The sequence below is a fragment of the Pinus tabuliformis genome, chromosome 6 (genome assembly GCF_031772625.1).
Source record: "Pinus tabuliformis cultivar Carrire ecotype Pingquan chromosome 6, CPIR1, whole genome shotgun sequence".
Classification (NCBI taxonomy): Eukaryota; Viridiplantae; Streptophyta; class Pinopsida; order Pinales; family Pinaceae; genus Pinus; species Pinus tabuliformis.
Genome location: NC_142292.1, coordinates 707,874,715 through 707,935,662, shown reverse-complemented (window position 1 = coordinate 707,935,662; position 60,948 = coordinate 707,874,715). Strand labels below are relative to the sequence as shown.

Sequence of the window (60,948 nt, the reverse complement as noted above, 5' to 3'; positions counted from 1 at the left end):
TATGAAGCTCAAACCACTCACAGGACCCTTTAATACCACCATGCTTATTTGGCATGCCCAGGGTCTACAGAACCACAAGACTGACATAATAGATTTCATGCTTCAAGAAAACAGAAATACTTCAAGCTCGACTTCCATTACATTTTTTTACACGCACTATATGGTCTACCCTGTCCTCTGAGATGGACAGAGGTTCTTTGTGAAGACACACCAAATACAACTGAGTGATTTATGGCACAATGATTAAATAATGATAAGCCAACAAAATATGTACTATTCAACATAAGATATGCTCACTCAAGGGAAAGATTACTGGCCGAGGATTTAAACTCTAAACACCTAATTGGAAGTTGGTTTATGTGGCCTCAAACCAAATGCACTTGGACTCATATTTTTTTCTTGACTAACCAGGGGAATGCCCGAATGCTTTGCCCCTCTGTGAGGGCTATGTGTCTGTCTGATCTCACTTATACGGGGGCTATATATTTGTTTAGCTTCTGCAATTTGGGGACTTAATGCAGACTCGGATCCATGAATTGGTGTGCAATCACTCGAGCTAGTTATCCGTGGACTATATGTGTGTTTGACCTCACCGCGACTTCGTGTAATCATCTCATCCAAAACTTCGCCATCATTTGCACCTGTTCCCATGCTTCCTAGTCCGAACCCCTGAATTCCAGCTTCCTGCAATCAATATATGTTACAGTTCAATTTATTACTGTTCATGCTGCAGGGCTTATGAAATAGAATTGAGTAATATTTTTAAAATTTGTTTGATATGTGTCTTGCACTCACTGTTATATTGCATGGCATTCCAGGGGCTTCTTCATACTCTGCTGCATCCAATTCTTGAAGATGTGCTCCTTTGAAAAACTTGGGAAGGATATACTGCCTCACTGGGACTAACAAGTTACAACATGATCAGTAGTGGGAAGAGAACACCATCTATAGGCACCCATGTGATACCAAAACATGCCAGCAAATAACATGTCTAGAAAATGGTGAAAGTGGCAATTGTCTTGAAAGGCACCGTTTCAAGAAATGTAGCATGATACTCCTAAAGTTCTTTGTAACCATCAGTTCAACATTGATCAGCTTTGAAAACTATATTACAAGCATTAAATTCAATCACATTATAGTTTGAATAAAGTTCATACTTGTATCTATGGCTTGGAGCAGTGAAAAGAAACAATATCCTTTCCCAAAATTGATTTCCTGGCAAACTCTCTATGGCCATGAAGGCAAAGTAACCCCAAAGCACAGAAGTTGGGATCTTTCTAATGATGGGCATTGCTGCAAGGCAGCCAACCACCATCAGAGATTGCAACAAATTACTCAATTGTTGTTCTTTCACCTCAACAGGAAGCAGGTCATCCACGTCCTTGTCAACATTAAAAATTGATTCATCAACTAGGGCATCCATATTCCCAGTCCTTGCGGCCAACTGAATTGTGGTCTCTTTCAATTCCTTAAGTGCCTGCATAAATGGTTGGGACATGACAAGACAAATAAATAAAGGGAGAGGAAAATTAGATAAAATGAAACACCCAAACTAAAAAATAAGACCATTACCAAGGCAGGTGGAGGCTGATAAACCATTGGGGTCTGCATTTGCTCATAGGCTTCTTGCATGTTTCCGTATAATTGCCCTAAGGTTGAATTTTTCTGCATACTTTTCCAGACTGTTGTCACTAACTTGCTAAGCACCAACTGTAACAAAAGTACTTGTAAGTTACTCGTCTATAAAATGTCTGAATTGTGTCTTTGCCCTGAGAAGTTGCAATTGATAATTCCAATATATTGGTACCTGATGTTTGAGGGTAGCTAAGCTTTTCATGTGCATGGGAGATTGAGGAATAACACCATTTGAAGGAGGTATGCCAACAAGACCACATAAAATAGTCTGCCACAATAAAAGGAAAATTTATGAATCCACTAGAGATTTTTTATGGAGGTGAAAACAAAGAATGAAGAGTTAGATCAAGATGTCTTCAGGAGAGCAAGAGCTCTTCCAGAATAGGGTAGCCAGTGACAGTTGAACCTAAACATGAACTCTGACAAAAATTACAACATAGTTCTAAATAATATATATTTACCGAGGTAATTTGCATACCAAAAATCCTAAGAGAAGTCATAATGGTATGAAGAAGGTTTTCTTAAGTTGAACTCCTTTTGTTGGGCAAGCTGGGATGCAACGCTGTGATCAAAATAATAAAGCACTGCAATCATTTTTGCCGGAATGAAAGCTCCAGAAATGCATAACAATGGCACATCAAGCATTTCCTGTGTGGAAAAATAAGTACTGTTATTGCATGGAAACGAAAACAAAAAAGGAAAAAAAAAATGGATTCTATGTTTTGAGGTGGTGGATGAAAGGCAAGATCAGTGCCTTATCATGTTTGGGCTATGGGAGCACGCATTTTATGTCAAAGGGAGAATGTAAAGAAGGATTATGGGTTATAAGCAGCCAAGGATCATCCCCCTGCCTTGTGTTGTTGCCACCCCCAACCTTCCAAAGTTCAAATCAACTGTCTTCCAATCAACGGAAAGGCCAACACCACCGCCTTCCAAATCACTGAAGATTTATTGTAGGATTTATTTGGAGATCTTATACAATCCTCAGCAGACAGAGGCTGTATGTACTTCCAACTCACCACCTTTCTCAATAAGCCCTTCCCTTCTATAATTCTCTAGACATATTTAGCAGCCAGGGCTCTTTCCAAGCAATGGAGATTTTAAATGTCCCATGCTCACAGCTCTTTAGGAACAACAGTTTTTTTCCATGAGACCCGAGGAATATTCCTTTTTTCTGTTTGTCCCCAGCCCATAGGAATCTAAAACTAAGTCTTCTTACCTGTTCCAGGACCTGTTTGGGAATAAAGGAAAAAAACACTCAGTACACAGGGATGGCTTCAAGTAGGGATTTCACCAGCACTAACTTACCCCCCTTGATGATAACCATCTATTACACCATATTGACATCTCCTTTTCAACCTTAGAAACCATCCACACCCATTCTATTTTTTTGCAGTCACTGAATTTAGATAAAAACTTAGCGCTGCGATTACAATTGAGCTAATTGAGCACCCAGATTACAATTATTGTATTGGGGACATTGTTATTCGACTGGCATCTGTTGCAGAGCTACTAGAAGTGTCTGGTGTTGTTGAATCATCAGTTGATGATAAGGTGTGTCAAAACATCTCATCACTTGAGAATTGTATGAAAACAGAAAATGATTCAAACATTGAGAAAGATTGTGAAATGGAGCCAAAACCTGAGTATTGTATTAGAACAGAGCTATCTTCAGAACAGAGATCTTTGAGAAAAAGACAAAAAGCTAAGGCTGGTCTGGCCTTTGAGGATCAGTCTGGTGATGATAAAGAAATTGAACTGAAGCCAAAATGTGTAAATGAGACCAAAATTACAGAGCAAATTTTCCAGCAAGGGTCTTCAAGAAGGTGTAAGGCTAAAGTAGGTATGGATACCGAAGAATCATATTTATCCTCGATTGAGAATATTATAGGTCTCAAAAACGGGGATATTGAAGTGATGTGGGCAGATGGAATGATTTAAAAAGTAAGTGCTCTCTTGTTTTTGCTTGGATCTATTCTTTGTTACATTGATGTTTACTAACAACAGATGGCAAAGAATTTCAAATGATCAGTCATATTTGACAATCGTAAACAACTTAATTTCCAAATAAAGTTTTGTTCAATAGTCTTGAAGAACTAGAACCACCACAATCCAGCTACACCAATGGTGCAAATCCTTAGCAAAAGTGGCAAAATAATTTTTTTTTTAAACATGGTATACTTGATCACGTTACTTATACAGGTTTCCATCTATTTTACCAGTCTCCAAAGAGAAACTCACTAGTGAGATGATGCAGGCTATGCTACAATAGGCCAATAATCTTTTTATCCCCATAGCCAATATACGGGTCAGGGTACAAAACCTAGATCTTTGAAATACTCATGCTCCTGAGCACTACGAGCAGTGATGCGTCTACTGGGCTCTAGGCACAACATTTTCTGGGAGGGAACATGGTGGCATACCAGACATCCTTTGATCATATTCCAAAAAAAAAAGATAATGTTTGTCCTCACTGAGAGAAGATCAATTCCTGTTGGCTCAAGACCTGGAACATGCACCTAACCACAAAGCAACTAAGAGGGTCAACGCTGTTAAAACTTCACAAAACTTGATCATAACCAAAACAACTTTGGCAAGAAGACATGTCAATCACCAATGAAACAATGTAAGAACCTAAATTCAGGCATAATTTCTTACACAAACAAGAGAATGCTACATCTAAGGTGGCAAAACAATGATCAACTACTTAGCCAACCTCTTCTAAAGAAGCACAGGATCACATGAAGCAATGAGCAGGGATCATCTCCATCATTAATCCAAAGAGTTCAAAAATGCAGTCCTACCCATGAGCAAACAACACCAACAATGAGCTATCAGTGTAGATCAAGATAATCACAGAGTTACTTCATCATCAATGCAAACATATGGTGCATGAAATCCATTGAAGAAAAGACATCAATATCATAGAATATACCCTTATTCTCAACAAGGCACCCCTAGCATTAATTCAAAAAGGATACAATGTCACTAAAAGCCTTTGTAAAACCATCAAGAACAAGCAGGTTTAAATTTTGAAATATAACTGGAAAAAAACTATGCCTCACAATCAAAAAACGTGCTTCAAAAACAGAGTCACTAGTATATATCATATTGCAAATTTTAACAAGACTTCTTGCTCAGAAACAAACATCATTTATATACAACATTTCACCTTTTTCTATGGGTTGGACTTTTGAGAAAATTTTCGTGGTTAGAATCCAAAATAAGCGTTCTCTTTCACAGTTCACCATTAGAACCTTGCATGATTCAAAGCAAGGGTTCCATCACCATTGAGATGTTATCATCAAAACCAACATAAAAACCACTTGAATATCATATCCTCTACACATCAACATAACAAGTAAATACTCGCGCTATAAAGCATAGAAAACCATATTGCACAATATTATAAAATACCCTGTCAGTAACAACAGATGGCAAAGAATTTCAAATGATCAGTCATATTTGACAATCATAAACAACTTAATTTCCAAATAAAGTTTTGTTCAATAGTCTTGAAGAACTAGAACCACCACAATCCAGCTACACCAATGGTGCAAATCCTTAGCAAATGTGGTAAAATAATTTTTTTTAAAACATGGTATACTTGATCATGTTACTTATACAGGTTTCCATCTATTTTACCAGTATCCAAAGAGAAACTCACTGGTGAGATGATGCAGGCTACACTACAACAGGCCAATAATATTTTTATCCCCACAGCTAATATACAGGTCAGGGTACAAAACCTAGATCTTTGAAATACTCGTGCTCCTGAGCACTACAAGCAGTGATGCGTCCAAAAACACCAAAAAAATCATTTCCAAAATTCCTACACCTTTGTCTAACTGCAAACACATCTAATGTCAATTGGGTCTAGCTCCACTGGTTAGGTGGAATGATTGTTATCCTCCCTACAATGGTTCTATTCCCACCAATGACATGTTGATATGGCCTTTGGCCCTAAGGAATTTGCTTAAGCCTAGGTGCTATCCTCAGAATGAGGCAAAGTTCCCTGGTTTTCTCAGGATATATTTTGCAAAAATCATTTTAGTCAATTGGGTCTAGCCCAAGCAATTGAGGGGGAATGTTATCCCTCCACAACCAGGACCAATTCTCACAAGTGACATGTTGACCTCTTAATGAATGTATTGTTGATTGCCTCGTACCCCAAATAATTTGGGTTTACCCTGGATACCATCCTCAGAATGAGAGGAAGTGCCAGAACAACATGAGGACAACATGAGGTAAGTGTGTAAAACTAGCAAGAAACCTATTCTAGATACAGTGTTCCACCCTAGCCTAGGAATGACATTTTTAAGGGTTCACATGTGTGCATAAAAAGCACCTCACCCCACCTCAAGCCTCGCGCTCCACTATCTGAGCAGATCTTCCATGAGGTCAAGTAGTAGGGGGAATTAGCACTAGGGGAAATTATAATTCCCCCCTACAGAACTCGGCTGAAGTTGTAGAGGTATAAAGTCACAGGTAAGCACTATCCATAACAACATATCACAAGGTTCCATAGGGATTTTGAGTCGTCGTTTTTGAGTGAGATGTGTGTCCAATCATTTCTTTGTAATTCGTCAATCTAGCTTTTATAGGACTTGAACCATTGAATCTGGCTTCATCGGATATCCCTAACCCTAATGAACCTAGTGGATATCACCATCACGTGTGGATAACACTGCTTCAAATACAAGACCCAGTAGGGTAGACTAAACACATGAACTCATGCACCCAACACACTTAGAAAACTGCACCATTCACAAAATAGACATTCATGCATGCCCTCCCCTGGATGGGTAACTGTGCCTTCCTAATTGAAGACAATACATTCATACATGTGCTTCATCCAGTGATCCTACTAAACTACTGCGCCTCCATTAGAGGATCTCTTATGGGCCCTCTACTAAACATCAACTTTCCTCTGTACAAGCTGGAATGTATTTGTTGAAGGATGATGTTGTTGTCGAAGGAGAACAACTACTGAGAAATAGGTAAAATCTAAGATTACCTCCACTCTTGTATCAGATAAAAGTAAAATTGTTGTCAAATTAAGCAATATTGTTAAGCAATTTTCTCTTTGTATATTCAGCGAGCCAAAAATGAAAAATATTATATCATATGTGGGTACATGGAGCAGTTAGAAATCAGTCTACTGCCATAGACTGAAATGGAGTACAACCCTTTTACAAGGCCTATGGTACCAAGTGCAACATCTAATCTTCTTCTGGAAAAAAACTAAAAGAGATTTATTACGCTTTGAATTTCAAATGCTTGTTAAAGGATCAAGTGGTAGTTGCAAAGAACAACTCAAACTGGGTGATATCAAAACAAAATAATTTAGTATTTCCAAGACAAAATAACATTACTGATGTATCTCTGAATTCCATGAAAACAAAACAATTTGATGTATTGAAATGATATTAGGAGATTAGTAAAGAGGATCAAATTAAGTGATGTTATGGCCATACCATTGTATCCATTTACGCTTCGAGCGAAGAGACTCAGCAACACCAAGAACATCGAGTGCCCTCCAAGACAATGTAGTCCTTGTGGTTTGTAGAGAGTCTTCTCACTCTAACATCGGGCTCTTCAAACCAACTCTGCACAAGGTCATTACAAATGTAAAAAATCAGCAAGACACAAATTTGGTAGTAAATATGACCAAAAGAAGAACTAGTGCAAACAATTTTCACAATCCTGCTTTTGAAACCAACATTATAATCTCCTTAGCATTATGATCAGCTGTCAGTGTTCTTCCCAAGTCAGCGAACTCAGCTCCGCCTTGACAAAGTGTAATTGCATAAAAGGAATGTCGGTCTCATGCCAATAGGTCTCCTACGATGAATGCGCAGGAACCTAGTACATAGACCATTTTTCTCTTCGCTTAGCTACCTAGGGCTTATTTCCCTTTCCAAATATCAATAATTCTTTTCCAAGAAAACATAAAATAAGAATAATATTTTACTATATTCTAAAAGGTGAAGATGCTGAAATCATGCCACAAAGTGAAAGGAAATCAAATATCTTTCCTCAAACCACCAAATATATAAAGAAAACAACAATAATTATAAAAATAAAACTAGATTTGTCGATCTATGCATGAAATGAGTCAAGCGACTAAAAAAATATGACCAAAACAAACCAAAAATTTCAAACTTGACAAAATCCTCTAAACAAGCAGCAAACAAACTGCTAAAATTTTCTAAGATATTAGAGCTAGACATCAACGCAATTTCATGTACTTGAATAAGCCCATTGTTGCTTAGCGTTAGACTTCTTAAATTAGTTATTTATCATTTAATACTAGGACACTGTCTATGTGAAAAGAAATAGGTCCCAGCTTCATCAAATTCGACTTCATTTCAAATCAAAGATCAAATCCAAAGGACACTAACTCGTTACTCTTAGATGGTGCTAATGTTAAATACACAAAATAACAAAAAATAAAGATATGATAAAAAAGTAGACCTGCAAGATTATATTGGTCGAGTGTGACAGGGACACCAATAATTGAGACTAGAGAGATTTATAGAAGGCAGTAGTTACTACTGTGTGATTAGTGGTATGGTGGAGAGACCTACCAAGAAGGGACGTTGGTATCAGAAAAGTATAGTAGGGAGATCCATAGAGCATTTATGTAAAAGGAAGATGAGAAGTGTTGTCTTCAAGTTGGTTTATGTTATGGTAGAATTTTGTTGGTGATAAATGGTAACAAAACACTTACATCAATAGGTAAAAAGTAAATTCGGGGCATGAGTTGGACTGACTCATGTTATCTCATCCCTTAATGGTCCTAAGGACATGTGGGGACCTGAACAACTTAGTACCTAAAAGACTTGAAAACATGGCTGACAAATGACTGACAAGAAATGGCTAGCAAATGACTTGAAAGTCTTGTTAAATTTGTTATTTATCATTGAATAATAGTCAGACACTATCTATGTGAAAAGAAATAGGTCCCAACCTCACCAAATCCAGCTTTATTTCCTGTCACAGATAAGAAACAAACCATGTAATGATTAAATATGAAACATCAATCTTAAAATAACACACATCAAAATAATGTTGCTGCAATGTTACAATGAAAAATACAAATATAGAACCTATTTTTACCTGAAGTTGACATATAGTAATTTTGCATGATCAATGGAACATGTATACCAAAATAAGAGTCCTAGGGTATTTCAATTTCCCAGTTCTCATCTTGGTCCTCATTTTCTAAATTGTGAACATGATCTTCTCTAAATGAACTGTCATTATGAGCCTCCAAAACATTATGTTCTATATCAAGTTCATTAGATAGATTTATTATATTGTTTTCTCCCCTTCTATCACAATCTGATCGCCAAAGAGTTAGCGCTCTTTCATATGGAAAACTGTCAATGTCATACTTTGTTACATATAATCTTGTTCCTCAACTTTGACTTCAAGAATGATAATGCACTAAACATTCTCTCATCCTCCACTGATCCCAAAATCATGGTTTGACACAAATCTGCTAATTTGAAATATTCTGATATGTTTTCTTGCAGGTATTGGCTAGCACTTAAAGTAGTCCATAATCTTGTTATAGCACCATTTTCATTAGGATTCTCCAAAAAAGGATATTGCTTCCACATTGTTTCAGCAAAGCGTCCACTTGTTGATACAATTTTGATGAATCTAAAATACCTTCAATTTGTTCTCCATGTATTGAGACTTTCTTGCAAAAATGGTCTACTAAACATTTTAATCTTTTTTGAAAATCAGCTTTTAAAGTTCTTCGACATTGAAAATTGTTCCAATATTGAGGGTATACCACACACATGGCCTCCAACAATTCATCTCAAGGAAATCATTCTCTTATCTCTAATGATAGTGATCTTGCAATTTCTATCAAATTTTGTCTCACTGAAATCACAATATTATCAAATTGGTCTCTTGACACAGGGCAATCTTTGGTGATTCGTCTTGTCTTACTAATATAATGAAAGGGAACCATATACCCACACACTAAGTATCCCTTTTTCATCAAAGGTCAAAAAATTTCAGTATTTTCTATATTGATGATCTCAGTCCAACTTTTAAACTCTGGACCAGTAAAAGAGTCTGGCATCATATACAAATTATCCAATGCAAGACATGCTGACTTTCTCGCATTTGTGTATTCCACAATATACATTGTGCGATTCTGAGACATTTTCACGAGGACATTCATTTCATGTAGCATAGGAAGAATTCCAGCCAATGTCAATAATGTCTCTATATTAGTTAGTTGAGAAAGAAGATCTTGAGGTTTGTCTACATTATAGGGATTTTCATACATCAACCCTACCAAAGATTTGAACTCACTAAATAGTCTTTGAGCTGGTCCATTTAATGAGATCCATCTTGTATCAACATCTTTCAGTAGTTTTTTTCCATCCATAATACCATCTGCAAATTTTTGAAACTCTAAATATCGTTTGGGACTACGAGAAAAGTATGCATGAGTCTCACATACAATATCTTCAACTTTTGAAACTGATGGAAACTTGCTTACTATTTTAAATGCAAGATTCATCCTATGAGCCATACAATTAATATTAAGCATATATGGTGAAGTTGATAGTTGTAGCCTAACACAAAGGCCATTCCTTTGTCCTTGCATTACCGCTGCTCCATCTGCTCCAACACATACCAACTTTTTTGCAATCATTAATTCATCCATACCACTTTCCTTCAATCCATTAAGAACAAGTTCATAAATATTTTCAGCTGTAGAAGTCTCTCTCATCTTATTAATCCCAAGTAGATAGGAATATCTAATATGGTCATTAACCATATAAATGCTCATGCAAATCCATGAAGTATTATCTATAGCCGTAACCTCATCTAAAGACAATGCCAAAAACCTAGCATTTGCAATCTTCTCTTTCAAATCATCCTTTTCTACTTGAGCTAGATATCCTGCCCATCCCCAACCACTAGTTACAGACCAATGAGAAGATGGAAAGTTTGGCACTTGAAGAAAAGATAGTAATTTCATGTGATCTGGATAATCTGTCATAGGACGACCTTTAGATAAGATGTGAAATACAGTGCTCAATTGTATCGTCTTGGATAACAAATTTCTTTCCATCGTCTTTTCAAATAGAGATATGATGGTTCCTCTGTCTGCCTCAAGTTTCCTCTTACTTAATAAATATTTTTTATATTCTTCTGCATATTCAACATGTCGACATTCCTCAGAATATTTCCATCTAACAATAGATTTCTCTTTACCATTTACAATTTTCTTTTCATACACCTTTCCTGCATGCTTTTGTACCGTATCTAGCTTCATCTGAAATTTCACTTCCTTTTGACTTTTCCAACTACACGCAATACATCTAACTTGTCGGAAAACCTCTTTCTCATTTGTAGGAGGTATTTCTTCAAAAAATGGAAAACTTGAGACCCAATTTTCTTGGAATCGTCTCCCTATGGCCCACTGGCCTCTTTTCCTTTTCCGCGAATGGATTGTGTCACTTTCCAAGGAAAAATCTTTAACATTTTCATCACCAATTTCTGTTGAAACTGCATTTATCTCACCCTGACCACTTGAAGAACCTATTTCTTCATCCATCGTATGGATATCAAATGCATTTCCACAAGAGTTAACCTCTCTCTCAGTAACAGATTGTTCAAAGGAGCTTGAATCATGAAGAGAATGTGTATTTTTGGATGGAGCCTTTTGAAAGTATGATAATACATCCGTTTGCCTTGATGGTTTCTTCCCATGATTATCTTTTGACATCTCACTAAATATTCCACAAGTAAAATTTCAAATCGATCTGCAAACCTGCATCAACAGTTTTCAAGCATTGAGATATGATTCATATAAATTCACTTGTTCATAGAAAATAGAATTGTACTTTGCAAAAGAATTGTTGAGTCAACATTGAAAGAACATATATCAGAAATTGAATTTTGAGGCAAAATGGAATTTCACAAAAATTATTTAACAATGATAACGGGAAACTATTAAATTTTAAGACCTAAAATATAATAATTCATTTGTATAACATTGAAACAACATCACTTTGTTTGAATTATTCCTAATTTCCTACAGAAGGTGGTTGACAGGATTCAGGACCTGGTCCCCTCCTCCCAAGCCAGCTTACAGTATGTCTACCATGCTTAGAACTCAAAAGCTGATGCTAAGCCAAATGAAAGGGTATTGCTACCTGAGGAAGAAATTTGAACAACCAGAAATCTAAGTATGGAAAGGGTAGAGCCTCCATCCCTTAGCATGTGAAAAATAAATGGTTAAAATATAATAAGATGGAAAGCTTAATTTGGAAGTCTTGACAGGGTCAAGGAAAGCCACTATTACTTCCACATCAAGAGGTTTGTTTAGAGAAAAGCTCATCTAAACAGAAAGTCAGGGCTTCTTTCTGACCAATCACTAGCCTTAGGAAGATGAGACTTCAAGAGAAACAATCAAGTCTGAAGATATAGGAGTTGATGAATGCCATTGCTCAGTTGGCTTGGCATTCTCTGTTTTATAAATCAAACAGTGTAAGCAGAACTATTTTGAGGAGTGCAGAAGGTTTAAGCATGTCTAGTTCCCGTTTTGGGAAAAATGGTGAACATTGAACCTTAGCAAATAACACAGATCCAGAATTATCAAAACCTGCATTTTTCTTTTTATGATCAAAGCAAACCTTTGTCATTGAAGGATCTCCTTTATGATATACTAGTCAAGGGTAAAGTTGGCCAAGTTTCTTAGTGATAACAACAAATCTTATATGGTCTGGTTAAGAAAAATATTCAAATTCTGCTTGGCTTCTTGCTAAAGATATTTCCTCAAGAGGTTTTCCATTTTGCAGCATTCTCAGAAATTTTATAGTCTGGAGTGTCAAAGAAAGTTATCTCAGGAATGTTCTCAACTATGATCAAAAGTCTAAAGACCTACCTGTTTTTACTGACATCTAAGTGACAACAATTTTCTCATGTAATTCTTCTTAAAGTCAAATTTTTCAAGGGGTTGTGCTCCAAGTGGGCTATTAGAGCCTGCCAACCCGCAACTTCAATGACCAAAATATTCTAGGCAATACAGTCAGTACAGAAGAAATATATTTTATAGATATAGTGTCATCGTGCAATACCTGCCAACAGAAAAATTTAAGCCTGACCAACTTGTAGGATGCTGCAAGTCAAGACTCAGATTTAAAGGTTGTCCTGCCTTTATTACAAAGTTCTATCTAATTTTGTAGCATAAGATATAAGGCTGAGAAACAATGTAGATAAGGCAAGATAATTTTATTTAAGTCTAAATAAAGCCTAACAGATAGGTAAATGGGACTACGAAGTACAACCAGTGATGCCAATATGTAGGGGAACCCTTATATGGTCTGGTTAAGAAAAATATTCAAATTCTGCTTGGCTTCTTGCTAAAGATATTTTCAGGTTGATTATCCTGGTGCTTATCAAAATACTCCATTATATTAAAATTGAAGTCACTTTCAAAGAAGGATCTGTAAAATTAATCAATTTGAAATTGCTTCATCTTGTATATTTTTCTGAAGAGGAAAACAACTATGATCGTCTAGTTTTGATTAGTGCAAAAAAAAAGGGGTTTGACCAACTGGTTTCAACTGAAAATGGCCAAAACCAGTCTCAGCTAGTTGGCTTTGAATACACCGATTTTCATAATTCAATTGGACCTATTTCTCCTTTACCAAAACATTATTTATTTATTTTTAAATACCATATTAGCTACTTTTAGTTTATCACTGTGCTTTCCCCTCTTTCATGCAATAGCTTGGGTGTAACAGTGTAACACATTTCAAGAGTTAAAAAGCTCCTAATGGCATCTGTTTTATTTGAAGGTTAACCGTGTCTCTTTTTCTTAGGGGTTCTTCCTTTAGAGATAAAGGATTCATGTTACTAGGCCCTAGTAAACCATATCATGCCATAGAAGACACAGTGTTTGAGACTTACCTTTTGTCATTGTGTAAAAATTCTATACAATTCACCTCGTTGTTGATGCATGATTATTCAATGAGATGCATTGTTGAAGGCATCCCTGACAAGAGAGTTAACATGGTAGAGCAAGGATATATTACCACCTAATATCTCGTAACAAAATCTTCAATACTTCCTTCTTTCTCGAAAAATGACTTCTTAGTCTTAAGCACCAGTTAATCACGTTACGTAGTTTCCCAAGTTATTCACAGCAGACCATAGAACAAAGTTCACTCTAGAGACATTGGTAGCTTGTTGCTAACAAAAATCGCCTTTTGGTCTTGAGCACCAGTGAATATGTTTAGGTAGTCTCCCAGGTTATTCACAGCAAACCTCATAACAGAAAATGGTCATCCTGGAGGCATGGGCTCTACATGTCTGAACTGTTTACTAGTTTTTATCTCATTACCTACAGCTTGGAAGATTTCTGCTTTTGTATTGCTCCTTTAAATAAACTTAGATATGAGATGCTTTCAACACTTCTAATTGTTTCATTTCTTGTTTTTTAACCAATCAGATGGACTGTTTTAAAGTTTGTAGTTATTACAATTTCTTTCTTTTCTGTATCTAGTTTCCTATAAACTATAATTAGTTATGGTTTAAATTTTCTTGTTTAAAGGCTTAGATGTTGGAGAAACTATTACTTTGCGTTCTGCTACCTTGTTGCTTCTGTCATCAAAAGAAAGTTGAAGTTTGATGGTCAACACTCTATTTAAACATATAGCTTCATAATGACATCTATCTTGGATACAGCCAGTCAACTCTAGAATAGCAATAATTTTCGTAGTTCTCTGTTTGTTTCTTACACGCTTGCATAAATACACATACAACCCAAAATGTAGGTGTTGTCAGTTAAGGATAAATCTAAATCAAAACCAGCCTCTGTTTTAAAATAAGAAAAGGATGTCTCAGGAATGATGTGGAGAGAAGAACTAGACCTCTCTTATGCTAAATCACTCCAAAATGCTATCCACCTTGGAGATTTTGAAGGCGCATGGGAGGGCACAACTGCTAAACTGGTAAGAGTTTTTTCAAACAGAATCTTGTCGTGGAACTGGACATTGCATTTAAAATTGGGGGAATTGTAGATAAGGCAAGATAATTTTATTTTAAGTCTAAATAAAGCCTGACAGATAGGTAAATGGGACTAAGAAGTACAACCAGTGATGCCAATATGTAGGGGCACCCTATGCTACCCCAAAAGCATAAAACAAAATATAACAGGATCAAACAAGAGAACATGAACTAAATATGAGATCAAAAAAGTGGAAAGAGGATAGAGTGCAAGAGATTAACTAGAGGTACATAAGACAGGATGAAGAGGAAAAGGGTAAAAAGAAGAATCTACCATGGAATCAATCACTAAGAATGATCCAATACACTGTCTAACGATATTGTCTGGGCCCTGAAAAGTACCCATGCCTGAGAGGACCTGGCTAGATGATCCTGGGAGGCATCTGCCAAACATGAGCAGACCACCTCCACACATTCAAGGGCAGTGAAGTCATGGCTTAAAGTGTGTGCATCATTGAACCTTTTGATGAAAGAAATTCGTAACCAAGCAAGCCACTAATTCTAACTTGTATAAGAAAGAATTTGCATTGAAATCTTCTGGCAATTGGAGAGCAAAACCTTGGGATTGGTAGGGTATTGTTCAAAAACACCAATACAAATTGAGAGAAGCCTTACGACAGTGTTTTCAGAGATGCCATTAACATCAACCGTAGGGATATTTAAAATTTCTGAGATGAGAAATCCACTGCTGCTAAATATCTTGGATCATTCCTCGAATGGTTCAACAATGTAGGCCACTTTGCTTGTTAAAAACATGTTGTCAATGGTTTATCAAAGTCCAAATGACTGGGGTAAATGGCAAGATAATGTTAAATATGAAAAATCCATTGCATGCTCTGAAAAACATAGCAGAATAAGTGGAAGCAGAGATTCAGCCATGGGTAAAATTAAGAGAAAAGCAAATTTTTGCAATGCCCGACATGGTCTAGTCAAATATTATGCATACTACGAGCAGCTCCAGTGTTGTATATAAAAACAGTCACCGTGGATAAACTTGGCAACAAAATAAAGCAACATTCAATACAGTTGAGCATACTTTATATGAACCCTTAAAAATGTCATTCATGCCATTGCTCAGTTGGCTTGGCATTCTCTGTTTTATAAATCAAACAGTGTAAGCAGAACTATTTTGAGGAGTGCGGAAGGTTTAAGCATGTCTAGTTCCCGTTTTGGGCAAAATGGTGAACATTGAACCTTAGCAAATAACACAGATCCAGAATTATCAAAACCTGCATTTTGCTTTTTATGATCAAAGCAAACCTTTGTCATTGAAGGATCTCCTTTATGATATACTAGTCAAGGGTAAAGCTGGCCAAGTTTCTTAGTGATAACAACAAAATCTTATATGGTCTGGTTAAGAAAAATATTCAAATTCTGCTTGGCTTCTTGCTAAAGATATTTCCTCAAGAGGTTTTCCATTTTGCAGCATTCTCAGAAATTTTATAGTCTGGAGTGTCAAAGAAAGTTATCTCAGGAATGTTCTCAACTATGATCAAAAGTCTAAAGACCTACCTGTTTTTACTGACATCTAAGTGTTATAGACATTTTTGGGCACTGCAACCCCAATCATAAATGTCCATAAACCAAGGACTCCTAAGTCCCTAAAAGTGTTGTTCCGACCCCTAAAAGAACAAGGTCAATTGATTACAGCTTCTCCCAGAAGTTCTCCATGAAAACCTACTCAGAACTGGTCAAAACTGGACCATCTCACCTGCTCCATGGTCAAAGTGCGCTGCATCCCACCTAAATGCACACGGGAGGTGCGATGCATACTGAAAAGCCCTTCTATGGGGTGCGATGGGCGAGAGTGGACAAATGGCAGAGTCAATTTGCGAGGTGGAAGATCATGGGATCTTCTAGAAACTTCTCCTGGGACACTTGCCTCTCTGCATTCGCCCAGGGATGAGTAAGAGATCATCAATCTCCATGTGGAATCAAGAACTATCAGAGAGAGGACACTAATCAAATCTCAGAAGCTGACTCACTCCCCTTGCAAACATCTATATATGGATCCCTCATCCCAGAGATCCAGAGGCTGGAATTTTGTATCTTCTAAGGAAGTGCTGCTGGTTTCTTGGTGTAACATCATAGTGTTGGGTGATCTAAGCTTTTTATGAGATGAAGAAGGGCTTTCTTGCTGAGAGGATGATGTTGGGTCAGAACAATTGGTTGTAATCCTCTTTGCTATTCTTGATTATTAATAAAGCTATTCAAGTTTTCCTCCACATTCTTGTATGATTGATGATTTATGCATTTGTGTGGTCAATATATATCTGGTCCTATATTGTTTATGATAGTAGATCTCTGTTCTTGGATAGTGTTATGCTGCTTTGATTCTACAGGTGCTCTTTGAAGCTGAGTAGACGAGGAAGCGAGTGGCAAAGATCTATCAGAAGGGAGAGGAATCAAGCAAGGAACCAAGCGCAAGACAGAGGTTGGTCTCCTTTGTTCCCCTCTTATCTACTTCTCATAAAGGAAAACGAAAGTGGTTTTAGTTTGTTTGTTTCTAAGGTAGCTACCAGCCTTAGTGGGACTAGCAGCTCTGCATAGACACTAGATTTCCCGATAACAAAATGGCGATTCCACTGGGGAGCGAATAGATTGTTTGTTTGTCTATATTTGTTTGCTTTATAAACTTACAGACGGAGCCTGAAGTTAAGCCAGCTAGCCTTCGAACTGCATTTGCTATGCAAGTGCAAAGTAGATCAATGTTGCTTCAGTCTATCTCCGGGTTTTGTTTATGAATTGAACAATTGATTTACAAGCTCTCTAATTTCCCTTGTGGTGGCTCTAGTAACCTCCTTAGATCTACCCCTGTGATTTATTTACTGATTACCACTTGCTCGGCCTAAATCCCTGAACTGTGCTGCAAACTGTGATCAAGAACTGGATCAAAAGTCTCGCACTGTACCACCGCACCCTCTCTTCAAGGATATCAGTATGCATCGCACTTCCCGTGTGCTGTAGGTGGGATGCATACTGGAATCCCTGTGTAACAGGTGCGCTGATCAGAAATGGCTAATTTTACCTCTAGACTTTGGTTTTTTCACTCTTTTCAGCTCTATTCAAGAGTTTTGCTGTCTGTAGTCAGTACACCTCTGTTGGAAACCCCCTTCCTTGCCATTATTCCGCCTCCATTGTGCAAAGAACTGTAAATGTTTTTATGTATTTTGAGCCATTTTTAGTTCTCTTTTACAAAGAAGTAGCGTAATTGAACTGTCGTTTCTTGATTTGGAAGTGTCGCAAGTGTCGTTTTCAGTCATAAAAGAGGATCTGATTGTTCTTGATAGTCGATTACACTATTACTCTTGTATTTGATTTGAATTAGTAGTTTTTCAAGTGTCGAAAGCAAGTTTTCAATTCCAAATCGCAAAGTGTCATCATTGTCTTCATTTTGTCTTGAAAAGAAGCTTGTTAGTAATGTCGCTTTGAAAAATAATTCAGATTTGTGCTTAGCTTTCTTTTTATCATTCACACATTAAGAAGGCTGAAAAACAAATACATGCATGTGCATTTGCATTTAGACTGTTTGTTGGTTTGATTTAGGACAGTGCATATAGTGTGTGCTCTCTGCTCTATGTTGAAAGAATATCGTCGCTCTTTCCTTAGTAGCTAGGATTTTCATTGCAAAAAGAAGATTAAACGATTGTTTATCATCTTAGATTGCATTTTAGGAATTGTATATCTACATCACGCGGTGAACCTGAAAGGAAATTTCTTAAGCAAGATCAACTGTAAAATAAATTTAATGAATCTAAAAACGCTTTGGAACCTAACGCACAACATTTAGAAGTCTAGGCTAGAGACGTATTCCGGCGTCATAAAGCCTGGTAACTGTTGTTTTCATTGTTGGTTGGGTGATTCCTCCACTTTGAGACGATAAGTGCCAGTACGGACTTATGCTCCCACGTACCGTCGAGTATATATTGGGAGACCACAATAGGCTTTATCCTTTATCCATAGGAAGCCGTGTCTGCCGCCCTATCGATCGCAATGCACTGAACACAGCATTCAGGAAGATTGACTGCCATATCGTAAAAAGTATTCTGCAGTTTTGCGATTGGTTTGGTAATCCCTCTGTCTAGATTTCCAGAGTAGTCTCTTTCATTCCTTTTCAGACTCCTTAAAGGAAAAGGTCCATCTGAGCACTTGTCACTTCAAGCTCATTAAAAATCGAAGGCGACTAGAGTCATCTTTTGTTTTTTCTCGACTCTTAAAAATTGAAAAAACAAGTTGTGTCAAAGCGTCTAAAATTCATTTAATTCGGAAACATATTTCCCCTTGATTTTTAGTTGATCGAGTAATCTGCAATCGTGGAAGAAATTCAATTGAAACCCCGTCGTTCGCGGAGGCTTACGAGTCAACCGTCTTTGTCTCCAGAATCAAAACTGTTACGGACGAAGCGAACTCGTTTAACCGGTTCAAAATCCCCTGGTAAAGTTAGAACAAGTGTTCCAACACCATCGGAGACTCCGGTTACTCCAAACATTTCTGGTATCCCTGCCTTTACAGAAGAAGTTCCGCAGCCACCAAAGGACAGTAGGACTGATCCTAGTGTGGAGGTAAACACTTGTATTACTGAATCGGCTCCATCTACAGCTGATTCGGAAGGTGTTATTCCCCAAACATCTGTCGCTGCAGATTCTATACCTTCTTTGGCACCGGAAATATTTTACGGACCTGACGGTCTACCTCTTCCACCTGGTCTGATTGCTATAGAAGAGATTGTGGAAGATCCTCCGTCTAGTACTCCATCGCAATTTGGAGTCGGGATCACCCTATATCCTTCTTCATTAGAAATTAGTCTACCGTTGTCAGAAGCTCCTGTAGAGTCGCCAGGAAATCTTTTGGATGGACTAAAAATGTCTGAGCAACCGTCGACATCTAGGACTGTGTCATCTGACACAGCAACGACAGAGCTTCCTGCTGTCACTCCAACAATGTTCGTCGGCATACCTTCTGTCCCAACTAGCTCTCAATCGCTAGATGGGGCCCACTCAGGGGCTATTTCGACAGTATGGTCTGTTCCCGTTTGTTCATCCGGAATAATATCCAGGAACTCTTATGTTGAATCTCAGCAAATTGATCCTTCGCGGTGTCAATTTGGGCAGTCCGGTCCTCAAGGGCAAACCATTCCTTTAAGTACCGGATTACCTCCGTATGGGGGGCAATATACCCTTTCATTGTCTCCTCCGGGAGGACAAATACAAAAGTTCACAACAAAATTCAGGTTATGCTGGAATTACATCTAGCGGTTGGGTACCAATACTGCCTCAACAACCAAGAGTTGTATACTCGATGCAACAATGTTTACCTGTGTCAAATATACCAACTACGCCGGCTATTGTGACGGTGTCGCAAGTACAAGCGTTGCCTGTTGTATGCCAACCTCAGGTTTCTCAGGTTGTAATGCAACAGCCTCTTGTCCCTGCGACTCAACCACAATCGCCAACTAGTGGAATGACACAGGCCCAAACGGGTACAATTACCCCTCATCTTGGTCAAACAGTCAGTATTGGACAACAACACATGGCTTCACAACCATGGCTGGTGCAATGCCAACAGCCGCAATTCCAACAAGTTTACCAAGGATCTGAGCAACAAATCTTTGCAAACAGTGGGCAGCCGTATATTCAAAACGGTCAAAACCAACCATTTTATAATGGGTATGCCCATCAACCTTGCCAAAGTTACCAGCATCAAATGCATTATGCTGGTATGCAAAGACCAACTGCTCAGGCAATTCCATCTTATCCTGGGTATGCTTTGCCAAACCTGAATCAACAGTTACCCTTCATGGCGACTTTAGAGTTACCAGATCTTAATCGGCTGACGAACGATCCAATTACTTACGCCCCTTGGTGGCCAACGATTCCGCATAAACTTCCGTCAGATATTCCTAAATTTAATGGAAATCCGGGTGAAGACCCGTCGAATCATGTGATGACCTTTCATCTGTGGTGTTCATCAAACACCCTAAACGATGATTCGATTAGGCTTCGCCTTTTTCAGAGAACGTTAACTGGTCCGGCAGCAAAATGGTATATCGAATTACCTAGAGCTTCGTTTGATAACTTCAGTACCCTAGCCACAACCTTTTTAACCCATTTTCAGTTACCCATAAGGTACGAAACGGGAACAGAACTTCTTACCAATTTCAAGCAAACGACGGCCACTCACATATCCGATCATATTCATGAGTGGCGACGTCGTCGTAGAATGGTAAAAACGTACGTTCCTGATCAGCTTTTAGCTGAATGGTTTATCAAGTCATTATTACCTTCCATTACAGAAGATGTGGCAAAGGGAGGAGTCGTCACTGAAGAGCAAGTTATTGCTCGTGCGCAATATTTAGACTTGATTTATACTCAGTCTGGCACGCTCTACGATAAAATCCCTGACGCTCCCAGACCGGAATTTTCTGTTCCTCCTCCTCCTAAATCGAACAATGACTCTCATGCCGGCGATGGCGTGATTGGTACGACAGACACGAAATCAACAAAGGCCACATCTAAAAAGGCCCGTAAGATTTCTAGTCAAAATGCGAAAGAAGAACTTCTCGCCTCGGAAGTAAATGCCGTCTCAATTGACAAAGGCAAAGAAACCAAACAACCAGGGGGCAAGAAGAAAAACAAAGGGAAGAAGAAGAAACAGGAGGAATCATCACCTGAAAAATCTTCTGCAAACCCTTCTGGATATAAGAAACCAAATCGTCCATGTCTTATATGTGATGAAGATCATTGGACAAGAGACTGTCCATATAAAGCTGAGCTTAGAAAATTCTTCAAGAATTCAAAAACCTCGGCGGTATTAACTGATCCGTTTCCAAATCCAGGAACAAATCTGGTTGCCAATGATAATGCTTCCCCGTCCCAAGTACTAATGTTGTCGGTTTCGAAACAGCAAAATGATGCTTTGATAACGACAAGGAATAAAGATTATGGGAATCCACAGCTGTCGAACAACAAGGATAAAGATCAACCTAGTAGTTCGACAACAACTTCGACAGAAGTTGCGCCGCCCATCATTCCAGAACTGACAATAAAACCGCCAAAGGGAGTAGTACACAAGTCGACATTTAATCCACGTGCCAGAGCAGCACAACATTATAATATAGTGGAAGATCTGGCCCAATCGCCATCCGCTATGTCGACACTTGAGGTACTGCAAAATTGCCCCTCCCAAAAGCAGGCTTTGTTATCAGCAATAGGTGGGATCGACCCAAAGGATTCTAATCTTGTGTCGTTTAATCACAAAGGATATGACCCTCAGTTACCAGCTCAACTAGTGTTCCTCATTCAAGTGAAAGCCTTCAACAAAACTGTTCATCGAACAATTATTGATGAGGGGGCATCTACATGTATTATGTCGATGAGTTGCTGGAAATCTTTAGGATCTCCAACCTTGTCGCGATCTTCGACGATGTTAAAAGCATTTGATGGACGAACATACACCCCGTATGGGATTTTAAGTAACTTGCAAGTTGAATTGGGGGGAAAAACAGTAGAAATAGATGTTGAAGTAATCGACGGAAACCTCGATTACAACATCCTACTAGGAAGGCCCTGGATATATGCTATGGCTGCCGTTGTGTCGACCTACTTTAGGAAGATTGCATTTCCCTTTCAGGGAGGAATTACAATCGTCGACCAACAAACATTTCTCCCAAATAGTTCCCAAGTTACGGGAAGCATTCCGATGATCCATGGAAGCCCCCATTCGCTTCAAAATATCGGAGTAGGCCTACTAAAAGACCCTATATTAATGGGGACTTTTGCCCTCCTGCCTCCAATCAATCTGGCGGAAGTGGAAACGATAGGAACCTGCAATATGATATCTTCTATTCAAAAGATCTCAGAAAATGATAGTAACATGGATCATCTGCGAATTTTGCCTCCAAGCCCAATAGAAATATTGTAGCAATCAATGTTTTTGGCATGGAAGGCAGACCCAAAGAAACGCTCATCAAGCATCTGGATAGATAGGTCTAAGGAATATGACACCCCTTTAGATCCTTGGTCGCAAGTGCATTACACTGACGAAGGAATTGTTCAGTCAATGATAACTGACGGGGCGCCATGGGAAGATTACCACCATCGTTCCCATCTTCCGGATTGTCAAGAAGATACTCCTGATGACCTTCATCATCCTTCAGTTTTTGATTTCCTATCAAATACTGTAAACACGGTGGATTCCGAGCGAAACTTGTCCAATATTGAAGAGACTATCGCCATAAATATCTCGACCAAAACAGATGTTGTAGAGAATATTTATGTTGGCAATTGTTGTTCTCCTTCAGAACTGGAAATATATAACGCTCTTTTTCGCGAATTCAGAGATGTCTTTGCATGGTCTTATGATGAAATGCCAGGCATTGACTCGAGTATAGTTGAACACGAAATAAAGATGTATCCAGATGTCAAACAGGTACGACAGCGGCTACGGCAGGTGCACCCCAAGAAAGCCGCTGCCATCAAGGCAGAAGTTGAAAAACTTCTCCATGCTGGTTTCATTTACCCGGTTCCTTTAACCAATTGGGTATCGAACATTGTTCCTGTAATGAAAAAACAAGGAACGATTAGAGTGTGCGTCGATTATAGGGATGTAAATCAAGCTTGTCCGAAGGACAACTACCCTACACCCTTTATTGACCAGATAATTGATGAATGCGCCGGATGTGAAATCTTTTCATTTATGGATGGATTCTCCGGGTATAATCAAATAAATATCCGCCCACAGGACCAGTCAAAGACTGCATTTATTTGTCCGTGGGGCACATTTGCATATCGCAAGTTACCCTTTGGTTTAAAGAACGCAGGGGCAACATTTCAGAGGGCAATGAATTATGCCTTCCATGACATCAAAAACATCGTTCAACCATATCTCGACGATCTTCCGGCTCATTCGCGAAAGCGGACCGATCATCCGCAGCATTTAAGAGCGATATTTCTATGTTTCTGACACTACAAAATACGACTCAATCCACACAAATGTGTGTTCTGTGTCAGTTCTGGTCGTTTACTTGGCTTTGTAGTCTCAAAGGACAGGATTCGTCTCGACCCATGTAAGGTTCAGGCAATCATAAATTTGCCTCCACCTTCAAATTTGCTTCAGATTCAGAAACTCCAAGGGAAAGCAAACTTTCTAAGGAGGTTCATTCCAAATTACGCCGAACTTGCTAAAGGTTATACACGTCTATTGAAAAAAGAAGTACCCTTCGTATGGGATCAGGTCGCGCAAGCTTCCTTTGATGCTTTAAAGGAATCCCTAATGAAAGCATCATTAATGTATGCTCCTAATTATCAAAAAGACTTTAACCTGTATCTCGCTGCAGCAGATACAACCATCGCAATGGTTTTAGTACAAGAAGACAATGGAATTGAACATCCTATATATTATTTGAGTAAAAACTTAAATGATACAGAAATCAAGTATTCTTATGTTGAAAAACTGGCTCTCGCAGCTCTTCAAGCGATACAGAAATTTCGACACTATGTCCTCTTTCGAAAAACTACCATTTTGTCAGATTGCAACCCCATGACTTATATATTGTCGCGACAGTTGCTGGGGGGCAAATATTCAAAATGGATAGCAATTCTCCAAGAATTTGATCTGGAATTTGTAAAATCCAAGTCAAAGAAATCCCTGGTTTTCGCGGAATTACTATGCGATCTCCCATCGTCGTCCAATGATGAAACATCCGAAGAAACCATCGTGGATGAATCTTTGTTTCTGATATCTTCAAGCAATCCGTGGTATGGAGATATAATCATCTATCTGCAAACCCAAAAATACAGGCCTAATACCTCTCGCTCGGAACAAAAACGTATTCGATACCAATCAAAAGACTATATGATCGTCGGTGATACACTTTATCGTCGTGGTGTCGATACAGTTCTGAGGAGGTGCCTCACCCATGAGGAGGCCGAAAAAGTCCTGAATGATTGCCATTCAGGCGCATGTGGGGGGCATCAGTCTGGTTACGCTACGGCACAAAAAATTTTTACGAGCAGGATACTTCTGGCCAACAATGTTCAAAGATTGCATAAACGCAGTCAGAAGTTGCCATGCATGTCAAATTTTCGATAGCAAAACCAGAAGACCACCTGCACCACTGCAGCCAATAGTTGTTGTTGGGCCATTCGCCAAATGGGGCATAGATTTCATGACATGTAACCCCACCTCGACTGGGGGCCATGGGTATATCATAGTCGCGGTAGACTATTTTACCAAATGGGCCGAGGCGATGCCTACATTAAACAACACCGGCGAAACGACTGCCCTTTTCTTTTTCAATCATGTAGTCGCCAGATTCGGCGTTCCACAGGCCATAGTCACAGATCATGGATCACATTTTCGCAATCACATGATGGTTGAATTGGCTGCCAAATTGGGGTTGTCCCACGACAGCTCTACTCCATATTACCCGCAGGCCAACGGACAAGTTGAAGCAATCAACAAGGTCCTGAAGCGAATGCTGCAAAGGATGATTGGAGTCCACAAAAGGAGTTGGCACCTGATCCTGTACTCGGCCTTGTGGGCATACCGAACATCGGTAAGGAATGCAACCGGGTTTACACCCTTTCAACTGGTGTATGGCCTAGAAGCAATCTTACCAGTTCAGTGTGAAATCTCGTCCCTCAAACTCGCAGTCGACCTTCTCCCCGGAACTTCAGAAGAGGAGGCTCGTTTCTTGGAACTAATCCAATTGGATGAAACCCGTCGTGATGCCGCTTTGGCTAACGAAGCCCATAAGAAACGAGTCAAGGCGCAGTTCGACAAAAATGTCAAACCCCGTGTCTTCTCAGAAGGTGACTTGGTCTTACTTTACGACCAAGAATTCGATAAATTAGGAGCAGGTAAATTCAAGACTTTATGGATGGGCCCCTATATTGTTAAACGTGTATTAGCAAAAGGAGCCTACGAGTTAATGGATTATGACGGGATTCCACTGGCGCAACCCCGTAACGGGTGGTACCTTAAGCGTTACTACGCATGATTCAGTGTAGTAACCCATGTGCTTTTGTTACATTTTTTGTTTTCGCTAAGGGTAATTATTTTGGTCAAGTAATCCACTTTTTACATTTGTTGCAGATGTCGAACCTATTGGAATCATTTGTTGGATATGCCGACGGAGCGAGTCGTAGTTCGCGGAACCTATCTTCTGCGCCCTGGCCATTTTTTATCCAAGCGGCGAGTTAGTAAGTTTCAGAGGGGTATGTATTGGTCGGTCAACAAATAACATCGCTGAATATAGTGCGTTGATAGAACTTCTCTCTGATGCCATCATACATGGCATACGCCGACTTGTCGTCAGGCTAGACTCACAACTCGTCATACTACAACTCACTGGTATCTACTCCCTCCGAAATCCAGCTATCTATCGTATGTTCCTAAGGGTCAAGATTTTGGAGAGGCAATTTGATTTTATTCAATATCAGCATATTTCCAGAAACTTAAACACATTAACAGACTCATTGGCAAATTATGTGTTAGATAAACATTTGCAACATTTATAAAAAGAAGCATTTCATCAATATTTGCATCAGTATCATAACCAAAATAAAACTCCGAAAATCAAAAATATATATATAACTGTTTATGGTTTACACATAATGTTCTGTAACCCAGACAAAATTGGTCAAATGACCCAAAACTCAAAACGCTAGGGGGCACCTTAGTCTAATGATGCTGGTGATAACAAGTCACTGCCTGTGCAATCATGCGTAAAAGCCTAGTCCATCGACTTGGCACGCCGGTAGTATGTCGCTGCAACCTCAGAGGCAGCTCGTCAGTCCTCACGTCCGAAATACCAAGAGTGAGGCCTTCGACCTGATCCTGCAGCGCTGAAAGAGTCTTGGCCACATCAAGGTCGCGAAGGATAGCCCTTCCCACAGCCTCTCCTGCTGGAGCGGCAGCTGGCACTCTCAGGCATACTACTGGCCGAACTGGTCCAACATCTGCATGAGCACATGAGTTTTGATTAGTCCTGATAAAACAAGCACAAGAACATTATAAAAAGAAAAGATAAACAGAGATATGGTCAGAGAATTTACCGATGACACCCCACTGCTCGCCAGCCGGCAGTACCAAATTCGGGTCACCCCGGAAATCCATACCAGCATATGGATACTCGGAAAAAACCATCTTCTGACGATTGAACCACTCGAAGAAGGTATCAGAAAAGGAAAATTGAGACTGACTAGCATGTCTAGACATAAGGTCGACCCATCTCTGCATCTGTGGCTCAGTCGGTGGAGGTAAACCAAGTGAAACATACTGCGGCTGCATCAGCGGGATCTTTTCCAAGGCAAAAGCGGTCAAAATAGAACCATATCCAAAGTTCTTCAATCTTCCGTTTTTCACCTTGGTCAATTGTTCTTTTATCACAGAGAGTACTGCGTCACACCAGTTGAACACCTTTGGTTCAAGGCATTCTAAGGCATACTGCATATAAGACCTGTTGGCCACATGAAGAGCCACACTACCAGCCAGTCTAGCAAAAGTGAACAGAATGGTCCTCAAGGACCTGTTAGTGACATCTCGGATATTGATCTTGCCGTCCTTACTTGGCTGAGATCCCTCTCTGCAATACCTGCGAATGTAATCTCTCACGGATTCACCCCCACGGGCCGAACCTGATAATGAGATAGGGGCACCCCGCCTCGATAAGCCGGTCAAAAAATAGATGTCCACGACAGTCAAGGGGATAGATTTGCCCCTAATTTGGAACACCTGGCTGGTAGGATCTCATGCATCGAGAAAATATTGCAACAAGTTGATTTGTTGCCTCATGCTAGAGATGCGGAAAAACTTGAACAGACCACAGTTCCGCAGTGCATTTACCGTAACCGGATCATGTAAAGCAAGCATGTCCTCTTCTTCATGCTCACGATCTCGCCATGTAACAGGCATTTTGCTCCGATGAATCTCTAAAATCAAACAAGAGAAGAGTCAGATCCTGATTTGGTGAAAAGCAGGCAAAAATTTCCATGAAAAACTGTGCACAAATTCCCCCCCTTGCGCCCATTGCACCCCCAGCAGTGTTCTGGGTGGGATGCATGCTAACTGGCCAATGGCCAAGCCAACATGCATCGCACCTTTCGATATAGAAAGGGTGCGATGGAGCCAGGGCGAGTTTTTCAAACCCCAGAGGCTCAGAAAAACCAGAAAACATGCTCAGAATTCAAAAAGGAAAGAATGAAACTGAAGAGCTCAGGTTTAGCTTGTACCTGGTCCAGACGGCGCCAAGAATCGTCCACAGAATCTCCCGGAATCAGCTGGTGAAAATCAAGGGGGAAAATACCTCCAAAGCTCCAACAAACCAAAGTTCAAATGAAATGGTAAAATGAGAGGTAAAAAACCACTTTTAAATTACTTTTCACGTAATTCAAGTAAAATATTAGTGTGTTGACTCATTTTTCAAACATATATTGTTCATTTCTAACTAGTTTGATGAAGCAATTGAGCAGGCAGTACAATCTTTGAAGGAACAAAGTTATTTATGGTAAAATCAAGATAATCAATGACCATTATATCGAGCAGTTTTAACACGGAATTCAAGCTCGTTAAAAAATAAACATAAGCAATGAGCAAATGTTCCCCCAGAGTTTAAGCTCATTAAAAAATGAACCAATTTCCGATAAATAACCATCGTGAATGTATTATCATCAGCCTTTGAAGCCTTGGTCGTGTTCTCATCATCACCTCCACTCTGTATTGGCCGATCATTCACCTCCATTTGATTGTTTACCCTTTTTGAGGAACAGCTGCGAAGAGTGATCCTGTTAGCCATCCTTGTGACACTGCCGTGATTGGAAAATTCCAAACCTTACCTGGAATTAGCTGCTACCCGAACTTATCACTCGTTCCTCGAAAAACGAGTCTCCTTTAAGCTCTTTTCATCTGACTCGTAAAATATGAAAAGATTTCTGAGCAATTGGCCTCTCCAGCTCGTTAAAGTGACCGGAAGTGCTATCCCTCCTTTAGATTTTAATCTTTTTGGACCTGAGGGATTATTACACAAAAAGATCGAGCGCTTGCTTTGTTCAGCTCGTTAAAATTACCAAAAATTCATCCCTTTTGTATTATTTTATACTTTTTCGAACTTAAGGGATTATATGACGAAAAAGGATTGTTGGAGTTTTCTTTACGTCCATTTTCAGACTCTCTAAAATTGAAAAGGACCGAGTTATCTTTGTCGTTAAACTCGTTAAAACCGAATAGCGACAAACTTGTCCATACAGACAAGAACGAGTTTCACTATCGCTAAGCTCGTTAAAACATAGCGATGGGTTTGCCCGAAGGGCAAATTATAGAACAAGCATATGTTATCCTCCTCAAGCTTGACAAAAATAAAGAGGTACTGGTCAGCAATGACTGGGGAAAAATTGGGAAGAAAACTTGAAGAAACTTTGTTGGTAGCAAGTCGCTCTTGAACATGACACTTTCACTCCGCATCCGAGTCGGGTTGGGTTGTTCTGGTCATATCACCATTGGTCCATCACACCATCCATATTTGCGGTTAACGCTACCAATTCATCATGTCAGTGTCGCCGATATGTTCAAGAGAAGTCACTCAGAGAATTCACCTGTGTCTCATCCACTGCAATACATTTACGCTCCATTCTTTCATGACCGCCACCCTGAACCTTATGTCATCAGATCGTTTTCACCTCCATTAAAATCATTTGCTCCGTTCCGTGTCATTGATGTGGGATTCACTAAGGCCCTCCTATGACGGATCGCTTCTTGTCGACATCAGCTTATTATCCAAGAAGTCGATCTAGGAACAACCCTTTCAGTACTTTGAAGCTTGCATGCCTCAATGGCAAGCTTCTCACTTCCGGCGATAGGTTTACATCAATGGCCTTCAACCGAAAGATTTTGCGTGGTGTTCGATGCCAAGTCCCTTGTTCACACCACGTAAATTGTACTGTAGTACCTTGAGGGTCATCATCATTATCGGTGATTCCTCTCGCGCCTGTTAACAACTTACATCATTGGCTGGTAATCAGGTGATGTCTTTCCATGTTCGACTCCAGAACATCTCTCACATGGATCGACTTGTACTTTGAGTGAATATCGAACGAGATTGAAGACCCCGGATCTAGTTTCATCCATCCGGGCTGCGATATATATTCAGGAAAATAAAGACATCGAATGTACATCATTGCTGCATAGATAATCATCCGATCCAAGGGATGATGGCTCTACTAGAATCATCAGTCTACACTCAGACGATTGTCTGTCTTATTTACATGAAAATGAATTTATAAAGCTGAGCATGGGAATGCCCGCCTCAGCTAGATCATGAAAATATTATGAAGATAATGTATTGTATTGTATCTTATTACAGGTCGCCTTCCAGCTTGAACAAACTTCGGATCCTCATGATAAAGCATTTCACCCGACATCAAAAGATTAACGACCTCATGCTTTAGGGGGCAACTGTTATAGACATTTTTGGGCACTGCAACCCCAATCACAAATGTCCATAAACCAAGGACTCCTAAGTCCCTAAAAGTGTTGTTCCGACCCCTAAAAGAACAAGGTCAACTGATTACAGCTTCTCCCAGAAGTTCTCCATGAAAACCTACTCAGAACTGGTCAAAACTGGACCATCTCACCTACTCCATGGTCAAAGTGCGCTGCATCCCACCTAAATGCACATGGGAGGTGCGATGCATACTGAAAAGCCCTTCTATGGGGTGCGATGGGCGAGAGTGGACAAATGGCAGAGTCAATTTGCGAGGTGGAAGATCATGGGATCTTCTAGAAACTTCTCCTGGGACACTTGCCTCTCTGCATTCGCCCAGGGATGAGTAAGAGATCATCAATCTCCATTTGGAATCAAGAACTATCAGAGAGAGGACACTAATCAAATCTCAGAAGCTGACTCACTCCCCTTGCAAACATCTATATATGGATCCCTCATCCCAGAGATCCAGAGGCTGGAATTTTGTATCTTGTAAGGAAGTGCTGTTGGTTTCTTGATGTAACATCACAGTGTTGGGTGATCTAAGCCTTTTATGAGGTGAAGAAGGGCTTTCTTGCTGAGAGGATGATGCTGGGTCAGAACAATTGGTTGTAATCCTCTTTGCTATTCTTGATTATTAATAAAGCTATTCAAGTTTTCCTCCACATTCTTGTATGATTGATGATTTATGCATTTGTGTGGTCAATATATATCTGGTCCTATATTGTTTATGATAGTAGATCGCTGTTCTTGGATAGTGTTATGCTGCTTTGATTCTACAGGTGCTCTTTGAAGATGAGTAGACGAGGAAGCGACTGGCAAAGATCTATCAGAAGGGAGAGGAATCAAGCAAGGAACCAAGCGCAAGACAGAGGTTGGTCTCCTTTGTTCCCCTCTTATCTACTTCTCATAAAGGAAAACGAAAGTGGTTTTAGTTTGTTTGTTTCTAAGGTAGCTACCAGCCTTAGTGGGACTAGCAGCTCTGCATAAACACTAGATTTCCCGATAACACTAAGTGAAAACAATTTTCTCATGTAATTCTTCTTAAAGTCAAATTTTTCAAGGGGTTGTGCTCCAAGTGGGCTATTAGAGCCTGCCAACCCGCAACTTCAATGACCAAAATATTCTAGGCAATACAGTCAGTACAGAAGAAATATATTTTATAGATATAGTGTCATCGTGCAATACCTGCCAACAGAAAAATTTAAGCCTGACCAACTTGTAGGATGCTGCAAGTCAAGACTCAGATTTAAAGGTTGTCCTGCCTTTATTACAAAGTTCTATCTAATTTTGTAGCATAAGATATAAGGCTGAGAAACAATGTAGATAAGGCAAGATAATTTTATTTAAGTCTAAATAAAGCCTGACAGATAGGTAAATGGGACTACGAAGTACAACCAGTGATGCCAATATGTAGGGGAACCCTTATATGGTCTGGTTAAGAAAAATATTCAAATTCTGCTTGGCTTCTTGCTAAAGATATTTTCAGGTTGATTATCCTGGTGCTTATCAAAATACTCCATTATATTCAAAAAAATTGAAGTCACTTTCAAAGAAGGATCTGTAAAATTAATCAATTTGCAATTGTCTTCATCTTGTATATTTTTCTGAAGAGGAAAACAACTATGATTGTCTAGTTTTGATTAGTGCAAAACAAAAGGGGTTTGACCAACTAGTTTCAACTGAAAATGGCCAAAACCAGTCTCAACCAGTTGGCATTGAATACACCGATTTTCATAATTCAATTGGACCTATTTCTCCTTTACCAAAACATTATTTATTTATTTTTAAATACCATATTAGCTACTTTTAGTTCATCACTGTGCTTTCCCCTCTTTCATGCAATAGCTTGGGTGTAACAGTGTAACACATGTCAAGAGTTAAAAAGCTCCTAATGGCATCTGTTTTATTTGAAGGTTAACCGTGTCTCTTTTTCTTAAGGGTTCTTCCTTTAGAGATAAAGGATTCATGTTACTAGGCCCTAGCAAACCATATCATGCCATAGAAGACACAACATTTGAGACTTACCTTCTATCATTGTGTAAAAATTCTGTACAATTCACCTGGTTGTTGATGCATGATTATTCAATGAGATGCATTGTTGAAGGCATCCCTGACAAGAGAGTTAACATGGTAGAGCAAGGATATATTACCACCTAATATCTCGTAACAAAATCTTCAATACTTCCTTCTTTCTCGAAAAATGACTTCTTGGTCTTAAGCACCAGTTAATCAGGTTAGGTAGTTTCCCAAGTTATTCACAGCAGACCATAGAACAAAGTTCACTCTAGAGACATTGGTAGCTTGTTGCTAACAAAAATCGCCTTTTGGTCTTGAGCACCAGTGAATATGTTTAGGTAGTCTCCCAGGTTATTCACAACAAACCTCATAACAGAAAATGGTCATCCTGGAGGCATGGGCTCTACATGTCTGAACTGTTTACTAGTTTTTATCTCATTACCTACAGCTTGGAAGATTTCTGCTTTTGTATTGCTCCTTTAAATAAACTTAGATATGAGATGCTTTCAACACTTCTAATTGTTTCATTTCTTGTTTTTTAACCAATCAGATGGACTATTTTAAAGTTTGTAGTTATTACAATTTCTTTCTTTTCTGTATTTAGTTTCCTATAAACTATAATTAGTTATGGTTTAAATTTTCTTGTTTAAAGGCTTAGATGTTGGAGAAACTATTAATTTGCGTTCTGCTACCTTGTTGCTTCTGTCATCAAAAGAAATTTGAAGTTTGATGGTCAACACTCTATTTAAACATATAGCTTCATAATGACATCTATCTTGGATACAGCTAGTCAACTCTAGAATAGCAATAATTTTCGCAGTTCTCTGTTTGTTTCTTACACGCTTGCATAAATACACATACAACCCAAAATGTAGGTGTTGTCAGTTAAGGATAAATCTAAATCAAAACCAGCCTCTGTTTTAAAATAAGAAAAGGATGTCTCAGGAATGATGTGGAGAGAAGAACTAGACCTCTCTTATGCTAAATCACTCCAAAATGCTATCCACCTTGGAGATTTTGAAGGCGCATGGGAGGGCACAACTGCTAAACTGGTAAGAGTTTTTTCAAACAGAATCTTGTCGTGGAACTGGACATTGCATTTAAAATTGGGGGAATTGTAGATAAGGCAAGATAATTTTATTTTAAGTCCAAATAAAGCCTAACAAATAGGTAAACGGGACTAAGAAGTACAACCATTGATGCCAATATGTAGGGGCACCCTATGCTACCCCAAAAGCATAAAACGAAATATAACAGGATCAAACAAGAGAACATGAACTAAATATGAGATCAAAAAAGTGGAAAGAGGATAGAGTGCAAGAGATTAACTAGAGTTACAAAAGACAGGATGAAGAGGAAAAGGGTAAAAAGAAGAATCTACCATGGAATCAATCACCAAGAATGATCCAATACACTGTCTAACGATATTGTCTGGACCATGAAAAGTACCCATGCCTGAGAGGACCTAGCTAGATGATCTTGGGAGGCATCTGCCAAACATGAGCAGACCACCTCTGCACATTCAAGGGCAGTGAAGTCATGGCTTAAAGTGTGTGCATCATTGAAACTTTTGATGAAAGAAATTCGTAACCAAGCAAGCCGCTAATTCTAACTTGTATAAGAAAGAATTTGCATTGAAATCTTCTGGCAATTAGAGAGCAAAACCTTGGGATTGGCAGGGTATTGTTCAAAAACACCAATACAAATTGAGAAAAGCCTTATGACAGTGTTTTCAGAGATGCCATTAACATCAACCATAGGGATATTTAAAATTTCTGAGAGGAGAAATCCACTGCTGCTAAATATCTTGGATCATTCCTCGAATGGTTCAACAATGAAGGCCACTTTGCTTGTTAAAAATGTATTGTCAGTGGTTTATCAAAGTCCAGACTCCAAATGACCGGGGTAAATGGCAAGATAATGTTAAATATGAAAAATCCATTGCATGCTCTAAAAAACATAGTAGAATAAGTGGAAGCAGAGATTCAGCCATGGGTAAAATTAAGAGAAAAGCAAATTTTTGCAATGCCCGACATGGTCTAGTCAAATATTATGCATACTATGAGCAGCTCCAGTGTTGTATATAAAAACAGTCACCATGGATAAGCTTGGCAGCAAAATAAAGCAACATTCAATACAATTGAGCATACCTTATAAAGTTCTCATATGTTGAAACGCACTCACGTGTTGAATACTATGATCTCTGTTCAACTTTTCTATCAGATGTAAAGAGGTCATTATCAGTCATCACTTCCTCAATACTTCCACCACGGTACAAGGCCTCGGCCACAATCAGAATGGACCATTTCCTGAAAAGTCAATATACCATTCAGGTTAATTTTGAAGCCAAATCTTCTTTCCAAAAGATGAAATCCAAATCAGCATAATGATACTTCTACATGTTTTTTCAGCTTTAGTTATTCTCTTTTGCTTGTGGGGTAACAGGCAGATGGAGAGAATCTTTAACAAAATTTGATATCCAACCATTAAAAAAAATTCATGGTCTCTTGCAACCACGACTATATTTGCTTCCAAACCAACGGAAGCATTCAGCGTTCGCTGGCAAAGTGATTATCACCCCTGTTCCAACTGCAGGAGGCATGAATCCACCTAATTTGGCCTTCCAGAACAACTGATAATCCGTATCATACTCAACAACTATCTTCTCCTGTACTTCAAACTTGAAGAAAAACAAGAAATATGAAGCCAACTTACCCTGATTCAAAAGCGGCTACAAATGGGCAGGACCTACATAAAGGGGCCTAATTTCTCACGCTCAGCCAACAATTATGTCAAGTACCGACTGTTGTTGTTGCTGCTGCAGTGGCATGAGCCGTTCAAATCCAAGAAACCATGGATACCAAAACAAGAGAAGAATAAGTGGATTGAAAATGCAAGAATATCGCACCGAAACTGCTGCTGCTAACTAGAAAATTAAGATTTGTGAACTATGATAAAAAATCCTATTTCAAAACAATTTTATACAGGATGAATTCGTGAAAACAGGGAGCTAGGGAGCCATATACACCATGAATCCATGAAAACAGGGAGCCATATACACGATGAATCCGGAATTCATGAAAACAACGGGCTGAATCCGTGAAAACAGGGAGCCGCCCTCCATTTGAAAACAAATTAAGCTCCGCCCTCCATTTCAAAACAAATCTAACCTCCCAGGACCAAATCGACCCTCACAAACCACTCCCAAACCAAAAAAACCAAACTGTAAATCAGAAATGGCGATTTTGATCTCCCAAACCGGGAGCAAATATCAAAATGGGGCGATTTTACCGAAATACGATTCGGTTAGTTTATCTGCCCTGGGCTAAAATAAAAAAATAAATTAATTTTTAAATAAAATGAGGGCTACTTATATAAAAAAGTTTTTATTATTTTAATTAAAAATTCGCCCCATTAAAATATAAAAAGCCTTAAATTTCGCCTTTGGGCGATTATTCGCCCCTAAAATTTACCCTGAGCATAATCATCAAGTTATCTAATATAAAACAACAATAACAATGCATACAACTACTGGTTACTATCATTCTTGACTATCCAACACATGTGCATGTAAATACACTAATCAACCAACATCTATCATGAATGTAACCATAACATCAAACACATGTTCATGACCCTAATGCATATAATAATCCTTAACTTACATACCTGCATGCCAAACATATACTACATGTATGATGATATTCTCTTATCCCAAAGTCTAATCCCGCAACCTCATTATGATTGTTATCACCAAAATAAGAGTTGACATTTTTCCTAATCATGGTCTTAGATGAGTGTCAAGTCATCCTATGTTTTAGTGGATAAGTGATAGGTTAGGAGTCTCATAGGTCTCATTTTCATATCCAAATAAAATCTAACAACCTTATTCCATGTCTCATAAGTCTCACTTTCAGTTTAGAATTGGTTTAGAAACTCATAGCTTAAGCCATTTTGAAAATTTTGGAATTAGCCCCGAAACCACGTTTTCGTAGCGTAGACAGTGTAAAATGTTTGTTTTTCACTTCGAAAACGTTGCTCTTTTCGTAGTGCACTATGAGGTAAAAACCTTGTTTTTCTGTTTTTAGTAGTCAACGTCCAAGGGGGTTCTTGAGTAATTAAAAACTCATTTTTGAAAACTGAAAGAGGTTTTTATTATAAACATTCTTACCTACAAAAACCACCTCCATTTTTGTAACATCTATCAAGGATCAAGAGATAGGAGCTCAGGAGTGCAACCTTCTTTTTCAGGAAAAGCAGAGTTATTGGTTGATGAAGTGGTTGTTGTTTTCCACTCCCTCATTTTGTCACCTTTCTCTTCACATTCAAATATTATTCCTTAAACAAGTTACCCAAGCTCCTCTCTGTCATTTACTTTTTAGCCTTTGCATGTATCAGTTAGCTGTCACCTTTGAAAAGTTAACTTTGTGACAACAACTTGCTGTCCAAAAAGTTCTTTACAACTGTCATATTTTTAAGAGCGCAGCTTGGGTTATAAAGGGAAATTGCCATGAAGATGAAAGCATAAAAAGAAAGCTATGTGTTTGGATAGGAGCCTATTGAGCTTTAACAGATCATGGATGACCTTAGCTTCACACAAGCTTTCATCCAGACAGATTACATGTATTTTTACCAGGAGCTGCAAGGGGATTTGTGTGTTTCTTGGACTATTTTGAGTTGTTAGTTTCAAAAGGAATTTTCAGGCAAATGAAGATGAGTTTCAAAAATCTGAAGGAGGTTTCTTCTAAGAACATAACAAGGAACAAAAACCTCTTTCAAATTTCTCCTTGGTGCTACTGATTTGGATATTAGAAGTTTACTTGAAGAACTATTTTCAGAATTCAAAATTTTCCTGTTTTATACATGATTGTATAATGCAGATTCCGGACAACTAAAGCTGATTTTCAAAAAAATGAGAGAGGTTTTTCTTATAAACATTCTTATCTACAAAAACCTCCTCCATTTTTGTAACAGATATCAGGGATCAAAAGATATAAGCTCTGTCTCAACACCTATTTTTCAGATAAAAACAGTGCAAAAAATGATAAATTTATAGGTTAGTCTTTCATTAAGGTGAAGACCAAATTTGTGAAGAAGAACATATTATAAGGTTAAGTGTTTTTGATTTTGGTGATCAGATCAGTGTTCATGAAATTTTGAAAAAACTCCTAGACTACAGATGTTTAAAGGTTGTGTTAAAAATAAAACATACACAGTAATTTCGTAGTGCGCTACGAAACTGCTGAAGATGATCATTTAGCACTTATGGATGCTTTTCGGAAGTAAGGTCTAATTAATTTCAAGTTTTGAAGTTGCTGGTAGCCATGGAATCATATGTGAAGTTTTAGATGGCAGTGGTGTAGATAGAAAAGTTTCAAGGAGTATTTCATAAGTAATATGAAGGTTGTGCTATGAAAATAGAGTATTTACGTAGCACAGTCATGTTTCATCCTTTCCACCATATGTTCGAATTTCCTTTTTGCACAGGTGGAAAATGGTGTTTCAATGGAATATTAATGCATGCCACATATACACCAGCAAAACTGCTCGAAGATAAGCATAAAGGATTAAGGGCCTTAAAAGGAGGAATTTTGTCTCCTAGTTTTCAGGACAGTTAGGTCATGACTCAACAGGTTTTGCAACAGCACTGTGGACATCATCAAGCTCAAAGACATGGATTGGCAGCTAATTAAAGAATGCATTGAAGTCATAGATAAGGTTGTTAAAAGCATGTTTTAGGAGTTTCACTCATATTTGTGTTAGGACTCCTAAAGACAGCTAGCTGTCAAGTTGTAATTAAGTAGTTTGTTTTATGAATAGATAGGTGTCTAAGTTAGGAATTCGAATTCCTCTAAAGATGGATCACAGTATCCAAGGTTGTAAAACTCTATATAAAGCTTGAGAATTGAATTCCTCAAGGGTTGGAAATTTCATTAGCAAAAGAATGTTGGTTTTTGTAAGAAACTGTGATTTTTCATACCTAATACAGAGATCAGTTTGACTACTCAAGATTCACAAGGAGTTTATGCGTCTGATGTTCTTATGGCCTTGTTCAATTGCTTATTTGCAGTGGTATGAGCTTGTGATACTTAGAATTCATTGGAAAATGCTCTAACATCCTTCACATGTTTGTAAACTATGTTGTTTCTTTGTGTTACTGTTTTATTTATAAACCTAAACTCTAAGTGCCTTCACTTCCATGTTTGCTGATCATGTTGTTTTGTTGAAAACCATCTTAACTCCATAGCCCAATAGATGTTTGCTAGTCTTTGATTCAACTAGTCAACCAGTTATACATTTGTCCATTTTGTTCTTAGAGTTAGCCATCTAATCATTAATCAAAATCTTAAACCTATTGAGAGAGCCCTCTCAGGCTGAGGAAGCTAAGCCTCAGCCAAAAGATTGGTTTGAAAGAGTTACTCAGAGTCTACTTGATCAGCAGCCTATCAAGGTCAGATTTTGTGATAACAATGATGATCTGCATCTCCTCCTCTATCTCAGCCAACACATTAGCATCATAACAACAAATAGCATCATAATGACCAAAATTTCATATAATGACTTCACAAGGCATGTTTGACCTACTCTACATGTATAATCATAGCCACGACCATACATGCATAACAACTACATATACACACATAACAAATGAGTATCAAACCATATACACATCATTCTATCTAGAGTCCAATCATCAATGCATGACCATAGAAACTACACAAACCATGACCTCATGCATGATAACAACAACCACATCACGTGTACTTTATAACATGTGAACATTAACGTGCATAACAATGCATAATCAACCATACACACATGAAGACATACTCCACGACAACACTTTTGACCTTCACATGTCTATATCACTATAACCATGATCAACACCATGCAAGGGAAACAAGCACATGGATTACAACACAAGAGACACACATGCAACCAACATGAATGCATGACCAACACACAACCCAAGGAGAGCGCAACCACACTCTGATACCACTCTATAACACCCTCCTCCCACATCTACCTAAGCAACTGACCAGCTAGGGTAAACATGTGACGAGAGGCCACTATGATAAGATTCAACCTCCTTGGTGACTTTAAGGAAATGGAATCGACGAAACATCACATATAGTCATCCAACATCATCCAAATAACCTTCAGGAGACAAATCAGCCACTTAGACTGCCTATCCCTAGGTCCCACTGCTATTTGAGAGACTTAAGGGCAGGGTAACGCTCCCTAGACACTGCTCAGACAAGTTAGTTTTAGGACTAACACTCCCCAGACACTGCCCAGGTGCTTTATAACGCTTCCCAGACACTACCCAGGTGCTTTATAACACTTCCCAGGCGAAATAGTCTCAACACTAATGCTAGCATTCCGGGATTTGAGCCACCTTTTTCGGCCCAGAGCTTGGGACACTGCCCATAATGGAATGATCACTTAGAATTAGTAAGGATGCAAGGAAACAATGATGAAAAAGAAATAATATGAACAAGATCATCACCAGACCCCTACTAGCCATGACAGGCATTTCGTCAAACATATCATCAACATGTAACCTACAGGTGTAAACAACAGACTTAAGTGTAGGGATCTCGTACTTATCTGAGAATCACTATGAACCATTGTTCCCTCATGCCATTTGCTGTATTATCCTCCATTAACTCATAAACACATTATCCATTCAATACAAGTAAAAACATGCTGAGAGCCATTGTTACACAACATTTTGTCACTATCCCTGTACTCCCTGTTCCTTGATCCTGGAGGACCTCTATAGTGAATCCCACATGCTTTGCCTTCATGAAGAAACTCCCACTGTGTCCCTCTTCATGAGCAGATCAATTCCCTTTTGCACCATTTCCCCAGAAACTTCTATTTTTCCCAGTTTACAAGACCGGCGCTAATGACCTTTGTCTCCCCCGCGCCGATGTGCAAAGATTAGCACTATCCCTAACGCCGACCGGAGCGACTGAGCTGTGTTCTAGTTGCACCAGTCCTATTATGGAATTTTTTTTAAATTAGGAGCTGAAGCTTCCAGCTTTAGAAGCGTTGTAACGAAAGTCTGGTAAATGGTTTCGCCGGATGGGGTCGAGGATGTCAGTTTGGGCTCCTTTCCCCTATAATGATGGAACTACCTCAAGGGATAAGACCTTCTCCCATACGAATATGATCCATCTGCCATCCATTCATGCTATATAAACCTCCCTTTTTCCCAAGCACAAGCTAGTGTTGAAGTGTTAATGTTGGTGTGCTAGTGATATTTTGGTTTGGAGTAAACAACAAGCTATTCCTAGTTGTAGCTATCTAGTTGTGTGAGGGAGAAGTGTGATTTGGTTTGGAGTGAAGCCTAAAGGGAAGAGCCTTAAAACTATTGTGGATTGAGGCCATCATGGAATGCTATCAGAAGTGTGTGGGAACCTGGTCTTGCCGGAGGAGAAGTGCAATGTCAAGACAATGGTTGTAATCTCTCTTTGATATTAATATGTGCAACTATCGATTGATTTCCTACATGATTTGTCATCTCACATATTCATGGCTTAATGTTTCTTGACTTGTTAAGTAGGCTGAATTACAATTTGTCTATTATGCTGTTGTTTACTTGTTTTAGGTGTTTGAAGAAGGAAGCGAGAGATAGCTGGAGCGAGCAAGCAAGGACATCATCAAACGGGATAAGCGTACTAAGAGGTAGGCTCTCTTAATTGGTTTTAACCTACGGAAATCTTCCATAGAATGTATCTGTTGTGGCTAGACCCATTATCGGGCTAGAAGAATTTGTTTGTCTCCGCACTTGTAATTTTACTTCACCACAAATTGGCGACTCCACTGGGGATCCCAATCCTTTTGTTTGTCTTGGATTTCATGATTTCATGAGAACTTTTCTAGTTCCACTTTTTCCCTTTAGTTTTGTTTCTTTTTTCCTATTTACTGGCTTGAGTCTAAAATTCATAGTAGCAGATCTGGTCCCTGTTTCAATTTTTTTTTTTATTTTTTCTTGGCTCCCTCGATCAATGCGCTTAATTTACTGACAGTCACGCCAATCAGCGTGAGTTGCTGAGAAACAGTCGCGACGACCAGCCTCTGGTGCTTGTTGTCAGTTAGGCAATCGCTCCGATGCTTCTAAGTGAAGATTAGGGTTCGACCCCAATCTTGGCCATTATGTTATGCTCTCGTGATTTTGACCCCGTAATTCTTTTGGACCGTTTTCTCCCTGACTAGAAAGCTGCTTTTCATTTGGTTTTGTTTGCTTGTTGGTTTATCATCTTTCCGCTTGATTGCTTGAGTCATTGGGTGGTTGGCATCTAGTTTCTCGCCCATTCAGCTAATTGTGAACTTAGTAAGTCAGGTTGTAGGTGTACTTACTCCTTTCATTTTCGTTTTTGGTCCTTTTATGACTTTGACCTCTATTACACAAGTTTGAAAAGTTTTCATTTGTTTGTTTAAACATTTTATTTTATCTTATTTATTTATTTATTTATATTTTAATTTATTATTTATTTTTTTTTCGACATGGATCACGTTGCTTGTCTTGTTGTTGGTAAAGTTGGTGTTTCATTAGTCTGAATGAGTTTCTCTTTTCATATTTTCATCTGCTTGAAGAGCTTATTGTCTCGAAAACTTTTTCGTCAAAGAATTGTATGCGAAAAGTTTATTTCGTTGTTTCATGAAAAAGTATGAAATTATAGTTTGTTGCATCATTATGCTACAATAGCTTGCATCATTAAAAGACTAAAATTGCATTGGCAATTGGAAAAGGAAAAGAACTCTTTTTCTTTTGAAAGGACTAATAGATAAGTACTTGTCAGGAAATAAGGAATTGGAATGCATTTTTCATTAGTTTATTTTTTCGAAAAAGTAAAGTAGTGAAAGATCATTTCGTTTTCAATTGCTTGATTGTTTGCATTTGATTGAGTAGTTTCTACCCTCTCTAGTGTAGGCATTTCATCGAATTGAAAGAGTCTTGTCTCATTTAGTTGCATTTAATGTTTTTTGAGTCGCATCGCTAAGACCTGAAAACTAAAACATAAGTCAAGATAAACTTTAAAATGAACTCAATTAACCTAAGGCGCATTTGACATTAACGATCATATCTAGAAGGTCTAGGCTAGAGATGTGTTCCGACTTCTTTAAACCGAGTAGCTATTGTTAGCTTTGGCATTAGATAGCGCTTGTACGGATTTGTGCTCCCCATACCGTCGAGTATATAACGGGAGAGCCCTCTAGGCTGCAATCCTTTATCCTTAGGGAGCCGAGTTGGCCGCCTTATGAACATGATACACCGAACACAGCATTCGGGGAGATTGCCTGCTCGTACTTCTCGATTTGCCGGAAGGTATTCTGCAGTTCAGGGTTGCCTGGCAATCCTATTTACCTAGATCATCCAGAGCAGTCATTTGATCTTTTTGACTCATTAAACTTAAAAATCGTTCGAGCACTTGTCCTTTCAAGCCCGTTTCCAATCGAAAGCGATAAAGTCATCTTTGTTTCTTTCTCGACTCTTAAAAAATGAAAGAGCACCAATCTTTTATGTGTCTTAATAATTGATTGCCCACGATCCAAAACACCCTGTTAGTCTTTTCTAAGACCAAATCGTGATTTTCCCTTAAAAGAACATTTTAAAGCCTTGAAGTTAATTTTTTTGTCGACTAAGACAAGGTCATCGTGGCTGAACCATCTGGTTCACCCAGTTCCTCTTCCTCTCCTCCATCTGAAAGATTGTCTGAGGAGTCGTTTCTTGAGTTACTAGAGTCACTCGAGGACCAAGGTGTTGAACTTAGAATTGTTTTGAGCATTCAACCTTTGTCATCTCGTCCTCCACCTACTTTCGATACTGGGTCATCTACTGATCTTGGCCCGAAATCTCCAGAAAATCCCGTTCAAACTCATGAGAACTCACCGACCACTGACGGTCAGCTTGGACTGGTTATTTACCCTTCGAATCCCCAGTTTGACCCTGTTGTGATATCACCACAACATCCTTACAGTCTGTACGACCAACCGAGTGTTCCTTTGGAACTATCCCCTCGTACTTCTTCGGCCATTCGTCGTCGGTTGTTTCCAAACATGGAACCCGAAGGCAATGCTCCAGTCACCTCTCCGGATGAGTCCGAAGTTTCTACTCCACACACTGTTGAGGGGGAAGAGCTGCCTTTTCCTCTTGAGGGTTTCCCCTATTCAGGGGGTATTCCCGCCATTTTGCCACCCAACTATGTGTCTTTGGCACAGTTGGTTTCAGGTACGCCTAGTGCCTTGAACCTTTACCATAACCCTGTTTGGGCGTCAGGGGTGATGCCAACTTCAGGTCCATTCGTTATGAAAACGACTTTCCAACAGGCTGTTACCTCAGTCCCGATGCAACCCACTATTCCGAATACCCTTGTATCATCAATCCCAGTTACCCGTCAGGCACAACCGGCAGTTTCAAAGAATGTCTCTGTTAGTTCCTCCATCCCTCTAGTCAGTGGCCAAGCTGTGCCATCGCCTGGGGGGAAAAACCTGAATGTTTCTATGGTGTCAAGTGCCACTAATGTGAGCGGCTCACAAGCTCACATGCTTGGTATAAACCAACCTTCTTTTGGTATTATTCATAACCCTGCTGATCCTACTGGATCAAGCAATGTCTAGTACCAATAGGTTCAGAATCCCATTGGTCCATCTGGATCAAGAAATGTTCAGTATCAGCAACCCTATGGGGCTCAAGTCCAATACCAAAATCCTTACATTCCATATGGTTCTCAAGGAATGGTTAATCAACCTTACACCCTCCAATCTGGGTAGTACATCCAGCCTGGCTATGGCCAGATTCAATTCAGAAATTTCTGGGCACTTTTCAAGTACCCTTGCAACAACAAGGACGACCTCTACAACAACAAGGGCAACCTTTGTTACCGCAAGGGAAACCTTTGTTGCAGCAACGACTCTCCATGCAACCGCAAGGGCAAATGATCTTACAGCAAGGTCAACTACAACAACTGCAAAGTCAACCCTTGCAACAGTTGCAGCAAACCGCATAGCAGCAGATGCGATATGCTCCGCACACCTCCCAACCCATGTCCTCGTAGGGCCAACCTCTGCAGCCTCAGGGAAAAATTTTGCAACTGCAAGGTCAACCCTTGCAGGGGCAGGGTCAAGGTCAAGTCCTACAGCAGCAGGCTCAAAATCGTCATGTCCTAGGTCAACAAGTTTAGAATCTTGCTGGTCAAGGGCATCAGGTATAGAATCCCTATGTCTAAGGGCAACAAGCGTATCAACCTTATGCCCAAGGACAGTAGGTCCAAAATCCTCTTGTTCAGGGACAACAAGTTCATCACCCGTATGTTCAAGGACAATAGGTCCAATATCCATATGTCCAAGGTCAACAGGCTCAACAGCCTTTTAACCCGTACGTTGCTTATCAACAACCTATGGCCGGACAGTTCCAAGGTATTCAAGGTCAAAATCCTCCCTATGGTCAAGGTAATCTGCAATGGGAGCAGCCTCAGATGCCATATGGCCAAAATCCCCCACTGTGGGGCCAAAATCCTTACCAGCAGGGATGGGCTCCTCCGTACGGACCCACTTATCGACCTCCTATGCCTTTTAACACCCAATTGCCATTCTTGGCTACACTCGAGTTTCCAGATGTATCTCGCCTCACGAATGATCCAATCCTTCATTCGCCATACTGGCCTCCGGTGCTATCCAAGATACCAAGTGATTGTCCAAAGTTCGATGGGAAAGCTAAAGAAGATCCTCATGCCCATGTGATGACATATCACCTCTGGTGCTCGTCAAACTCGTACGTTGATGATTCCATTCATCTCCGTCTTTTCCAGTGAACCCTCACGGGCGCTGCAGCAAAATGGTACATCGAGCTGCCTCGAAGTACTTACCATGACTTTAACTCTTTAGCCATGGCTTTCCTCATGCATTTTCAGTTGCTGGTTCGCTATGAAACTGACACCTATTTGCTCACATCGCTTAAGCAAGATACTGTGACACACATCTCTGATCACATCCATGAATGGAGACGTAGACGTCACCTAATCAAATTTGAGATTGCTGATCAGTTGCTCACTGAATGGTTCACCAAATCATTCGTGGCCCCAATTGCTCGTGATATAGCTATGGGTGGATGCGTCACTAAAGAGCAAGCCATCGCTCGTGCCCAGTACTTGGATCTAGTTTACTCTCAGTCTGGCACTTTGTATGAGTTATTACCCGATGCTCTATGACCATCATCCAATCTCGCAACATCAAAGTCACAAGCTGTACCTCTCATTGATGGAGTTGTTGGTTCAGTATCCCAGAACCTTGCTAAATCTTCTTCCAAACAGAAGTCAATCTCAAATATTGTTTCTAATAGTTCATCCCAGAATCCACCTGGCCCTGGTAAAACCTCAAAGGTCCACATTGTCCAGTATACCGCAGTGGACAAATCCTCGAAAGGAAAGAAGAAAGGCAAAGGCAAGAGTAAAGTCGATGCCCCAAAACAGGGTCCTCCCAAATCATCTATTGGCAAATATTCGCAACAGAAACCTAAGTATCCCTGCCTCATTTGCGAGGAAGATCACTACACTAAGGATTGTCCCCGACGATCTGAAGTTATTCGCCTACTCAAAGGGACCCCCGCTGTCCTTAAAGAGTCGTTTCCATCTCAGCAGACCCAAATGGTAGACCAACCCCAATCTGCTTCCTCCGAATCTCAAGTGTTCATGATGAGTACGCCTATTAATGTGGCTACTAGATCAAAAGATTATCAAAATCCTGCTTCAACAGCTGGGAAAGAGAAAGAAGCCGCACCTTCTTCTTCTACCCCGAGTTCTGGCCCTCTTCATATTGAGCGCCCTAACCATGATTCTGCTATACGGCCACCCTCTCGAGGTGTGCTGTGGAAATCCTCGTATAATCCCAATGTCCATGCCGCTCAGCGCTACAATATCGTTGAGGATTTGGCTCAGGTGCCTTCAGCCATGTCGGCTCTCGAGGTGCTCTAAAGCTGCCCATCACAGCGGTAATATTTGCTGTCAGCCATCGGGAATATCAATCCCACCAATTCCAATTTGATATGTTTTGATCTAGAGAACCATGTTCCACGTCTCCCTCATCAGATTGACTTTCTCATTCAAGTAATCATCAGTGAGAAGACCATCCACCAGACTGTCATCGATGAAGGTGCTTCCACCTGCATCATGTCGACCACATGTTGGAAAGTTATTGGTTCTTCTGCTTTGAACCAATCTCCGAACACTTTGGAAGCTTTTGATGGGCGCGATTTGCGACCCTTCAGTGTCTTACCTAACCTTGCCATTACTCTAGAAGGCAAGACAGTGCAAGTCGAGGTAGAAATTGTTGACACCAATCTCAATTATAATCTTCTACTCGGCTGAAGTTGGACCCATGCCATGCATGTCGTGGCCTCCTCTTTATTTTGTGTGATTCGTTTTCCCCATCAATGGAAGATTGTCACTATCGATCAGCTGTCTTTCTTTGCCTCTTCCTCCTCGGATGACAATGTTCTGTGCATCAAGAACACTGGTGCTCCCTATGAGAGTGTGGGGGCAGGACTTTTCAAAGATTCTGCCTTAATGGGAATTTTTCCACTTCCACCTCCTCATGTTGCCTCTGTCAACATGATCTTGGTCAAATCTGATCCTTGGGTCATACCTTCACCAGATCTTGTTGATGCCTGGGGCATCGATTATATGACATGTAACCCTCATTCGGTCGGGGGGCATGGCTATATTATCATCGCTGTGAATTATTTCACCAAATGGGCCAAAGCGATGCCTACATACTCTGCAGACGGTAAGACAACGTCTCAATTCCTTTTCAACCATGTTATTTCCATGTTCGACGTACCTCAAGCCATTGTCACAAACAATGGCTCCCATTTTCGAGATTACATGATGGCTGAGATGACATCTGCATTGGGCTTGCGCCACGATGGCTCAACCCCATATTACCCTTAGGCCAACGGCCAAGTTGAAGTCGTGAACAAGCTCTTGGTCACAATGCTTCAACGTACTATCGGAATGCACAAGTCAAATTGGCATCTCATGCTCTTTTCAGCTCTGTGGGCCTATCGAACCTCAGCCAAAGACGCAACTGGTTTCACACCATTCTAGCTGGTCTATGGTCTGGAAGCAACATTGTCGATTGAATGCGAGATTCCTTCACTCAAGTTAGCTGTTGAACTCCTCCCCGAAACGTCACCTCAAGAGGAACACCTCTTATATTTAGAACAACTGGCCGAGACTCGCCATCTCGCCGCCGTAGTAATCGAAGCACAAAAGAAACGGGTCAAATCCCATTTCGATCAGTTGGTCTCCCCTCGCGCATTCTCAGAGGGTGACTTGGTCTTATTATACGACCAAGCTAAAGATAAGCTAGGGCAGGCAAGTTTGAACCCATGTGGCATGGACCCTACATTGTGAAACACGTTTTGCAGAAAGGAGCCTATGAGCTTATTGATTATGAAGGAAATCCTCTCGATAAGCCTCAAAATGGGCTTTACATCAAGAGTACTATGCTTAGGTCATCTTGCATGCTTACTTGTGTACATTAGTGTGTCATTCATTTTTGTGCAATGTGGTTTTGTGTGGTAGTTTCCAAACAGCTTTCCTATTTACTATGCTTTTCTTGCTTTGCAGATGTCTACAACTCCCCACATTGGTTTCGCTAATGGTGATTTCCATAGTATCTGGAACCTATCATCCACAACATGGGCTATTTATGACCCTAACGGTGAGTTGATTAACCTTCAAGGTATCTGTCTAGGTCGCACAACTAACAACATTGCTGAATACAATGCGATCATCGAATTGTTGTCAGAAGCCATTGCTCTTGACATTAGAGAGTTGGTTGTCAACCTAGATTCACAGCTTGTTTCCTTCAAATCAATGGGCAATATTTCATTAGAAACCCTCAAATATTGAAAATTTATCTTCGTATCCATCTATTGGCAAGACATTTTGATTACATTACATATCATCATATTCCTAGACGCATGAATACATTGACAGATGCATTAGCTAATCATGTGTTGGATAGACATTTACGAAACATGTGAAAAGATAAAACAAACCATTTGTACCATAGTAGACAAGAAAATACAACATATATATATATGGTGATAATGTTTGATACATCAGAACCCCAAAAAATAATATGTGTGTCTAAAATAACATCGACGGCTCGCAGGCCTCATATATCCGTGGCATGCAGGCCTAAAAAAAAATGTAAGTGCTAGACCTAGGAACTAATCAGCATGGTGATCATGGTAGCATGATACGGCTCGTGCAACACGAGTCAGCAATCGGCAAATCCGATCCGAGACTCCCACCATGTGTCTTTGGTACTGATGAGGAATGTCTCCTACCCGAGCATACTTCGGGATACCACGAGTCAACCCCTCAAGGTTCCTCACAATCTCCTCCTCGTTGTCACTCCCCTCCTGATAAGGGGCGACAACATCAATAGGGTGGGGGACGCGCTTGGCTATTGGGGACATCCAGGGTGCTCTAGTCCAACGTCTGCATTAACAAGAGAAATGTTATAAGCACGTATATACAAAAAACAATTAAAAAATCTCAAAATTAAAAATTTTATTTTTGACCTTCATCATCGAAATCCTCTCCATCTGGTAAGGGCATATCTGGATCTCCACGGAAATCGGTGCCACTGTATGGTCAGTCCTCCACGACGATCTTCTGTCATCGTAGCCATGAAAAGAACGCAGGTTGGTATGACATGTATTGAGCCCTAGTGATCCTGGGCATCAAACGACTCTAGCAGGCCATCCGCAGATCCCGTAGCATAGGAGGATCTACTTCAGTCAGCTGATACTGGAACAATGGAACCCGTTCCAAGAAAAAGGTCACAAGCACAGATCTGAACCAAAATTGCTTCAGATTTCTCGCCTTAGCTTTGGACAGTTGGTGCTTGATGTTGATATTCATGGCCTCTGCCCAGTTGAAGATCATAGGAGTTGTACATTCGATAGCATAAAGGAACTTAGCATAAAGGAACTTCGACTTGTTGCTCTCATGTTCCACCTAGGACCCCTCCACTTTGTTGATGGTCAACAGAAGCACTCTCAGTATCAGATCCTGAACACTAGAAATCTCAATCTTCCCACTCTTGGATTTCAGGGCCTCAGGGCAGTGTTCGGAAAGCAATGAAGATATGCTTGCCCCAATCGGTTGTGACCCGTACAAGTTCACTGGTTCACCTCTGCGGGACAATCCAGTGATGAAGTATATATCTGAAGTTTCCAACTACAGCTCCTAGTCGCCAATGACAAATATCCCCCTTTTAATGTCCCAAAGACTAATCAGGTATTGAAGCAACTCGGGCTGGGCCCACATCCCTGACGTGAAAAAGAATTTGAGGAGCTCGCAAGCCCTCAAAGCTTCCAAGCAATTTGGGTCATTCATTGCCTAGGTGTCAACATCCTCATGTTCCCGTTCTTTCCAGTCCACCATTTTCAGTGATTCTTTCTTGCAAAAGCCATTAATTTGAGTCAACAATCATGCTTGCCCCATAAAATTTGAGTTTAAATGGTGATTTTTTAGGAAATGGGGTTTTTCCCTATTCACGGCGCCGATGCGCCTATTTTAAAAACAGTTGCGCCGAACGACGCGGCTGGCTTTGTTAATCACCCTTGGCCGTCGCGCTTCTGTGCTCAGAAGTCACACCGACCGAGGGCAAAAAACGTTTTTCAAAAACCCCCTCAAAAAACTAAAAAAAATGGTTAAAAGCAAAAATAAAGGATATGAAAATGGAGCTCATGGCTTTGGATTTTACCTAGAAGTGACGGCTCGATGATTGACCTCCCGGATCTCCCGCAATCTGTTCCGGAAAAATTAGGGCAAAAGTGAGTAAAAAATTTTCACAACAAGGTAAAATGGTAAATGGTGAAAATATATTTACTTTTCTCCTTTTTATTCATTTTTTCATGACAATATCACGTTTTTGTAAATATTTTAACCTATTTTCCCTCAAGAACTGAATAATACACTTTACCTTTTTTTGCGTAGCGACATGTGATGGATGTTCGACAATGATGACGAGTCATGTTTCAGCGCTTTTCTCGACTCGTTCAGCTCATATGAAAAGATTGCCAAGTGTTTTCCCTTTTGACTCGTAAAAGAAAATAAAATGGGGGGTCCGCTTTCAGCTCTTTTCCGACCCTTTAAAAGCAAAAAGATGGTTGAGCCCTTGTCGTTTCGAACTCGTTAACGGATGTGAAACGTCGTGTGCTCAGTATAAGTTTACCACTTTTTCACGCTGGGAGGAACTATTTACGAAAAAAATACTCCTTGACTGAAATGGTCAAGCGGTTCTCTCAAGTATCGTTTTCTACCTTTTTGGGCTCGAGAGACACAACTATACGAAAAGGGACCATGTGGAGTTTTCTTTTACATTTCTTTTTCAAACTCTCTAAACATGAAAAAGATACTGAGTTACACCTTTGTCGGACTCGTTAAACTATTAAATGACATCAGATTCGCCACCATGACGAACATGAGCTTCTTCTTCCTAGGGCTCATTAAACTTACTAGGTCGGATTTGTCTGAACGATGAACTTTTTTTTCCACAAGAAAAAAGCGAACCATCTATTAAAAATAGAGAGTTACAAAGCAAATGCGGAGCATTTCGGAAGGACTCGTTTTCTGCCAAAAAACAGGGAGAAAAAAAGTCTCAACTGGATAACAAACTGCACACCAGTCTCAACAACAAAGCAAACAGAACGACCCATCCTGCCCATTCACACCTCCCGGGATCCAAAAGGGGATAACACACAAGAGAGGAATGAAAACAGACAGAAGAAGAGAGTCCGAAAGAATTGCAAGGCAAACAACGCCCTCAGAGAATCCACAGTAAGCACTAGAAGGATTCTCAAACAAGAGAAAAAACCAAGAAATATAGTACAAAGGGGTGAGAATTATGTTTTCCTCCCCTTTTTCTTCTCTACTTTTCGCCACTCCCCCAGAGCCGGTGAGGATGAAAAGAGAACGAGAGAAGAGTCTCCCAAATTGCAAGAAATGTCCTTGTCCGAATCAGAGTGTTCTGGAGAATGCTGTCTTTTAGCACCACTCATGTCCTCTAAATCTGGAATCTTCTCCGCCAGAGAGCCCATCGAACCCTGAGCTGAAAATTTTTCGGAATCTGAGGACAAATGTTCCTGATTGTTTGCCGTGGGGGTGGCTGCCGCGGCATTCTCCCCAATAGGATCATCATGTTGTTCAGGTGGGGAGTTAAACTCCCCCTCATCCTCTATTTCTTCTTCTGGATTCACAGTGCATTGCCAGCCTCTTGGTTTATGAACTTGTTTCTTGTTCCTTCTGTTTTCTCTTTTGTTTTGCGGACAGTTATTACGGAGATGTCCTGTTTGTTGACAGCCTCGACATCTGAAGGCCGTGTTTTCATAATCAAGTGGCTGTTTCCACTGAGAGTTGTTATGGATCAGAATTATATTGTCAGGTAGCCCTTGACTAAGATCAACCTCCACACAGATTCTGGCGAAAGTATGAATGCATCTTTCAATTCTTTCCACATCTTGCTTGATGAATGAACCTATGGCATTCCCTATCGCTGCAAAAACATTAGGAAACCAGAAATGTAATGGTAGGTTGTGGAGCCTGACCCAAACCGGCATTTTGGAAACCACCATAGAGGAGGGGTCAAAACCCGGGAACCAGGGGGTCATGAAGAGACCAGCATTGCCCCAGAACCATGGCCCCTCATGGAGGGCAAAATCTTTTTCCTTAACCGAGTCGAATTTTACAATAAAGAAACCCTTGGAGCACAAATGGATGTCACAATTTGAAGTCCATGTGGAGAAGATCCATTGTCTTAAAGCATCTGTTTTAGGCCAAAACCCGTTGAATCTGCATATGACAGCCAATGAAGAAAAATCAGAATGAAAATTGTTTACCTCAGGCAAGTCGATTTGCAGAACAGGAGTCTGTGATCTTTGCTCCACAATGTAGGGACCAGGAAGATCTGGTGTTGGTGATGGCTTGTTTTTGGCTTCCCCCTTCCCTTTGACAGCATCTTTGAAAGAACCAATGCCTTTAGGGCCGGAACCAAAGCTTCCTCCTCTCAGCCTTGTGCTTAGAATGATGGTTGAGTCTCGACCAATGCCATAGTGCTGTACTGTAAAATTATCCTGCAGGATTTTACCTGCATGTATCAAGCTTAGCAGGTTTGATGGGATGCCTATATCTGCTTGTATTTCATCCTTTATATTTTTTATCAGCATTCCTGTCCAGATTTGCTTGCAGATAGTTTTTCCTGACAGGGTTCTGATGAAAATTTGAGTTCGATCCTGTTCTGGGTCCTTGAGGGCTAGCTTAGATTTTTTACCCCCTGAAACTACTGCTATTTGGGTCACAAAAGCGTAAAGGGGGGCAGGTTCCCCAAGGCTGTTTCTCCTTTGCTCAGGTAAAATATCCACAGGTCCTGTACGTAACAGGGGAATCCTGTCCTCTGGTCTTGTGTCGATTTTGGAGGGGATGACCCATGGCCTTGTATTCTTCTCCGTCTGGTGATCTTTCTCTCGCATCTGTTTGGATGTGAACAGGGGGACAACGAAACACAAGAACCACGAAGCAATGCTCATGCCCCTTCCTTGTTTATCGGTCTTTCCCTTGAAAAAATTCCAGAGAAAAACAGTTCGATTTTCCCTCCCCAATAAAAATCTTGAAACAACATCCAGGTGAGAATAATCCCCAACACGATGATGCTGCAGAAGGAAAAGGCATTCGTATTTCCCCACTGCTAAGTGCAGACACATTCGGGGAAACCTTAATAATAGACATCGGCAAAGGAAAAAACGCGGAGAGAAGGTTACCCACGCACCAGCGGCTTCATCATTCGTCGTCCCCAACAGCAGGTAAAAAACACCTTCCTCAGCTATGGGCTCGGATCTTTGACCAGCAGCATGAATGCCCTTCTCGGTTTTTTGACTGTCCACAAAGCAAGGTTCATCCATACGCTCCCCTGTTTCATGAAAAAAGCTCGAAACAGTATGCCATATTTCCAAAAATGTCTCCGGCAGAGAGTTCGTTCTATGGCTGCTTAGGCAGTTATTCTTTTTGGAAATCTCGGAGCCCAGAAACCCCCGGCCGCCATAGACCGCGACAGAGGATGAAGCCCAGGCGATGGGGCCAAACTGCCGGGGAAAGGAGCGCGAAAACCTAGCAGGAGCGAGCGCCATTTTTTCGTCCTCAACCCACAAAAATATCAACGATGAACTTACAGTGCAAGCATATGCTATCCCCTTCAAGCTTGCGATTAAAAAATAATTGGGGTACTTGCCGGAAATGGTGGGGGAAAATGTGGAAATCTATTAGTTGTGTCGGTAGCTCACTCTTGAACATGACACCCTTTGCTTCGTGTCGGGTTGGGATATCCTCCTTTCTATCGTTAACCTCCCTGGGTTTGGGCCATTCATTTTTTCCTTCCATTTGATCTCTGCCACGTCATCATGACCACCGATCCCATGGATCCAAAATCTGCCAAACTTCCACTTATGTTGTCGATATGTTCAAGAGTTGTCCTTCTACATTTACACTTACCTCTGATTCTCTGTATCATCCAAAATCATTTTGCATCCTTTCGTCTCGTGTCGATGATGTGGAAAACATTATGGCCCTCCTTCGACACGGTCGCTTTCCATCGACACCAGCTCATTATTCAGGAAGTTGACCGAGAGACTCCCTTCCAGTACCTTAGATCTTGCATTCCCTAATGGCAAGTTCTTCGCACTTAACAGCAAGTTCACATCATTGGCTTTCGATCAAGTGATTTCACGGGTGTTTGACTTCAGTTCCTCTATTCACATTTCGTGGATTGTGCTGATAGTACCTTGAGGACCATTGTCATTATTGGTGCTTTCTCTCGCACTTGTTAACAGTTTACATCACTGACTAGTAATCAAGCGACTTTCTTGCATGTTCAACATCAACACATCTATTCACATGTTAGAATTTGTACTTTGATCGGGCCGTGTTGGAGCGCAAGACCCAGGACTCAGATCACAAAAGTGCAGGTTGTGAAAGTGATGTGACATGGTTATGTTGATATGCATGTCTCTTTTAGATGGATGGTTGTGACCATACCATGAGTTATCATATGTCATCCTTCTCATTATTGGATGGTTGCGACCATACCTTGGTTTCATTATGATCCTCTTTGATGGATGGTTGCGCCCATACTTGGATCCAGTTACATGATCGTTCTTTGGATGGCTGCGTCCATGCCACGATTCATGTATCCTTTGACAGAGATCTCAGTTATGTATATGTATCTGTACTTTCTTGCAGGTTTTCCAATAATAGATTATGGTTCCCCGCACTGATTCATAAAGAATTTCATCCCTCACTCTAGCTCGGCTTTCACGCTTTAGGGGGCATCTGTTACACATCATTTTGTCACTGTCCCTGTACTCCCTGTTCCTTGATCCTGGAGGACCTCTACAGTGAACCCCACATGCTTTGCCTTCATAAAGAAACTCCCATTGTGTCCCTCTTCATGAGCAGATCAATTCCCTTTTGCACCATTTTCCCAGAAACTTATGTTTTGCCTAGTTTACAAGACCTACTATAATTACCTTTGTCTCCCTCGCCTCGATGTGCAGAGATTAGCACTATCCCTAGCAACGACTGGAGCGACTGAGCTGTGTTTTAGTCGCGCCTGTCATGTTATGATTTTTTTTTTTTAAATTAGGAGCCGAAGCTTCCATCTCTAGAAGCTTCGCAACGGAAGTCTGGTAAATGGTTTGGCCGGATGGGGTCGTAAATGTCAGTTTTGGCTCCTTTCCCCTATAATGATGGAACTACTTCAAGGGATAAGACCTTCTCCCATAAGAAGAGTATCCATCTCCCATCCATTCATGTTATATAAACCTCCATTTTTCCCAAGCACACTCTAGTGTTGAAGTGTTAATGTTGGTGTGCTAGTGCTATTTTGGTTTGGAGTAAACAACAAGTTATTCCTAGTTGTAGCTATGTAGTTGTGTGAGGGAGAAGTGTGATTTGGTTTGGAGTGAAGCCTAAAAGGAAGAGCCTTACAACTATTGTGGATTAAGGCCATCATGGAATGCTAGCAGAAGTGTGTGGGAACCTGGTCTTGTCAGAGGAGAACTGCGAAATTAATACAATGGTTGTAATCTCTCTTTGATATTAATAAATCCAACTATCGATTGATTTCCTACATGATTTGTCATCTTACATATTCATGGATTAATGTTTCTGGACTTATTAAGTAAGTTGAATTACAATTTGTCTATTATCACGGTTGTTGTTTGTTGTTGTTTACTTGTTTCAAGTGTTTGAAGAAGGAAGTGAGAGATAGCTGGAGCGAGCAAGCAAGGACATCTTCAAACGAGATAAGCGTACTAAGAGGTAGGCCCTCTTAATTGGTTCTAACCTAAGGAAATCTTCCATAGAATGTATCTGTTATGGCTAGACCCATTATCGGGATAGAGGAAAATGTTTGTGTCCGCACTTATAATTTTACTTCACCACAGCCATACATAACAATTGTCATGAAATGTGCATATAACCAGCATAATAGGAACATAAATACAATACACATATTAGCCATCAAATCCATAAATACATCAGTACCTTTACACATGAAAATCAAAGAAATGGATTTCTCATTAATGAATGCAATGAACCAACTGGAGATGGGACTACCATGTTCCACCCGACCGTAGAATGGCTGAACTAAATCTCTCTTCAGCCATTCACCCCTGTGCCATATTCCTAGCATGAATGTGGAATCTCATAGAACACATCAATCAAAACTCATCCAGGGCTTTCAGAGGCCATCCACCTCAACCCATCAAATAGTGATTCCACCTCACGGTCGGACATCACCAAAACCGTCATCAGATTGGTCTCCATCCAAGACTTCCAGCGTTTCCAGAGCGTTTGTCCAACCAAGCGTTCTAGAACTAATAACTCAACCCACATCTTATACAAGGCTTCCAGAGCATTTGTCCAACCAAGGCTTCTAGGACTAGTAACTCAACCCACCAAGGGCTTTTGGAACATTTGTCCAACCAGGGCTTCCAAGACTAGTAACTCAACCCAAGATGTTACAGGGCTTCCAGAGCGTTTGTTCAACTAGGGCTTCCAAGACTAGTAACTCAACCCAAGCTATGGAAACATGATAACCAACCAAAGCAAAGCAATGAAAGTAACCCACAATCACCATGGCTATCCAGGAAGTGGCAAGGCTAGGCAACCCACTGTCAATCCCAACCATCCTCCATGCCAATGACAGATTATAACCAAGAAACCACATGGATGTTCCATGCGTGCCAAAACTAGTGAAGAAATCTTACATGCAACTCGGTACCTGCAAGCAAATCTGATGTAGCTGCTGATGTCGATGCCTTCTTGCACTTTCCTGCTCTTCCTTTGCCTTCTTGCTCTAAGAATCCAAGTATGCCACACCCTCCAAGATTTCTCTAAGAAAACTCTAAGTATCCAAGAATAAGAGAGAGAGAGAGAATAATGAGAGAGCTCCAAAACTAAACTGATCAATCCTTGCTCACTGATCCTCAAAAGCTTTTTTATTAATGAGGCCTCTATTTTCTTCATTTTCCATTATTTTCCTTCAATTTCCTCCTCACATGTAACCTGTGACCCTTCACCTTCATTTTCTCCTAATTTCCATTATTTTCATAAATAATTGTGCCAAAATACCTTTTTGACTCTTTAACGCCTTAGCCATTGCCTTTGCCAATTTCCTTAGCCATAAACAACCAAATGAACACTCACTAGGATGTCATACCCAACATTCAGCTTGGAATAAGTGTCCCAGTCGTCTGTGGTTATTGTTTTTAACACTTATTACATGGAAATTTTCACTAGGGCTATTATAGTGGTTTTCTCTATTTTCCCATATTTCCAAAGTTCAATTACAATTTATGGTTGTAACCTTAATAATAAGTGCATATGGATGACTCTCTTGGTTTAGAAGAGATTGTTGGGATTTTTGTTCAATGTATTCTCTTAATATCAGTTCTACTAATTGAATCTATGGGAGTGGATGGCTTCTTCCCTTCCAGATGAAAAGTTTTTTTATTGGTAGAGATTTCGATATGGTAGAATAGCATAATGAATAGGATGGGTTCCAGATGAAAAGTTTTTTTATTGGTAGAGATTTCGATATGGTAGAATAGCATAGTGAATAGGATGGGTAGTGAAGGAGAAACTGTGAAGGACCAATTGTTAGTAGATCTAAAATAAATGCTTGTGGGAGAATTTTTTTCCCGCTTGGGAGAGATGTAAGACTTCTCTTGCATCCTAATCCGACAAACCCTATGACAATAAAATCTAGGTAAACTTTCAGCCTTAGAGCTAATCTGAAAGATTAATTATAGCAATAATATTTTTCTTCCCTTCAACACAATTTCACCCTACAACCCAATACAATAATATCATATGACATCAATACCAAAATATGTGCATATGGATCACTCTCTTGGTTTAGAAGAGATTGTTGGGATTTGGTGGAATGTATTCTCTTAATATCAGTTCAACTTGAATCTATGGTAGTGGATGGCTTCTTCCCTTCTAGATGCAACTTTCCTCATTGGTGGAGATTTCAATATGGTAAAATAACAGAGTGATCAAGATGGGTGGTGAAGGAGCAATTGTTAGTTGATCTAAAACACAATATTAGGAGAGATGTAACACTGATCTTCATCTCTTTGATTCTAATTCGACAAACCCTATGAAAATGGAATATAGGTAAACTTTCAGCCTTAGGGCTGATTTGAAATATAATTATTAATTATAGAAATAATATTTTACTTCCCTTCAACACAATTTCAACCTGCAACTCAAGAGAATAATATCACATAAATTAACTTCAATACCTTACTACTAAATCCATTATGGTACACTACTTCAAGTCATAAAATATCTGCAATTTCACTTTACAACATATTTTAATAGTGGTGAACCTGCTCCATCTTCTTGATGTATGCTAAATCATATTTAACTATATGTTATGTCAAATCAACACGAAAAAACAAGGGCTAAAATATACTCAATAAAAAAGGGAACATACATTGAAAATTAAATTTGTAGGTACAGAAATCTAGGCAAATAGAAACACCATATATATATTCGAGCTAGGCTCAAAAAATTATACACACACAACATAGCTTTGTCTCAAAACTACTACAACAAATATCTCTACTCAATCAAAACAAGAACATACATTGAAAATAATCTGAATATTTAGGTAAATAGAAACCCCTCATATAAAATTAATATATATAGTCTAGATACATAATGAAGTCCATTCCATAACTAAAGTTGATAAAATTCAATTTTTCCTTGGGGAAACAATAAAAAAATCATGGCCACCAACTACTTTTAGGTAGGAATCACTTTTAACCAAAGCTGGTCACTCCACCAAAAGTCCTCAACATATTACTCGACTTGTGACCAAAAGTCCTCAACATACTACTTGTTAGGAAAAACAAATGTAGAAAAATATATTGAACTACTCAATCACACCTTAAATTGTAAACATTGGGATCACGCATGTTACAGGACATTTTTTCGCATCCACTCATAAGGCCCGAAAACCATATCAATCAACATCCTTGACCACCTTGTCATAATCCCTTTGCAAATCCCTAAGCATCACCTCTCCAAAAAGTCTGAGTTTCTAGGTCAATCAACTCAAAAACACTGTTTTTAGCCCCAATACACTCTGCATGCTTGTCAACCTGCAATGGTTGCAAGTTTCATAACTGGGCGCCTCCATTGACCAGCGCAGGTTTCTCTACTTTATAGGTGCTATGGTTCTAGAATTTCGAGAAAATGAAAAAATATTTTTGAATCTTCTCCTTCCAGAAGCTTCTAAGGTGGCCTTAACCATTTAACATGGATAGAGATCTCAAATTACTTCTTTCTAGAAGCCTTATCTCTTATCCTTTGAGATTATCCTCCTTCATACATGGATTTCAAGCCTAGATTGATATATCCTAAACTACCACTTTCACCCTATAAATTTACTGCCTCCTATGGAGTCTGGGCTAGCTTTTCAAGATTACTAGTGCCCTCATGCTACTGTTTTGGGCTTAAGGAATCATCATCCATTTGCATTAGGGTTAAGTGTGAAGGTTTGCTTTGTGGCAAGGAAGGAAAATACAATTGGGGAGAAATCTACAAAGTCAATTTCTATATATGGTTGTAAGTCTCTCCTTTATTTATTAATACAAAAAGCGTTGTGTTTTCCTATACTTGTGTCATGTTGATACTTATGTCTTTCAATGCCATGTTGACTCAATGATTAGAGATATTTGATTATGCTATGTGGATATTGTAGTTCTCTTGCTTGTTTTAGTCATTGTTGCAGGTTTCGTTTATAGCGTGTGGAGCTAGAGTTGGAGCCTACAAGCAAAGAGAAGAGGAGGACTTACTACAAATTCTAGGTAGGTCTTTTTTCCGTATTCTAATCTAAGGAAAACATAGATCTTCTTTTCCCTTTATTGTTCTAGATCAAAACACTAGATCTAGGTAGTTCATTTTTGTCCATAGAAGTGAATTTTCCATATAAAAAATTGGTGACCCCGTTGGGGATTGAGATTTCCCTTAGTGATTTCCTTCACCTTAGCATTTTTCATCATTCAAAATGACTGTGATTGACTTATTCTGACATTAATTGACCTTAAGAAGACACATTTTTTAGTCGGGTGGGGTTTCGTATGTCATGTTTTGACCAAATTAACCTCAACACACAACACACTCTCTGTTTTGAGATAGAACGACCCAACGTAATCTCTCCTCTCTGGAAGTGCAATTGTTTGTACTTGTGCCCACTTTGCACATGCAATGGTCCTGTAGTATGCAAAAATTTTCATTTATTTCCCTTGATCTTCATTCTTCTTTGGTCCAAAAGGTTTTCTTGAGTCTCTAAGCTTGTCTGTGTCTCTAAAAATCCATCATAATGTTTACATTTGATATTATTAGCCTTTTATGAGAGTTTCTTTGATTTTTTCTTCCTTCTTATCAATTAGGTTTTCTGTAAACATCCGGCTTGAAGAAATTTTTATATCATAGTCATATTCTGTGTGATTTATTTTATCAATGATCTAATTGCATCTTTGTTTTCATTGCATTTGAAACTTAAGATGAAAAAAATAAAAAATTTCATTATTTGCATCATATATAGGGTTTTGAATTTGAATTGGAACAGTTGCATTGAAATATCTACTTAGGAAGATTTGTTTGCTACATTATTGATTGATGCATTATTATTTGTCTCTTCCTCCTCTTAGATAGATCTTAATTGAAAATAAAAGAGTTCTTGTTATCATGCTAGATTGCATCATAGAGAATTTAGGTGAACTCGTACCGTGAGCCTTGAAATTGAAACATAATTGAAGATCAATTATAAAATTTACTCAATAAATCATCAATCCAAGGAGCATTTGGAACATGAACGACACAAATAGAGGTTTAGGCTAGAGACGTGTTCCAACGTCTTTAAACGTAGGCACTATTGTTACTTGTCTGCATTACAATATGGGGCTAGTCAATATTCCATGTACGGAAGTACATTAGATTGTTCTCCACATCCCCTTGGGTATATCGGATGACGCTCCATGTATGAAAAGTATATCAGAATACTTTCTATCATACAAGACGCATTAGACAACACTACCATGGACTGCGCTTCCACATACCTCCAGGTATATTTTGGAAGTCCCATATAGGTTTCCATCCCGCCAT

At 39.7% G+C, this 60,948-nt stretch overlaps 1 pseudogene; it reads right to left on the bottom strand.

The window, feature by feature from the left end:
- Positions 1–339: 339 nt before the first annotated feature.
- Positions 340–45,584, bottom strand: LOC149260643 (boron transporter 1-like; annotated as a pseudogene).
- Between the last annotated feature and the right edge of the window lie 15,364 nt (positions 45,585–60,948).